Consider the following 55,736-nt stretch of genomic DNA (forward strand, 5'->3'; position numbering starts at 1 on the left):
TCTACATGTTGTTGAAAAGTCCATATAATGCTGGGTCTCCTCTTCATTGTAGGGGACTGGGAACTCAGTCTGTTCTTCATTCATTCCACCGTTTATTTTCTGAAGACTATATAAATGGTACAATTCTAAGGCAAACAAACGTACATGTATTTACATATAAACAAACAGTCTGCATGAGCAGAGCCAACTCATTCTGTTCTTGGTCATATAGTTACACATATTTGGTCGAGAAAATAAAAAACATCGTGGATGTACTGCATCATTTAATATTCTTCTAAAGTAATAAACAAAGCAGACAGTGCTTGTGACAGTTTATCTGTGAATATCACTAAGAACGTATCTGTACGTGGATTCATCAATGTATTGCCTTCCAGAGTACAACAGCATCGACTCCAGAACAGGGTTAGATCTTGCTGGAATTGTTCTCGTGGGTACACCTGGCATCGCTACATCAAATCCATTGTAGCCAAGTCCTTAAAAAGTAACCAAAATTTTACGTATTGAACCGCAATCAATTGTGTTTATCACATACATATCTCGTGATGGCGAAAGAGAAAGAGCCATTTTTTTTAATGTTAATTCCTAGTTTAGGATAAGGCCGTAACCTTATGTTACATCAGCGATGTAAAACTTTATGTAATCAAAAACCTTGAATGAAAATCAAGGTCAAATACCAATGTTCATTCCTGGTTTGGGTTAAGGCCGTAGTCTTATGTAACATCAACGATATATACATTGTATCTGTACATAATCAACAACCTTGACTGAAAATTAAGGTCAAATGTCTAGATGTGTAAATAAATTCTGGTGTAACGAAGAATTTTGACCCGGGGTTAAAAATTGAATCCGGGTCATTTTTTAAAGGTTGAGTATTGAAACCAAAAGTGTTGAACAAAGACCCAGCTCGTTATAAAATGACCCGCATCGTGGAATTTTGATCATGAAACAGCAAATAAACGAACAATAATGAATTGGTAATTATTTAATATCATCCCAAAAAGCCACCTGTTCATTATTTTTGTGCGTCCCTAGTCTGGTCGTTTTGCTTTCATGTCTTGGTTTTTTTATTAGTCTGAAAACCGGTATTTTCAGCTATTTAAAGGGAAACGATTTGAGATCAAAAATTTTATTTTTATTTTTTATGTATAAATTGGTTTACTGGTGTATTTTAAATGATTGACCAAAATATTGAATGTTAAAGTCAAGTTACAAGCGAGATACAGAGATAAGAATTGATTGTTATGTAAAGAAAGCTCGAGTCTTATAGTTGTTTTACAAAAAATGTAATGTAGAGAATTACCATTTCTTAGACAAAATGACATGTAAAAAACAATTCAAACTAACTCAATATATTCAATAAATACTATTATCTTCAAAAAAAAAAAAGAAGAAGATACATTTGATTGAAACATACATCAATACAACACATATGTAATCAAAGTACTGAAGAACTGACGGGAGTTGATTTTTTCGATATTTATTTATTTAAAAATCAATGATATGTTATTTTGCATGGCAAGTACATGTAGTTTCTAATTTGAGTTACGCACATTTTTATAAAAAAAAATATATGGATTTTTGGACTTTTTCGACATAAATGTCGAGAAACCCCCATATGAATCGTGTTAAATAATATTTAAAGATAAAATTAATTTAATTAAACTAAATATCAGTAATAGAAATATTTCTCGAAAATTGTATGGATCCAAGCAATATTGAACTCTAGTCTCATTCAACCAAACGCTCAGCTGACACCGTAAATCTCCGACAAGGATTTACGGAGACAGCCGAGCGTCGAGTTGAACGAGACTATATTAAACTCTGGCGTAGGAATACATACGACTACGAAAATATTTAAATTGTTCGTTCCATTTAAAATCTGACTATTTTCAAAGTATTTATATATAATTTTCCTTGAAAAACAATGCTTTAGCATACATTACATAGAATTAATTTATCAACTATTTTCAAGAACTAAGCCTTGTCAGCAGCAATGATTTGTGCTGAGGTCCAAACACTGTTTCACTTCCGGATTGTCTGAGTAACTGCATAGTGCATAAAATCAACTCCCAAAAAATGACAATATTCGAGCTTTGTTTACAAAACAAAGAATTATGAAATCTGTATCTTGCTTATAACTTGATACTTGACTTTCAAATTTTGACATAGCATAAAAAAACTTCTATATTTATCAGTATAAACACTGAAAATGTAAAAAAAAATTTTTTTAAATTTTTAAGTCAAATCGTGTCCAAATCCCTTTAAATATTTTGCTGTGGAAATGTGCTATTATATGATACGAATACACGTAACTACAGTACCCGCAACGTTATTTTTTACAAGATAAACGATAGGTTAGGATTCACGCACGATAGGATAGGATTAACGCACGAAAGAATAGTATACACGCACAATAGGATAGGCTTAACGCACGATAGAACAGTATACACGCACGATAGGATAGGATTGATACACGATAGAAAAGGATAAACGATATTCATGATAAACGTATAATTGCTTTAAACGATCTTCACGAATAAACTGATAATGGAAGAATTTGAGAAAGAACACGCACGAATAAAGATTTACGTGGAATTTTTCTTTAGTAACAATTGCTGAGTTGTTACATGAATTCATCGCTGCATCATTTATAGAATGCATAAAAATGACCAGTTAATTTTCTAACTATAATCATAAGCTTGAATGTTCAATCAATTTTCTGTATTGTTAACATTGCTTTCATTACCGAACACTGCCGCGAATATTCCAGCCCGAGATCAAATCACACGGAAAATAGCGGGTTAAATTATAAAAATCTATTGTTTAAAGTAAATATAAGATCTATCATAAATACATTTCTTTCTGAATGAGAAAATGATGCATTAAAAACGAATTATATGACATACAAGTTAAATAAATATTTACGCAGATACGAATTCCGCGTACGATTTGTTAACATTGTTTTCATTACCACACACCCTAGCCGATTGCCGAGAACATTTAATCCCGAAACCAAATATCACAAAGAAAACTAAGGGATCAATTAAAATACAACTCTGGTTTTAATTAAATATAAATTATATCATAAATACTCTTTTTTCTGTAAAATCTGATGCATAAAAACAAATTATATAATACTGCATAAAAGTTAATGTTTACGCAGGTATATACTCCGCGTACGATTTAATATATTCAATATAGAGGTAAATATGTTACCTTGTTCCTAAGAACTTCGATAGTTTACGTTATTTTTTCATTTTCAATGCTTACAGATATAATTTACATGTAATATTGGTTCATTTTGATCTAAACAATTCAGGAATTAGTATCATGATAGAATGCTGGATGGGATTTTACAATTCTTGTTCGATAAATTTTCGTATACGGCGCACTGTACGACTTGCAACTTTGAAATAAATTTACTTGCTTATGAAAAGGCACGAAACAATAAACATGATAGAATAAACGGAGAAACTGTTAAAATTGAACGATAAACCTGATAGGATTAACTCACGATAGGATAGGATTAACGCATGATAGAATAGTATACACGCACGATAGGATATGATTAACGCACGATAGAACAGTATACACGCACGATACGATAGGATTGATACACGATACGATAGGATAGAATGCCGACTGTGTAAATGCTTCAGTTTAAGTCTAAATGTCTTGTCTCACAAAATCTTCACAACAGAAGTTTATTAACCATAATTTATTTTATCACTGAAATGGTAACTTACAATATTTATACAAATATTGCAGCTCATATTGCTTTAAGTAAAATTGTTGAATATTATATGTTACTATTTGTAAGAAATGCTTGCTACAAAAATCCTCTACACCCGTTTCGCCCGATATTTTCCACGCTTGCAAATGACGTCAAAAAAAATATCGTGTACTCATCCATGACATCAAACCAATGTCTCATGTACAATATAATGATAGAATCGTTATATTTTACTGTGTGACGTATTGGAGATTGTAATGTTATCAACAAAATGAATGCCACCTCCTTTATTTTAAGAATCCACAATTACTAACTATTCACAAAATGCAAATTTCTCCTTACTTGGAAAGGAATTTTGGGGTGGTTGTGTTGGCCTTTGCATCAGATAAGAAATGTTTCGATAGAGTCTGCTGAACGGAGAGACATTCCAAGTCGGATCCTCTCGTCCAGAGTATATCAACAGACGAACTCGAATGGAGTCGTTAGGGAAATGCTTGTGAAATATAATTATTTTATAATCACTATTTTGTCCCAAAAAAAATCATTAGCAATATTAATTAATAAATCATTAAATGTTGCATTAATTTTTTTTTCTATTTATTGTTCATCAGTCAGCGAAAGACTTCCTTTTATACACAAAAACCTCTCATTCAGACATTTTTCTCATTGATTAATGCCCATTGTTAATAAAGAATGTGCATTATTGTTTAAACATTAATCTGTATATAATTATTACACCACACGTAGTTTGTAACATTACACAGAATGTATAAAAATATAACCTAAACCTAATAATTTATCAAAGAGATGTGCTCTTGTGACACGCGGATTTTACACGATAAAATTCTTTAAAATAAGATGTCAGTGAGAAAGAACAAATTCATCTAAAATGTAACAACAGAAAAGTACCTTTGTGGACTGTGTGGAAACTCCACAAATAAATGTTGCGAGGAAAGCAGCTACAGGTAAAAGAAGCTTCATTCTTTATAGAATTCTAAAAGAAAACAGTCCATTTATCAGTTATGATGTTAATTTATAAGTATTCAAACAAACCCGATCAAAAACCAATAAGAGTCCTGCCCCCCTCCCCCCCCCCATGTTTATCAAAACAATGATATACTATCAAAACAACTCTGAGTTTGATTTTAGTTTGTGTTAAGATAATAGCGGATCAAAATCTACGCAAAAAGATACTAAAGATGATAAAGACTACGGTTGTGTTGTTTGAAAAATAAACTCCCCCCCCCCCCCCCAAAAAAAAAAAAAATTGGATCCAAATTACAGGAAAATTAAGCATATTATGGAATTCAAAAGATAGTTTTCTAAAAAAGAATAATTCATCTTTAAAAATGCGTTTCAAAATGATTTGGATTTTTAACTGTTACTTTTTTGAAGACGGATTTTAAGAGTACTGTATATTTGTAAGGTTTTTCTTAAGACATAGTAATGTCAGATTTTTATGATCTAAGTGAATGTGCAAAGATGTCGACGAAGAGAAAAAGACGTAAAGTAAATAGGGGCGGGGAGGATACAAACATGTATATAATTGTTGTCAGAGGGGTTGATTTTTAAATTACTTTATTGGTTTAATAAGTTTTCCAAGGGGTAGAGGTTCTAAATATCCTCTAGATCTGCAAAAGATATCATATGAGGAAACTAATATCGTTCTTCTTTTAATTTGCGTAGTTGGGCTTCGAACAGGATAATGTGTCAGTTACTTGTAGAAAGGGTTGTGTTTCACCTCTTTCCCCATCCCCCATAAAAAAATTAAACTGGAAACAAACGTGATTAGAAAATGACAATGAGTCATGCAATTTTGTTAAGCCAAATTTGAGATGTAAATATCAGGGGTTAAGTCAAGAAAATATCATATTTATTTTAATCTATGGGGACAAGACGAATGAAGGTGCGGGGATCGGGTAGGTGCGCAGTCCTGTCAAGAAGTATCTGTGAATCATGTAGATAAAATAAAGTAAATTAAATTTTAAGATGTTTTTGAAAAGCCATCAAGGGACCGGTAATGTTCATTAATGTGTGTGAAAATTACATTGGATGAATCAGTCTCTGGATGCCATAAGGCTACTGTACTGTGTATTTTTTTAATTAAACGCAGGGACTTAATATACGTGTAAAATCGCAAAAAGCCAACCTTTAAGGTTGCAATAAGAAACAAAAAAAAAAAGCGCAAAATTCAACACCTTCCCCCAAAAGATTTTCATTTGATCTGCGCAAATACATATCAAAGCAAAAGGTACCGATGTGAAACGTCTTTTGGAGCGAGACATCTCGACATAACTTGTATTCGTCTTCATTGAAAGCGATTTATGGTTTGCGTAATCAAAAGGTTACTAGTATTTAACGTAGTAAAGAATACGAAAGAAAGATGTGAGAATTCACGCGACAAAAAATAGAACAATTCAATTCAGAATTAAGCACAACATAAAGAATAAAGAAGGATCAAAGTAATGAGAAGTTATATGGAAACAACAACGTTGCAAACATGTTTTGAAGAATAAAGAGGTTAGCAGAATAAGAATAAAAACATGATACATAGACTTTTGGCGATATTTCCATTCCATAATAATTTTTGGTGTCTTCAGAAGCAAATATATAACAAAACTAAATAATCATAAAACCGATGCAAATTCTATTTCACATGTTCATTTAAACAATTGAGATTACTTGGATTTGTTAGAAATTCCGAGGCGTTTACATGCGCTTTGGGAAAAAAAAGACGCCAATGCAAGAAATTATGGCGACCAGGAAAAAACCTTTCGTTGTTTAACGAGACATGTTCCAACATGACAATATGCCGCCACAAAAGACGATTTCTGTCACAATTGTTAAAAAATCAGGGAGGTATTTTAACGATTTTTAAAAAATAATTTATGAATTTATTGTCCGATGAAACATTCTGAGTTCTGTTAACGGAAAAACAGAACACAAACTTTTAAAGTTGAAAACCTTAAAGCCTAATAGGTTTGCACCACCTCGCCATCACGATCTGTCTGCTTTCCTTTATGACAACCCTACTGTACAACAGGTTCATCTAAGTAGTTGTAAAACGTAGAATTATAATTAAAAAGAAAAGAGTACAATGCAATAATAATTTCAACCGAACGAATCCTAATTCGTTCGAACAAATAACTTATACGTCCAAACAAATTGCTAACTCTTTCGAACAAATCTACGTCCCAACAAAAAACTTATACGGCTGAATAGTTTTTTTGTTCGATCGAATTCTGACTCGATCGTCCGAACACATCCTAATTCGTCCGAACAAATAACTTGTCCGTCCGGACAAATAGCCAATTCGTTCGAACAAATTCTAATTTATCCAAACAATATAACCTATCCTTCGAACTAATAGCTAATTCGTTCGAAGAAATTCTAATTCATCTGAACATACTCAGTATGCTAATTCGTCCGAACAAATAAGACATATTTATTTTTTTATCTGGCCCTATCACGCCGCCGTACTTTTCTTTACGAAACATCGTTATCAGTAAAATAACGCCATTTTCATTCCATCAAACCATTGCAATTTAAAATAATTATAAAATTGTATGATCTCAATACTAGTAGTATGCAAAACGTACAATACGTAGGTATTCTGTTACCTTCAAAACTAGGCCCTAGCCAAAGAACAGCAAACGCATGTAGAAAAGAAAAGGCAGCATACTTGGCACTAAAAATATCAAAGCATCTAAATCCAAGAAATATTCCTAAATTTTACACAACATTTGTCCTCCCCTCCGTCCTTTTTATATCAAAGGTATGGTGTGACTTGAGGCAAAAGCGAGGATACTCAAAATATCAACACTTTCTACATTAATGACGCTTCCGAAACAAACCAGATCTGATATGTGCGAGTCCTTACTCGGTCTTCTTACTGTCTCCTCTAGTTTCATTCCGGACATATTCTCTATCCATTTAAAATACAGTCCCCTGAATCACCCCCTTCTCTAACTAGACGACGGATATTTCCACCCAAAGTCGGAATGGAAAACTATTTGAAAGTCTCTGTGCTTGAGTATTGTTTTCGTTCCAGGCGTCAACGGATGCACTTTGGTCCCGACGCCATCCCGTTCAACGTCATAAATGGAGGAAAGCCCATCATTGCTTGTGCTCTCTGAACAATTTCTAGAAATATCCATGAAGTGGAATTTTTCAAAGTTGTTGTAAAACAGTGGACGCTTCAAGACATGTGTAACTCTTCCTTTATTAATGTATTCGAGCATGTCACCACGACTTGTGCAGAGACACTATTCCTTCGTTGTTGAGTTAATTGCTGACGTGTGGTTTGAACCAACGTGACATTATCTCTTCTTTTTGGGAGCAATATCGTTTTCTGCCATTACCGCTACTCATAACAGCACGACTTACACTCGATTAATTTTCGGTTTGGAAGAGACGCTGCTGCGTATTACTTTAAAAGGACCCGCTTCATTATGCACCAATATTTTTCTTATCGATTCATCCATTCTGTATAAAACTATTTTCATTTTGTGTCTATATTGTGAAATATATGATCTAACCATCCCTGGTGTCTCAATTTAGTCATTAATTGAAAAAAAAACCCAAAACATATATGAATTAATCTTCATTTAAAGAATATTTAGAGTTCACTACCGTATTGAAATAAACTCCAACAGGAATTAAACTCTGAGAGCAGTGTACCTTGCGAAAAATTTTCATTTTTTTTTTAATAAAAGATAAATATTCGATTTTTTTCATATTGAGGAATATTATTGCAAAACAGGTGTTGTGTTAAGAAAAAAAGTCTTACCTTTGTCTGTATGAAATACTTGTGATGTTTAATCTGTAATGATTTTCTGCTTTAATTATACTATTTAAAGCCCTTGTGACATGATTAATTACTAGACGGCTCAAGGAGTTCCGAAACAAGATTCTGCGTAGTCTTTACCTGGTTTCTCAATAATAACAAGGTAATGTTACAAGCGCCGACGAATTTGGAGAACTTTGATTTATTAAAGGCAAGAAATGTTTGTTTTAGGAGGGGACACATAGCCTGATAAAAAGTGTACAGGTGTAACGCAAAGGACATTAAGCATATTTGGACCTTAAGTAAGATAACATATGCACGTAATGTGGTTGAAAATCATTCGGGAAACCAATCATTTTCCTAATAGTATGTTTCCCCTTCGAAGGGAGACATTTTTCGCTACTTTAAAATTTCTGTAACTCAAAGAACCTTTGACAGTAGACTTTAAACTTGGAAAATTTGCTGGATGATTTTGAGAAGCTACCAATACTTTCACCTGGAGCTAATGAGTATCTCAAGGTCAATCATTTTTTTTTTCTGAAAAAAGTTGTTCGGACTATTTTATGCGATTTTTTTGCCCTGACAATTATTTAATTCTGCTAATAACGTATAATTAAAAATTACGTTTGATAATTAAGACTAATTTTCCGCTGCTATATTCTTTGGAAAACGAAAAAGATTGCATTTTAATGAATGGTTGTACAATCATGTACTCGAAAGTTTAAGCGATATTCCTTTTATTAGAGTTTTATCGAAGGAAAAAAAGCCTTTGTCCCAAATGTGTTTTGTTTTCTCTAAATACATGTAATTCGCATAAAGGTAATTAAAGTGTGAACATTCTAATTGTGATTGATCATTTTGTTACCTATTTGGAAGAAACATTTAGAACGTACCTGACCTTAATGGATCATTTTATTACCTTTTTTGGAAGATAAATGTACATTACGTTTTTTACCTTGGCCTATTTCTTAGTCCCAGTTTAAGGATTTGTTTTATCGAATGATGTAATTCACATTGTGAACACTATGCATGTATTTCTGAAGGCGAGCACCATAATTGTGTTGGAATCTTATACCCCCATGCATATAGAAAAAAATAAGCATATGGCACCGTTTACATTTTTTGAAGTGCTTAGCAGACAAATAGTGAAATTCTAAAAACTGAATCTACAATGTTTATCTACATCATTAGTTTGACCCATAACATTTATAACAAGATAAATAGGGGCATTGGTGTACATATACCAGCATAAGTATCTCATGAAATATGATACTGCATATGCAATATCATAAGAAACGTTCATGCAAATAAGTCTTACGGTTGATTTCCGTCAATGGTGTTTAATATAAAATAGCATTGATTATTGGTAGACAAGACGTATTCCACTTGCAGATGTCAAAAGTTGTGTCCTTGACCTGGCATTGTTACCCTAATATACAAAGGGCCAGCTACAACATCAACAACGGGATCGACCAATGCGGCGACAATCTTACTGGTATAAAATTGAACCTGTATGCCCTTTTCTAAAATTGGGTGAGGAATATTGGATAGACTTAAATCTCATTAATTTTGTGATATTAATGGGTGTAAATCTCAAAATTTTGAGTTTTATTTTTCCATTTTTAATATTAAGAATTCTTAATATTGGTATTGACGCTTTGTCAAATTTTGAATTTCAAGTATTGAATTACAAGCAAGATACAAAGTTTAATAAATTCTTTGTTTTATAAACAAAGCTTGGTTCTCGTTATTGTTCACATATGTGTTTTACATGAATAAAGTTCGATCAAATGTTGCTTTTTTTGTTGGTAATTTTATATATAAACACAATGAATCAGTTACCCTTGTATTCCAAATGACAGTCATTTTGTCAAATTAAAGAAATGGTGAATCCATACTTTACATTTGTAAACAAATATGACTCGAGCTTTATTACATAACAATAGCATTTTTCATCTTTTAACTTGAAATTTAATATTCAAATTTTGGTCAATCATGTGCAAGCAAACCATTTTTATGTATAAAAAATCAGAAATAACATTTAAATATAAAATTGTGTCTAAGTCCCTTTAGATTTATAATTATACTAATTTAATTTTAATTTATGAAAAATCTAATTTAAAAAAGAAGTCCTGTAGACCAAAATTCAACAAAACTTGAACGAGCGTCCCCATGAATTAGTTAATAAAAAGGAAATAATCACAAGGCCGTGATGATCGGGTGTAGTTTATATTCTTTTCCTTGACCAACTCTCAAGGAATGCGTAAAATTATTTACTTTAAATCTTCTTTGTATAGTGAAGATTTCTAATGATAAATCTATGACCCCGGACCAATACTCGGGACAAAAGAAGAGTTAAAATTTAAACATAAAATTTTTTATGATCTTTTACTTAAGAACGTCAAATTGATGCTACAATATGTGACATTACGATGCAAACATATAGGTCTCCTCACTATGTAAATTCGTTCAACCAATTACCCAGTACTTCAATATTGAGACACCAAAAGAGGGAAAAAGGTCAATGTAGAAATATAAATAAAACTTCATGTTCCATGAAATGTTTTATATACGAACCTTTTTCGTTGTACTAGCTGTTTAATTTTTTCAAATCGTTGAGTTCTGATTTATTGTATCTATTAACTTTAGGTTGTAAATTCTATCGGGATCAAGCTTCCAGAAACTAATACCCTTACAACTTGCCGCTTAAATCAGTTTTCACTACAAGGTGCAAAATTAAACACCACCACCTCCCGTCCTTCTCTCTTGTAAGGATAAAATGTACAAACGAAGAAAAAATTGTGAACATAAAATATATATGATTAACTTTTGAAACTTAAGATTTACTGTTCTGAAGGTAAGCTTCTTTGGTGTACAATTTTCAAAATTCTGTACATCAAAACTTTAGAAATATCAAATCAGTACACAAGAAGTGATGTTGTGGGGTGCGATATGGTCCATGTGCCTCTTGGTTATAAGGTCTTTTAGTGATTTCATTCATGTATCCTTAGCATCTCGCTTAACGGTGGCTTTCTACACGGAGGAGACGAGCCATGTTTTAAAACTGAACAGGATATTATTCTTCTTAAGGAGGTTTTTCGCAGAGGTTATCTTTATGCAAAGAACTAGTCCCAGCTCAGCATAGACAAAATGATATTTTAAAATTTTATCAAGTTGACGTATTACAAACGGTGTAAAATCCACCTGGTGCATTTACATATCACTTATCTGAGTTAACTCTCACATTAGTTTGTAATTCGATCTTTCCTGCTCCCGTTATATTGTATGAGATTCTTCCAGATACATGTCAAAATATGGAAGCATGAAGAATTTTTAGAGGACGATAAAAGACAACATTCAAATACTACCTTACACAAGATAAATATTTGTTACTTCTCCGGAAGCTTTAATGTTTTGTCTCTTCAACTTCAGCTTTCACCTCCGTTGTTTGCATTTTCTAATTAAATATTTCATATTTGTCACGCCATCAAATTATGCGACGACCTTTTATTCTTTTTACATGAATCGCGCACAATCTAATAACTATTTCATTTTAAAACAAATTGTTTTCGAACATGAGACATTCCAATATAGCAAATGAAAATAAAAGTACACAAGGTCACGTGTCCAAGTCATCCACAATACTTGACAATTCTACTTATGCACTTTAACAAATAATTAGATAAAGGGGCGTTACTCTCTGTAAACACATCCAATTAAAAATTCGTGCAAATAGGCACATCAATCCAATACAATTTTTAGCAAGAGGCAAATAGGCCTTAACGGTCACCTGAGTAGCATATAACCCATACACAAACTTGTCGAGGAGTCTCATATATGGATTTAATTTTTCGGGAGTAGAAATTTAAATTTAAATCTAAATTTAAAAATTAAATTTTTCTCGAGTAGAAAAATTATAACTTTGTAAAGACGACCACCTCCCTGCCTGAAATGTTTCAAAAAGAACTATGAAACCTATAATTTTGGCGAAAAACTTAACGATCTGGTCTACAAAACCATTAATTCAGTTTTCCTTTCAGGTGTGTGGGAGTAAAGAAAATAATTTTAAAACATTATATGCATTTACACCTATACATCCATTTTGGCCCTGCCCTAGAGTCAAAACCCATACTCCAGGGGATGTGAAATTTAAAATTTTAGTGGAGGACTTCCTGGTAAACACAATTATGAAGTCAGTTTTTCATACAGATGTTTGTGAATAGAGAAGAAGATTTTTAAACATTATATGCCTTAACACTATATTGCCCCCCCCCCCCTCCACTATCGTGACCCTGGGGCCATGAATTTCACAATTTTGGTAAAGGGCTTCATGGACATCGTAACCAGTCATTTAGTTATTTTGCCCACATGTGGCCATATTGGCCCTACCCTGGAGCCTGAACCCTGACACATGGGTCATGAATTTCACAATTTTGGTAGAGGGCTTAAGGGCTTAATTGACATTATAACCAGGCTTTTAGTTTTTATCAAATATATATGGAAGTAGAGAAGAAGATTTTCTAAGATATAACACATTTTTACTATATGGCCATATTTGCCGCACCCTAGAGCCTAAACCCCTGACCCGGGGCTATGATTTCACAATTTTGGTAAAGGGCTTCATGGAAATTATAATTATGCATTTAGTTTTTTACAAATATTTATTGAAGCAGAGAAGAAGATTGTCTAAGAGTTAACACATTTTTACTATATGGCCATGTTTGCCGCACACTATAGCCTGGATCCCTAACACGGGAGACATGAATTTCACAATTTTGGTAGAGGGCTTCATAGACATTATAACCAGGCATTTAGTTTGTAACAAATATATATGGAAGTAGAGAAGAAGATTTTCTTAGCTTTAACATAATTATTTTTACTATATGGCCATATTGCCCCCCCCCCCCCCTCGAGCCAGAACCCATCACCCAGGGGCCAGGAATACACAATTTTTGTAGAGGGCTTCATGGACATCATAACCATGCAACCAGTGTTTACCTCACATGTATGGGAGTAGAAAAGAAGATTGTTGAGAAATTTGCTTTTTTTTTTGCATATTTGGCCCCACCTGTGGTGCCCAGGGGGTGGTAGAGCCATGAATTTCACAATTTAGATTCTTCTTACCATAGCAATACCTCACACCAAAAATGGTAACAATTAGCATTGTAGTTTTTAAGAAGAAGTTAAAAATGTAAAATTGTTAATGCACGACGGACGACGCACGACGACGGACGAAAACGGATAGCAATAGGTCACTTGAGTTTAAAAATCCTTTTCAATAGTTAATAATAGGAAAATTGCCCTGACAAAATGTTTAAGTATTATTATTAATATTCATCATGTTACAAAATTTATAAAATTTATGCAACCGGAAAAATAAAGGAATCAAATTTTCTTGCCAATATGCAATCATAGTAAAATTTAAAAGTTCAACCTTTTAGAAAATTCCAATTAAGATGATTTATTTAAGCGATGACATATTGTAAGTAATATACTCAATTCTAAAGAACTCGACCCACGAACCATGATGGCCTAGTCTCAAAAAATTGTGATTTTGTTATTTTGGTAGGCCAAAAACGTTAGCAAGTGGGTTGAGTTCTTTAAAGAGGGAATATTTAAAAAAAAAATAAGGAATCGGAATTCCCTGCGATGATAAACAGTTTCACTGTGTGACGCTAACGATCTACGATACGTTATGGAGCTGTAATTATAAAATATCCTTATGAACGTTTAATTTCGACTATCCACTTCATTTATAAGCAATGCAAAGCCGGCATTAAACTAAGAAAAAACTACAGGGTTAATGCGGGCACGACAACTTAATACAGCTATGAATTACACCTTCTTAAAAAAAGACGAACATAGAAGATGTTCTTGCAGGTGCTGTTTATATAAGTTTAATCAATTGCGGATCGTCATTTTTGGTTTCACTGTCTAAAGTTGTTTAAAAATGGAAATGTTTAAATTTAGAATTTGATATTTACGATTTAAATCAAAGGGATAGAGAAAAAGATTTGCATGAAAGCACTCACTGCTAGTACTAAATGGTATTCTATATAAAAAAAAAGTATTACTGTACCAAATGATTCATCATAATCAGGCTCACTGTCACAAATATAGCAAAAATCGGACGTCTGAATTAAAAACCAATAATTACAACTTGAATCAAAATGGAATGAAAATACAATACCATGGAAACAGTGATGGTAAGCAGATGTTAATTACACCAACAGGCTTTTGACATGACATATCGAAAAGATAATGACTTTCTTAAAATTGGGAAAAAAAGAAACTACAGGTTGGCTAATACTTAGGCATGTGCGTGTTATTATAATGACGTCTTACTGACGATATAGCCGCTATATGGCCTCTAGCTGCTAGTAATGATTCATCTTGCAATTTTCTGATGTTTTTTTTTCAAAGACTTGAAGTAAAAAACTCATACAAAAAAGAAAAGAATAATTGATAATGAAGACGAAAATCTGAACTTGTCGCAGATATAGAATCATTTTCAGGTTTTCGGTAATCTAATATCACAATGTCTTTGAATAAAATATATATAGATTTTTGTATATTATAATTTGCATTATTTCCATTGGAAGAATACATTAAGATGTTAATGTTTGAAATGTGCTCTAGTGCTGCAAATTTTAAACTGTATCCTCTCCAGCTGGATTAAAAAAAACACCAATTTCTTCGGTTTAAACACAATTATATATATTTTTTATGAACTTTGCTATGTTGGATATACAATCGATGCAAAAGAATAAATTAAACTGCACTGATTATACTGCAAGGTTAAAATTCCAAGAGAAATTTATTTGCAAAGAAAACCTTGCAAACATGAGAAAAAGATTCTTCGATGTATATCAGATATTTTACCGTTACATCTAGTTCATTTTGTTGACGTGGCGTGGAACAACATGGAGGGATTGGTTACTTTAAATCGATACTGTATCAATGCGAATTACAGGAATTTAGCAACTATCGGTATTGAATCAATTTGATCTACATGAAAGATTTTTATTTCAAAATTAAATTTCACCCACTTGTAGAAAATCAGATTTAATACTGTAGCAGACTTGCATAACTCAATGGTAATCTTGGTTCAGCCATATACTATACATTTCCGTGAATATGAAAATCACAATACTGCTTAGTGAAATGTGTAATCGTGTGGAATTTCATTATTCGGAGGAAAAGATATAATAATTGTATACAGACAAATATTCGCTTACGTTTTATTTTCGCCTCTTTTACCCAGGTTATCATCGGGCTAAATCAAAAGTTAGCGAATTCCAATGTCTCTAATTATTCCTCTTTAAGCACAACTATGTTTGGGCGAATTAAAGATGGTGCGAATCCGTTTGCAAGTGAAGTAGGATAAAAATAATACCGGGCAAAAATAACCCTGTGTACAGTAGTAGAAATATTTAATATATCGAATTTTACAATTAATTGCACTTAACAAAGAAAGGGGGAATTAGAGATGCTGTTCAGGTCTTCTCTAAAACAATCATACCAACTGAGCACTGTCAACGTGTAACAGTTATCTCAATACAAATGAATAACGCTTAAAACAATATAAGCAGCATTTTTAGAAATATTTGTGGCCCAAGCACTGTATGATGGTAATCAAAAGTGCAGTTGATTTGGATCACCGGCAATACGTGTACTTTTGTCGGGAATCTCGAATTTACTGTCTGCACATTTAGAAATAAATGTAATATCAACTTTGATTAAAATTGTACAAACTATTTGGGCAGTACTATTGTGTTTTTTAAAGCTTATTCTATATTTTTCTTTTGTTTTCATTTTTAGTCACTTATGACACGCGTTAATCATCAGTCTATACATGTTTGATTTTAAGGTATAACGACCACATTTTGTACCTAATAAATGAATGGTATGACATTCTTAATCATGATATCATTTTGAAGGTGATATCAAATAAAAATACTCCACCAAAGGAATTTTCAAAATTTTGATTATGGTTCAACTAATTACACCTTGAATTTTGCATTGAGGTCAATGGGCAACGTATGTTTTATTAAGATATTTTAAAAAGTAAGTTGAAATTCGTAAAACTCTCTTGGTTAATACATGCATAAACTTTCTCTTTATTAAAATATGAAATAAAATTAATCATTCACCGCAGATATTTTGAAGAAATTAAAATTTTCTTTTTTTCATCAAGGGGAAATAACTTTTTCAAAAATTTTAAGGTGCAAAATGACCGGTTTTTTATATGTTGTCAATCATGTGAATTTGGTTTATTTCACTTTCATTGTTATCTAGCAATACAAAGTTAAATAGTTTAAAATGATTCAAAATTGTTCAATATCCCATCATTATACATCGAATACCTTAAGAAGACAGTACGGCGCATCTGAGTTAAAAAAAAAAACGACTTGAAAAAAAGCATAAGGTACATGTATTTAAATCTTTGGTTATCAACAAATTTGAAATCAGATTTTATAATTTTTTTAAAACAACATATATTTTACCAAACATTTCTAAAAAAAAAAAAAAAATAAACTTCAATGCCTTTTCTTTTATAGAGTGGGTCTGTACTCCATATCTTTTGTCATTGTCTTTAGAAAGTCTAATAGAAAACAAACCGATAATAATCAACAAAAACGTGGAGAGATCACCCACTATACATTAGAGAGCCCAACAGGTTAACGTTTTAGAGAAATAAAACCGTAAATTCGTGGCCAAATTCGCATATTATACAATTTAAACAACGGACTTCGTTGTGACCGAAATTGCTTAGTGGTTAGGACACCATACATTGAGTAACCTTATATATACATGTAACTAGGCTGTTAAGGTAACTCCGTACCTATAAAATCATGGGTTCAAAGTTAAAAACTTAACTTTTTTTTAACTTATTGGACTTGAATTTCATCAAAAAATAAATAAAATATATATGTATCCATACTATTTAAGATGTAAGGTATTAAAAAACAAAGGCTGAAATTATCATCTGAAAACACACTTTTTTTGTTTAAAAATTAAATATAAGTGGATGGATACTTGTTTGTCTATTTAAATTTTATTACTTACTATGCCAGAAAACTAAAATTAATTAAAAAAAAAAAAAGAAAAAAATTGTTTACATTAGAGAAAAGTAGAACAGAGTTATTTCCCTTTGTCATTATTGAATTATGTCGAATATAAGGATGAGAAACGCTTATTGAATATCTCCAAGTAAACAATGATTTGAGTTTTTGATGTGCACCTATGATAACATAGAAATTACAAATCTACTTGCAAGAATTTTAATGAATTCATGATTTATGTAAAATGTATGACGTCACAGGAGGGTGGATTTACTTTAAATAATACACTTTCTAGGACATTATCTATAAACGTTTTTAATGAATTTCAAAGGTTATCTAATGCGGTTTAAAAATTGACACCTTAGCGCTTGCCGGTAAAAAGGCCGAAATATCAAATTCAAGATGTTTAGAATTAATTTTGGTACTTCACAATCCTGGAACGAAAATTATTAAAATTTATCGTAAAGGCTTGTGATACATGTATCTCATATTCAACTGTGGCCCATGTACATGGGGCTGAGTAAATAATTCTTGCTTTTTAGGTCGCCTGAGTCACTCAGGTGACCTATTGCAATTGGTCTTTGTCCGTCGTCGTGCGTTAACAATTTTACATTGTTAACTTCTTCTTGAAAACTACCAGGCCAATCGTTACCATATTTGGTGTGAAGCATCTCTATGGTAAGAAGAATCTAAATTGTGAAATTCATGGCTCTAACACCCCTGGGGTGCCACGGGCGGGGCCAAATATGCAAAAAAGCCAAATTTTCAAAAATCTTCTTCTCTACTCCCACGCATGTGAGGAAAAAACTGGTTGCATGGTTATGATGTCCATGAAGCCCTCTACCAAAATTGTGAAATTTATGGCCCCTGGGTCAGGGGTTCTAGCTCTAGGGTGGGGCCAATATAGCCAAATAGTAAAAATGTATTAAACCTTAGAAAATCTTCTTCTCTACTATCATATATATTTGTTAAAAACTAAATACATGATAATGATGTCGACGAAGCCCTCAACCTAAATTGAGGAATTCATGAACCCTGGGTCATGGGTTCAGGCTCTAGGGTGGGGCCAATATGGCCATATAGTTAAAATGTATTAAATCTTACAAAATCTTCTTCTCTACTCCCATATATATTTGTTAAAAACTAAATGCATGATTAAGATGTCCATGAGGCCCTCTATCAAAATTGTGATATTCATGGACCCCTGGGTCAGGGGTTCAGGCTCTATGGTGGGGTTAATATGGCCAAATAGTAAAAATGTATTAAATCTTAGAAAATCTTCTTCTCTATTCCCATATATATTTGTTTAAAAATTAAATGCATAGTTATGATGTCCATGAAGCCCTCTACCTTAATTGTGAAATTCACGACCCCTCGGTCAGGGGTTCAGGATCTAGGGTGGGGCCAATATGGCCAAATAGTAAAAATGTATTAAATCTTAGAAAATTTTCTTCTCTACTATCATATATATTTGTTAAAAACTAAATGCATAGTTATGATGTCCATGAGGCCCTCTACCGAGATTGTGAAATTCATGACCCCTTTGTTAGGTGTTCAGGCTCTAGGGTGGGGCCAATATGGCCATATAGTAAAAATGTTTTAAATCTTAAAAAGTCTTCTTCTCTACTCCCACACATGTGGGCAAAAAACTGAATACATAGTTATGATCCACAATCTCCTTTACCTAAATTGTGAAATTCATGGCCCGTGGGTCAGGGGTTCAGGACGTGGTGGGGGGGGGGGGCAATATAGTGTTTATGCATGTAATGTTTAAAAATCTTCTTCTCTATTCTCACACATCTGTAAAAAGAACTGACTATTAATTATGTTTACCAGGAAGTCCTCTACTGAAATTTTAATTTTCATGTCCCCTGAAGGATGGGTTTTGACTCTAGGGCAGGGCCAAAATGGATGTATAGATGTTAAAGCATATAACGTTAAAAAATTATCTTCAGTACTCCCACACACCTGAAAGGAAAACTATATTCATGATTTTGTAGACCAGATCTTTTAGTTTTTCACCAAAATTATAGGTTTCAGTTCTTTTTGAAATGTGGTCGTCATTACAAATTTTTAATTTTTCTACTCCAGTATGAAACCTAATTAATTAGATGCATATATGAGACTCCATGACAAGTTTGTGTATGGGATATATGCTACTCAGGTGACCGTTAAGGCCAAATGGCCTCTTGTTCTAATTAGGGTTCTTAATGTTGTAAATGCTTGTCTGCCTCCATTTACTTTTTCCATTTTTATTTTACATTTATTCGCCATCCGATTTTTTCTTTCCATTTTTGTCAACGTTTAAATTTGTATTTATTAATTGCATGTAAACATCTACATTTTTATGAAGTTATAGGACGCTTTCTTGTAAAACCTTCGACATGTGAATTAAGCAGTTTATTTGTAATTTAAACATATTAAAAATAATATCACGTATAAGGTTACAGTTTGTGAAGGAAAATATTGTTACGTACTTATATTCAAAACAAAAACATTACTATTCAATTTGATTTTAAATACTAACTACTGAACCAATGTCAGTTGTTCTACAGCCCAGCTTTTTGATCCTTTTCCCGACTTTTACGTAGTGCAAATGCGTCTAGAAAAGACTTGAACCTCTGTGTTCCCTTTCTGGTTTCGGTAGCAAGCTCCTGGGATCCCGACACAGCATAATCAAATATGCATTCTTTGTCATCCCCACACACTTCTACTACGTCTTCAGGAAGATCGGAAGGAGTCTCAAAAGTTGGAACGAAACTGGGGTTTTGAAAGTCGCTGTAGGTAGTCGCGTCTTTGTAGGTAAAAAGAGACTCTTTCTCGGATATCATCCCTAAAATATAAACCTTATAAATTTTGTTGTTTCGATGATAAAATGATGCAAATTAAAAACGACATATTAATGTTGGCATCTACATTACATAGTAATCCAAAGTTCCTGTATATTTCTTTTGAAGAGGAAGTTGGTAGCAAGATTCCGTCCGATGGAGTTCTCAAGTCATTGCTTAGGTCTCCATCAAAATCACCCAGAAGTCCTCTCAAGTGTCCTGGAAGTAGTTTTTTTTTCAATTGTATTTCCATACATGCTAACTATAGAGTCAAATGAGACAAATTGACTGTGGTATGTTTGATAACTAAAACTGAAGAACGCACCGGACAGAAGTGTGTTTCCAACCACTGGAATTATGTTTAAAACGTTGGTACTAGCTGTTATTTGAAATGATATACCACTGGTGAAGGAGACTTGATAAACCTTTTCAGTTGCCTCCGCATCGAGAGTAACTGGTGGTGACTGTATCACAGAAACCCCTGTACAACGTAATATTTGAATAACGTGCAATAAAAGGTAATTTATAAAAGCAATCAGAGAGTAAAAAACATTTTAAATACGAATACTAACCTTGAAACTGATAGGAAAGGGATTCGTCAAAGTTAATCAGGTCACCATTAACAAGCACTTCAGCAATATTAGCGGAGTCCAGACGGATCTCTACGACGGCCGATTGATTTAGATGTTGGGATAAAAAGGATGTGCAAACACTTGCTTCCGAGAGATCTCCTTTAAAAACAAAATTCGCATACTCGTTCATCAGTATACATTTGTAAGTAAAATTATTTAATAACTGAAAATATGAAAATAATTTAATTTTGTCAATTAGTAGATATCAGTTCCTCTCAATACCGTTGGCTTTTCGGAATTGTTCAAGCCGTATCTGGCTTTGGAAAGATTTATCATCGGTTCTCAAATACACAAATTCGCCGACACCGTTGAATGAGTATTTATATCCATCAAGTGAAGTAAAGTGAGGATCTCCAACCGTCAGAGCTGAAACAAGAGTCCTCATTATAATCATATCTGCAAATCTGTAGGTCTACGAAAAATTTACATCAACACCAGTTTTCTCCCGAAAATCTGTAGATTCTGAAGACAATATAACCTAATTGTAAAGGTATATTAATCTCTAAATTATATATTATACTTGATCAAAGCTGAATTACATGGTATTAAATGATGTCAATGTAGCTCAACTTCAAGTATGAGAATTATTTATTGTAGTCATTAATGTGACCAATATGAAAATATATCCAAAATATTCGACATGAGTGAGAAAAAAAAAAATCAAAATCGTGGTAATGATGTAATTGTAGCTGCATGTCTGTAGCTCCCGGTCTGAAAAAAAATCTGATGGACTTCCAAGGATCCGGAGCTACAGTGCCACCCATTGAAAATATTCGTTGCGCACAAAACGTGCGCTAGTTTTGGACCGACTAACCTTATTTATATGCAGATTCTGTGAAAACAATTAGTATCGTTAAATCCTTCAGGCAATTTAAAATACTGATATTGTTTCCTTTAATGGATGGCACTGTAGCTCCAGGTCGTCCATCCAAATTTGTTTTCAGACCGGGAGGTACAGACCTGCGGCTAGTGCAATTGATGCCTCTTGGATAAGGATTGAGGCCTTAGGAAAGGATCAATGGTCATCTCTGGTATGTATCAAATGTATGTCATAGATAATTACAAGTCAAGTCAAAGGGTATGATGGTTAAGAAATTGTATAATTGTAGTATGTTTAAGAAATATTTTGTTTTTCAAAGAAATTCACATTTAGAAAAAAGGGCATAACTTTCTACACATCTATTAGATAAAAGTGTTTTTGGACCGAAAAAATAGGTTAAAACGATTAATTGAAGAGTAGTCTATATATTTACATGTTGTATAAACTTTAAAAATCCAAATTCTACTGTAATTAAATGGGAATTTAAATTTTACACTATGTTGTAGTTTTGTTTATTCAGATATCAACACTCCTGGCAATAAACTATTCTGTTTCTTACTGAAGCTGAAAAGGCAAATAAAAATTTTCTTGAATGCCAAGTGCTTTAAAAATTAACAAATACTCACCTGGGCGAGGTGGCACATAATGAAGACATGAACTTCGTGGTCTGCGCCGCAAGTATTGATGACAGTCACTCGTTCCCATACCTTTGGACTTGTGCTTAGAATATCGACAACAGTATACGAAAGGAATAACGTCATAATAGAAGTTATCAAAGAAGGGTTGAATACTTTTTCCTCGATAGTGATATCGCTGAAGAGTTCCGCCTTCAACTTCATTGGATTGAATTAACTTGCTCTCCTTGTCGTAACAGCATATATTGTCCATACCACTGGGTCTGTGATAGTAAATGAGTACATAATTTTATACACATATAAGAAATGATTCGTGTTTGTTTCGGAAATTACGATTCGCTTGTTTCAAACTTACCCTAAACTATTTAACCGAACACAGTGATTGGCATCCTTTCTATTCAGACAATTACCAGTCATACTCAGTGGAAAAACTTGATTAAACAAATTGCAATTTGGATCCGGATGAAACCGTACGCTGTCGAGCAAAGCTTGGGCTGAATGCGATATTTTTGTAATGGCGGTAACTTTAAATCCTGTCTATACCATTTGCCACAAAAAGAGACTGCTTCTGCAGGAGGTAATGCTAAGGGGAATATATCAGACCAAATTCCTCTTCTAGGCCTGAGAGAAAATGGGATTTTTCATTCATCTTTAATCAGTTAATTAAACATTATATACATGCAATTATAAACATGTAAATATCGAATGTATTAGAGGTTAAGATATAATTTGACATCAAGATATCCTAATTTATCACAGAATTTTTTGTATCATTACTTATAATTGAAGTTTAGTGAATTGTATAACGCTTAAAGCGATATATTCGATTATGAAGGTCAGAAAGGTTAAAGAAATATTTGAATTTGAAAAGCAATGCTTAGCACATGATGGGTATATATTAAATAATTTCAAGCGAAATTAAATTAAGATTACTGGTCAGTTTGAACCGTTGCAGATGTAACCCTTATAGCATGAACGAATTCTTGTGTTTCCAACGAAATCTGTGCCCATCCGGCTGAACGTTGCACCCCTTCTTGCAAAAGTTCACTTGTCCATGAAAGGCGACCATCGGCTTCCTCCTGTAAAAATGACAACGAAATTTTCAGTGTTACCAAATGTTAGAAAAATCTGTAAATAGCAATGGCAACCGGCAACGAATTGAAAACAATTCAATGAATAAACAACCCTCACAATCAAAGAAAATAGAAAAATGTCCACAGTATCAGTGTTCTCTAGTTCGACAGCGTCTGTATCCCATGAGATATTGTGCTGTCCTTCGTACCAGTCCTCAGGATCCTGTCTGTAGACTCTAATCTTGCTGTCTGCTGGATTTACTTTATATATATGAAAAAAACCTTTATTAACAGATGATACTGAAGAAATTTACTTCAGAAGAAAAATGATGATATAACATACAGAATCTAAAAAATAATGTGTAGTCAATGCGATTTTCTTCTCATATTCAATTCAGCGCTTATCTACACTGTCGATAAGTCAATAGAAGCAAGCTCATGGCAATGAAAATTGAGACTTTGGCAGAGTTTCTTTTACTTCATAGTTTTTTTTGGATTTCGTACACTTTCCAATAAATGTTATAAATTTTAACATTGTAATATTATTTAATATTATTCAATCAATCACTTTTATTTCAGGACGACTTACCGACTGTATACAAATAAACTAATTCCCTTGTGGTATCCTGTTGCTCAATTTCTATATTAATAATGATTTCTCCAGTGGTATTGAACACAGGAGTGACACAGCCTATGCTAAACTGAGATTGTCTTTGACATTTGTATTTCTGGGATCCTGCAAAACTTGCCACAACTGTTGCTGTTGATTCAATACATGGCCCACCAAGGGTTATATACTGCCCTCCTAACATGGGTCCAGAGTTAGGGGTTATCGTTATTTTTGAGATGTCTAATAATATAATTTTGAAAAAGAAATTATATATTACAAACTATCTCAATTTCTGGTATCTGTACAATAAACAATTCTTTCGTTAAATCTAATATTTTTGTATCAGTGAATCGACATTTTTTGATAAGTTTCAAATGCAAGTAAAATAACGCTTTTTGTAGCATAACAGTTTGTGTTACAAATTGCAGAAACTGTTCTTACATCCCTCCTGACATGGCTGCAAAACTTCTGAATCGTCAATTCTGAATACAAATACGCCTGGTATTCCAACATTTGACATTTCATCAATATTCACGACCTCCGGAGTAAAACCAACGTCAACTTGAAAAAACCGTACGGTATCTCCTGCATTCAATCCAACCTAGAAGCCGTAGATGTATGTTAACGAAATTTAAACACTGTCTTAATTTTTGCATTACTATTTATTTTTATTTGTAGTATAACCTTGTTCAGTTTTTGTTAGATGTTATTAACTTTCGTGAATTTTATAACGTAATGCAAGGATGTGTTATTTTGTGGACATTTGCTCAATCATTTCAATTTCTTTACATATCTCTTTCTTCGATGAATATAATTTCGTTGATCTACTTCGCAATAAAAGACGCTAAAAAAATTATCTACTAATTTTTTACTATTTTTTTCTGTATTATTTTTTTTTAATAAAAATTATCTTCATCCAATTATGGGTTTGTGATGTAATGATTTATATTTTTTTGTTCAGAATATTAATTTTTTTGTAACTTTATTTCAAAAAAGGTGTATTTAAAGATTGCAGAAATATTTTTATAACAAGGTTAAAATAATAAGCGTTCCTAAAGGGTGTATATGGCATGAACCAATTTGCAAAAGCAACAGACCCCTATACCCCAGTATATCCTGCTCTCTTTCTAAATAGTGCTAATAAGGAGAAGTTCAATTAGGGTTTCACAGTTTCACACCTCGGTGTGGAAGTAAACTATGAAGAGAAGGGTCTCCAAAACAACACCCGACAAATTTTAATTAGACGTGACGAAGTTGTTAATCAATGTTTATGTTGTACCTTCAGTCCTGTCAACATTGAATTAAAATAGAACAGTTTAATGAAAATTCTTTTTGTGGGACTTTTTGTTAGTAAGAACTATATTGAAGAATATTTAAGGACACACGGGACTTTCCTCGATTTTATATAATTTTCCTTGATATGTTATTCCTTATTTATTAAATTTTAAACGTGTTAATTCCCAACAATTCAGGGTACGTTAACAGGCTATTTTGGAGCTAGAATATTTATAATTTTCCTTAGAATAGCATGCAAAATGCATTTGAATGCTTATAAATAGTGTCAGTGTCATAGTATATATTTTCAATTAAACACTTTATATCTAAATAAAAAAGTATCATATAGCATGAAACTATAATTATGAAATTACTTAGCGGAAATCTTCACATTATGGAGATAGGAAAAAAAATGAAAAAATAGAAGATAGGTCGCATCTGACCTTAAAAGAATATAACGATATACATGTATGTTACACAATCACATGACAAGAAACGAGAAATACTTTATAATAATAACAACATGTCTTTTTATATCATATGCATGTTTTCATTTTGTTTTTAACACATATTCTAAAAAAAATTACGAATTTTTCTAGTTTTATATTCTGTAAATTTTTCTACATACTTGAGCTGCGGTTCCGCCTAATCCGGTTTGTGTATTTCCACCGGAACTTGTTCCTGTCGTCCATGTTATTTTTCCGTAATTGAATATCGCAAAGGAATTGCTGTCGTTTGATATCATGACGGCTTGAAAGGTATTTCTCTGAAATAAAGTTTTAAGTTGCAAACTCTCTAGAACAAAGCTCTTCTATCAAAGGGCCCTTTGTAAAATAAAAGATGTATATCGCAAATGATTTACCTTTAAACAACCACCAAGGGAGGAACATCCGTAAAATGGCAAGTCATACCAAGTAGCAACTATTACCCATGATGCTTGAAAGTTCGTCATCTTTGGAAAAAATATTTTGACATCATATGTCGCTCTGTTTTTAATGGTTTCTTCTGTTGTGAGTCTATACCAAATTGCTCCTCCCTTCCTCACATCGCTGTCTGCCCAGAAAGGACTGATAAAGGCTAGATTAGTAGGAAAATTCTTTGGTATAAACTGAGAAGCTGATCTGCTCAAAACAATATATCCGTTGTCTGATACCTGAGTAAAAATCGCAAAATATATGATATATTACTTATTATAGACAATCGTTAAATCCAACTAAAATCTACAGAATTTTTTTTTAGAATTATTATTAAAATGTATTGAACAGATATTATAATAGACACCCAAATTAGAAAGTAAAACATTTGAATTAATAAAATGGATGGGATATTCACATCCTCAAAGGCATTAAAAAATTAAATATTATACTTACAGAACATCTGTTATGACCAGCAGTAAAATAATTAAACGTAGATGGAAACGCGATAGGTGAAGAGACCACATCACCTCTCAATTCCATTTTAGCATCTCCGTTTTCGTATCCAAAAGGATAAAATTCATCAACGGCTATACTATGAAGGGTTGGAGGCAAGGTGACCACTATGATTGATAGCCAAACGCTCTGCATAGTGTATGGTTTATTGTGAAGAAATTGACGAAGAGAGTTAACATTTATACCCGTTTAAAAAAAATGATGGGGATATTCATCCAATCATATATACTTAACTTTACATCGAAAAGAATATTTCGGAATTTATTTATTATCAGGTGCTTTTTTACCCTTTTTGCATTTTTTAACAACTTCTGAGGGAGAAAAAAAATCAATGGTAGGGGGTTAACTTTCTAGATAAAAGGATTTTATCATGATTTACCTCGGGGAATTTTCCAACAAAGTGTCAGGTTCACTTGTACTTCAAAACAAGCAGATATGGTCTCTTAAATCTTTAGATAGAAAACACAACTAGACTCTTGTTGCAAAAGCAACAAAAAGGTCTTCCGTTTTGATATACATGTATCAATTTAACTGTAAGACATTGCTTCTCTCACATAGAAAAAAAGTGGATGTGATAATTATTGTTAATGATATATCCAGACGTTACTTACATGTAAAACAACGAAAATGAAAAAGAAATCAATTTTTGAAGGACTTTCTGTGACGACCGGAAGTAACGCCGAACTAAACATCAATGTTAACCATTTGTAAAATCATAAGTCAATCTTTCCTCAAAGTTTGGTTGTTCACGTCTCTGCCAAATTTAAGATCTCTTTGAAACAATGTTTTTGTCATGGGACCGGAAACGGACAAACGGAAGTGATTAATAAAAACAAAAGCTGGTATTTCTTGTACATTTGCTAAGCATACATCACTGTTTATCAGGCTAGATGAAACACTCAAGAAAGTCAGACTGAGTTAAACTTGTTAAAAACATGATTTTTTAACCCTACCGGTAAAAACCGGAAGTGACAGTTCACAAAATTAAACCCATTAAACAAATCCCCTATCAAATTTCTATCAATCATGAAAGCTTCGTTTCTCAATCACTTACAGTGACAAAAATCTCGCGGACATCAAATTTGTAAAAAGAAAAGCTTCATAGAGATATTTGAGATATCTCACCGGAAGTAAAATTTATTTGCAAATTTAACATTATATAAATGACAAATGTAAGATTGTATACTGATATTTTCATTTTATGTAAATTGAATAAAATATGAAAAAAAAACAAATTTTTGAAGTGCTTCCGGTGACGACCGGAAGTTACGCCGAACAAAACAAAATAGTGTATACACATGCACATACATAGGTCTTTCAACCCACAAAGTTTGATTGTTCAAGTCGTCATCGTTTTTGAGATCTCTAGGAAACAAGGTTTTTTGTCTCGGGACAGGAAACGGACAAACAGAAATGTTCAATGAAAATGAAAGTTAGTATTTTTGTAACCATTACACAACTTGACTTTATTGGCTATCAACTTATCTTATATTGTCAAAAACATTAAAACTCTTAAACAACTTGAGTTGTTTGAACTCTTCTGGTGTGGACCGGAAGTGACGGTTGATAAAATGAGAGCAATTAAACACATCTTCTATCAAATATCTATCATCCATGTAAGTTTCGTGTCTTGGTCGCTGTCATAATATTTGTTTTAAAAAGACTACCTGAGATATTTGAGATATCTCACCGGAAGTAATTCTTTTTTGTTTATTAATCATCGGATAGATGACTTATGAAAGCGTGTATACTTATATTTCAATTCTGTGTTAAACAAATAAAATGCGTAAAAATGTAATTTTTGAAGTGCTTCCGGTTACGACCGGAAGTTACGACGAACAAAACGGAAGACCTTAATAATAATAAACATTACAATCACTATAAGGCCTTCCGTTGTAACGGAAGACCTTAATAAACGAAAACTCAAAAAGCTAATTATATAAATGTAAAGAAAGATCTTAACAATTTTAGGAAAATAACATGAGTACATTTTTATGACCTTGGTGGAATCATCTACCAACACTGCATAAAAGTGCACAAAAAATATAAGCAAATTTCGGCATTGCACTTTTGGGGAGTAAGTCACCGCAATAAAATATTTTGGCAATGTAATTATAATACACTAATCAGCTTTTAAAATTTTTAAATGTATACGCACTGCTGGTCTTGCTTTCAATCAGTTTAGAGAATCTGATTGAAAATTTCGATGATATACGCAAAATATAAAAAATGGTTTAAACTGATCCAAAAAAAAATGTCGCTGAAAGTTTTCAAAGGTAAAAAAGTTTTGCACAAATGCACGTCTTGTGGCTTTGTTGCAGTAAATTGAGAAAGCAGTAACACCAAAAATCGACAATATTGAATATAATATAAAAAAGAAAAAATACATTCAGCCCCAGTAAAAGCGTGTGATTTTCTAAAGCTAATAAATTAAAGGAGATATGTTGAGCACTATAGACAGATACCAAAATTTCAGAAGATTGTCTTGTTGCGCTACCACACCATGCACCATAACGGTAAATAAATAGAATTTTATTTTTATAATCTCAAGACAATAAAACATTTGATTATAGATCTTTGGATAAGTTGCATCTTTGTATTCAAGTTAGACGATTGACGAGATTTTTATAAAGGCATCAAATTATTGTAATTAATAGCTGTGAGCATGTGAATAACAAAAATTTAATTACATGTATATACAGAAGTCATGGCAACTTCTCGTATGTACGTTTCCGAGCTCGAAAAATTATTTTGTCCGAAAGACATCAAAAACTTCCTCTTAAAGACTAGTTTTTTCATGCTCGAGCGATTTCTCGCTCAGTATACGTTAAAATCGATGACGTTATACAAACAATACAATGACGTCACTATATTACCGGACACTGTGACTATATATATATATATATATATATATATATATATCTTATTCTTTTTCTTTTTTTGATTATATATATATATACTTAGCGAGAAATCGCTCGAGCATGAAAAAACTAGTCTTAAAGAAAAAGAGATTTTCTGTTTTATGAATTGTGTGATCTGGTATGAAAATGGTGGTCTAAATGTTTATTAGTATTGTTTACATTATTCTTTCCAGAAAAGAAGTCAATAAAGAATAATATATTTCTTTGGTAACGCCGAAAAAAAGTATTTTGACTATTTAATGTTGTAAACGAACTTGTTGGTATGCCTATTTCCCATGCTGTTTCTTTTGATTGCTTTTCCAATGCACATGCTCAGAAATAAACATTTTCTATAAATAAGCATCAGTAAAGTTTCATTTCTCCTTACATGAAATAACTGTAGCATTCAGATAGTACTAATAAACAAGACTCTAGTTGCTATAGCAACAAAAAGGTCTTCCGTTCTTCATGTAGATCAAGGGTAAACGGGAATAAAACCCGGGATAAATCCCCGTACACCCTTTGATTTGACCTCGATATCTAATAGTATCAAAGTACATCAGAATTAATGGTAAAACAATTTTAAGACTTCTGAGTTTGGAAATACGATGTTCAAAAGAAAAAGCTTCAAAGCTTCAAAATTTGCTAATTTTTCCGTACATAAATCAAAAATTAATTTTTAAGTTGATTTAAAAACTTCTTGAGAAAAAACCGTCAAAATCGTCAAATTGATTTCATTTGGAAATTCATTAGAAATTTTCAGGTTAAAACATTTTGGAGATTCATTAGCCATGTTCAAGGTTATATCATTTTAAAGAGTCATCAGACATTTCAAGGTTGCACCAATTTAGAGTCATCTATTTTTTTATCCTTTTTAGTAGGGAATTGTCAACTTGATAAGTTTTGAGTAGGAGTCTAATATATTTGAAATAATAAAAAAAGCTGATAACTGCAAATATACGTACTTTTTCTTTTATCAAATAATTGAATTTTTATTAAAATGAGTGTTTATCTTTTAGGTATTTGAGAAGATACGGGTGAAACTTATTTCACAGGTGATTCGTACTAATGAATATTATTTTTGCCAAGGTTGTGTCCTCTAAAACTTCGTATCTGATTGTTACTTGGGCTATATTATTTCCTTTTTCATTTACTGCATTAAACTGCTTATCTACAATCTACAAACTAATTTGAAAAGAAGGAAGCTTTATTGGAAAACAGAACATAATATCCCAAACTAAAGCAAAAAGTAATAATTAGCAAAATAATTTGCTCAAAATAATTTCCATCTGAATTGCATGCTTTCTATTATTCGTCTTTTTTTTATTTGAAAAAGAAATATACAGAAAATATTTCAAAATAAGTAAAAAGTTAAGCATCATATATTACCCAAAGAGCTACAGTTCTTCAGCTAAGCTAGGGGTAGATGGATGTGGAAGTGTGATTGTACATGGGTTTATGGCAGCCCTAATGCGAAACCCATGTACATATAAGCTAGTGCATTTAAAACATGGATATTTTCAACCTCTACAATATAAATTTTCCTCATATTCAAATAGATTGAACGAACATGATATTTCATCAAATAATCGATAAGCGATATTTTTCTTATCAATTTATGTAGTTCATGTTATCTAAATATCTTTAATTTCTTTAGCCAATGAATTTTTTTATTATTATTTTATAAAAGTTTAGCAAAGAAATAATAAACATATACGAAAAGAAAAACTTGGAATGCGCAAGCGTGTTGTCTGAATTTGGTTTGAATCCCTTGTTCTATATCTTTAAAAGAATCAACGACAAAGTTATATGCTAATGGAACGCCATAGCTGCCTTAAGATATTGTACGTCATAATACATAGTGAGATTCATTAATTAAAGGGTCGTTTCTGTATATGTTAATGGTCATCAGCCCTTGTTATATGGTGAAAAGTATATAACGTATGATGGGTAACACATATTTAAAAGTGCATCTCATACATCAAACTGTTTACAGCAATTTTAACATGGTTGCAAAAGCACGTTAAATGGTGGTAATAATGACATAGCTGGTGCTTTATTTAAATTGAACGATTAGAAAAATAAAGCAATGAGTCAGAACGTAAAACCATTTGGTCACCATTACATTCATACGGTATTCTCGTATATCAGTTGGTCAGTACAGTATGTTAAATGGTTGCTACTCGTTATTATTGAATGAAAGTTATATAATAAATCATATGGTTAGCTCCGAAAGATGCAGTAACAACTTTTTAGGTCTCAAATTGGTTTTGTAATATAACGCATAACTGAGATCCTGGTTAATCAGTGCTTTTGTATTTCTAGAGCAGTAATTTTTTCATTTTCTGTTTATGTAATTGAGTCTCTTAACTTCGATCATTTCTATTTCTTACTCAGTGCATACATCGCCGTTAAAATTACTTACTGTATACAGGGGTTTTTTTCGCCCCGTGTTATTTTCGCCCCATCAATACTTGCAAACGGCTTCGCCCCGTCTTAAATTCGCCGAAACACGCTTGTGTATGAAGGAGATAACTTGGAATACTAGAATTCGTCCAGTTTTATAAATTCGCCCGCTGACGAGGGCGAAAATAAAACAGGGCGAATATTTCCCTGTTTACAGTATTATTGCCATTGTTTAAAAGAGCGATGGAGAACGAAATCAACACAGAATATTTTTTAAAAAAAACTATGTTAAAGTCAAACCAATGTAGTAACTACTATAGACTAATGTTGGGTTTTTTTTTTTTGTCATTTTAGGACAATGTTTATAGGCAAATTTTAGCAGTCATATGTTGATCGTATTCGGAAGAAAGAAGTGAGACATGCTCATTAAATTTAATTTACTAAGCACACGTGCTTAATATTATTGCTTTTCATACATAAAGGAAGTATCTATTTTACTTAGAACCATAGTAAGAAAATCAGAAACCCCATATAACCCGGCTATGCATTGATCTTAATTGAAATATGAATCATCAATTAATTTTTTTTTTAGAAATAAACACAGTATTTCTTTTTTGTTTAAGATTTTTAAGTATAGCATATAAAATTACGAATGGGTGTTAAAAAAAATACAAACAAGTGTTATAAACTATTTTATGGAAATAACACACTTTTTCAAAGTAATGGTTTGTGTATATTTTACAAACATTGGTATTAATAGATTACAAAGCTCACCGAGGTGGGGATCACCTTCACGAGACCACCTTTATTATATAATTAAAAAATAAAAATAATAGATAATTATCTTTAATAAAATATTAAATGCTTAAGTGTGGTTTGACACAATATCATATAAAATAATATGATACAAAATTGTATAATAATCATATTATATGTAAATTTCATATTGTATGGTACAGTATTTACCAATAAACTACAATACAATTTAATATTATATCCTGTGACACAATTCAATATTGTGTCTAATTATGTATCATATGGTACAATATACCCGCAAATTTGGAAATGTTTACGTCGATTAATTTTTGCGAATTCGAGTGATAAAGATCAAAATAAATTTTTACGTTTAAAATTTTGCGAATTGTCAAACGGTGCTACAATAAAAAGTTATGCTAAATTATAAATGTCATATATATTGACATGCGCAATGTTAGCTAACTCTTGGCTATTGTATATTACTAAAGCCTAAAATTAATTTGATCTCTAGGCATGATCGATAGTCGGATTTTGATTTTAACCAACAAAGGTAACGAAGGTAAGTAAATGATATTATTACTTTGGGAATAAAGTGACGTACATTTTAAGATGGAAGTAATAACTTTCTCCATAACTATCCCGACTTTTGACTTGCGATCCCGAATTTAAAAAAAATTAGTTTGCTTGGTCGGTTAATATATAAAATAGAAATAAACGTCTAGAAAAAAAAAATTTATTGAATAACTTGTAAAGCAAAAATAAGTGACTAAAAATAAAACATAGTTTTAATAAATCATGCATGCATGCAGTGTTATCAGTGATTTAAAACCCTTCTCCACACGCGGGTTATTGGGTGATTACAATGTACATGGTTTCAAATTCAAATTTCCTCTGTACAACGAACCCATTTACATTTATCGATTTGAAGTCCAGAAAGGCATCTTCTTAAAACTTTATAAAACCTATAAATACATATAACAGCCTCATAATGATAGTATAATAACACTTTCCATACGGAAAGCTTGCAGATTACGTTTTATCAAACAAGGCGCCAAATCATGCTGCACCGTATGCTTTGCACTTAGTAAGATTCGCAACCGAAAAGGTATATAATCACAGCTCTTAGATATCATGGGCAGTATTCGTCTGCTCAACCCTACCATAACATGGAGCCCACAAAGCCCATACCAATGGTAATTATTTTTCCTCTTTCCTTTTATAGGTTGGGTAAACTCTGATGCCATTCCGTACCCAGTATATTTAGGTCCCCATTCAACCAATTTAGTAATTTTTGCGTAAAGTTCGTTGGATGAAATAAAAGTTGGAAATTCTTGATATTTACAATATCCTAATATTGTTGTATTTGATTTATAATTTATTGAGTTATTTCTATAACAATGAAATCATTGGAAATGTATTATTCTCTACATTGGGTAATTTTCAGGAGTGAGAGTTCCAAAAATTATATTTTTGTAGCACAGCTAACCAAAAACCGTTACACGTACTTTACGTGATAAACTAGTTTAACAAATTGTGCCGATAATGTTTAAGAAACATTATGGATGCCATTGGCACAAAACGGAAGACATTAATCATTTTTCAAATTGTGTCGATTCAGTTACATTTTGCATTTTTTTTAAAAATGGTTAGTCCAAAGAGACATCATTTACATGTTTTCTATGTGATAAAAAGCTCATGATCGGAGAATCACGCGTTTCAATCCTGCTGTACCGGCGTCGAGTCGAAATGATGCCCAAATACTACCCATATTTTAAAGAATGCCTTCAATATAATGCAAAAAAAAAGAAACAACAACGTATCTTTACCTTATTAAAAATTTTATGTTTTTAAAAGCAGAGCAGATATTGCGCTATATGTACATGTACATCTTATGTAAGATGTTAGCAAATCGCTTATTTTTTTGCATAATTCATTTTACGTAGCAAAAGAGGCGTCAGGACAAAAAAGGTTCTTCCAATTTATGACCTAGTTCTCTGATCGTGAACCTAGGGAAGTTGAATCCCCATAATGCACATGTACATGTATTACATGACCTGCTTTTTCCAGCCATATACAGTGATAATGTCCTGTTCAGTGGCTATAGGCGAATACTTCATCACAAGAGTTGAAATAAATGGAGTGTCCCATTGAATTCCGTCTTCTTGTGTGTTTTTGTTGTTTATGTATAGCCAAACCACATCTATTTCATCAATAGTTACTACATACTTTGTAAAATTGAAGTTATCTTCTTCTTCTTTACCCTTATATAGATAACTTTGGTTATCTTTTCGAAAATTAACTTCAAAGTAAACAAAAATGTTGAGATCTTCCTCCGGAATAGAATCGCAATATCCATTTTCCAAGGCCAAATACGCAGTTTCTTGTTCACTTATATCTCCCATCATATCAAATTCACAGAACTGCCCAGGAAATTGGACCTTACTCCCACTCTTGGCATTGCCGTCAATGCTCATTTTGAAAGTATCAGAGGTCGAAGCAGATTTAAGAGAGATGAGCATATAATCGTGTAACGGAAGTTGTACGTTTGATTCGAATAAGGACAATTGATCTCCTTTTTCCACTGCAAAACACGTAAATGAAATACTTCAAAAGATGAATATATCTGCTTATGGTTAAAGTGAGCATAGGTCTCTAAACATTTTGATACATTGTTTTTGGAAAATTATGGACATCAAGTTATAGATTTCGAGTACTGGTTGAATTGATTAAACTACAAGATAGTTTGTATAGAAATAATACTTTCTTTGCTATCTATAAAATAACTTTTAAAAAGTTTTGATATTCTTTTTAATATCTTTTAGGCAAATGCAGTGCATTATCTAGCCATAATTATTTTGATTTTTTTTCATTGTCAGGTACTTAAAACATTCTTGTTAAGTTCGCCTTAATGAAAGTCACAAAGGCCTTAAAGGTCACTTTAGTATTACAGCCCGTCGATGACCCAAACAGGGAGTTTTATGTTTGCATTTTATACATTCTAATGTCTAATCATAATGTGTGACTTCTCTGACTGTTACCCCCATAATTAAAAGGATGTTCTGAATGAATTATAATTGATAATCTTATCTTTCAGTAACTTACCCATCATAATATAGACATTATACTAGTACCCGCTTTATTCCCTATCTGCTTTTGTTTATTCAGATCTTTGATACTATATTGAATAATGCTTTCGCTACATGCACGTTACAACGTTAAATTGAAAATTCTACAATTACATTAAAGATAAATTTTAACGTAATATTTGTCCATAGGGTACATGTTAAATGTCTCTAAATGTCTTTATTTATAAATTGTTGGTGACTCTTACAAAGTCTTATTTGATTTAAAACACAATAAATAAAAAACTTGCCTTCAACCAGTGAAATAAGACCCAATTCCTCCCTCGTATCAGAAGGGCCACGGAAACGCATGTGGTAGTTTGAAACGTTTGTGCTCTCATCATAGGTTTTATTGACCCAAATCGGTTGTATAAGGAAGTGTATCTTTGGCAACGATATCTCCTCAAAGGTCTGGTTGGAAATCAGGTATATGTACAAGTTTAATTTTTGTTATTTCAAGTGCGTTTTTATTCAAGATTTTCAAACTTGTCATCTCGAAAGTATCAAACATATTCATCTTGTCTTTTCTTTAATCTGAATTTACTTTTTGAAAAAAATTCTCAGAATTTTCATATTTTTCTTTTGCAAACTAAACTCTTAAATTTGTTTTAACCTTAGATATCAAAGACTTACGCTTCCGCTCCTTATGGCGCACAGCAAAAGAACACATTGATAAACGAAGAGGAACTTCATTATGAATCTGAAAGGAAACAAAAAAGGTAAAATGAACTCGATCCAGCAGTGATGCTCCGAAATATATATGTACCTCCTTGTTATTTGATTACATTCCTTAAATGTCCTGAGAGTAACTAAATAAGCATTATGACTTTTAAAGGACAGATACAATAGAGCAGTTACCAGGCCAATTACATGCATTAATAATAATATTTTCAAAAAGTCAAACAGTAATTTGAATTATTTAATGCGACTTTCTAATATGTTTACAATTATGTAGCCTCCATTGTTCCATTCCCATACTCTTATTTAAAATTAACATCAATCAAATATCGGGCATTCTTATAATTATTATCTCAGTTATTCCGTATGAACCACCACGTTGCACTTTACCTATTTCGCTATCGTGTCTGAAATATCTGCTCTAATATCCCCTCGCGCAACTTGTTGCGAAGGGGATATAACATATCCAACTACCGTCATATTAGTTGTCGATTTCTATTGTTTATTCATCGCTAAACACCCCCTATATAAAGCCGAGTGCATTATTCATGCTTCACCGCATTCGGGTATTTCATACACCAAAAACACGTTACCTTGGACGAAATGACGTGTAAAAACGCGTTATGAAGAAAAATAATTTGGTAAGCACTGACTGGCAAGGAATATCCAATAAACGACGAAACACAACAGACTGAAAGCCATGCACACATACTTAAAAAATTCCTCGATAATTGTATCGACCGTTTTCCTATGTATGTTATAACACCGCACATGCACAAACCAAGCAATGTCAATGATCCCATGGATTATAGAAATGAAGCGTTTTTGTAGGAACGGATGGAAACGATGTTACGTTGCTACTTTATTGGATTAACTATCATTTAGTTACTGTTGCCGGGGTTTTTAAAAAGATGCAGACGTTTTGCACTCTGTATGAAAGATACACGTGTTCGATGTGAATGCAAAGTATGGCATCACTGTCTGTGCAAAATAATACAAATACCTTGTCTTTCAAAGAATAAATATATTTTGTATTTCATTTCCTTTATTTTTTATTACAAGCGTTTTACTACAATGTGTAGTTCATGCATTTAGGAGTTTGTGCCACCTGAATGTCTCGATCGTAAAGCAACCGACCGTAACTTTCTCGATCGGTATATATACCCCAGTGGCAGTAAAGGAGCGATCGAAACTAATATGGCCATCAAATGCTTTCATGAATTGATGTCAGCTATAAGAACTTACGGCACGCGGTATTTGTATTAAATTATATCAAATGAGTGGCAAGGTGTAGACTAATAACGGCATATTGCAGAATATTAATTCTCACCGAACAAACATACAGATAAATGAGGTAGTCACGTGCTATGTTTAAACCAATGAAAGTGTGACATTTAAGTCCGAGGGAAAACAATGTATCATATGATACAATAATGTTTCAAACCATGCAGTACATTATCATAGGAATTATAATATATCATATAACAACAAACATCCATCAAGCAAGTTTAAGTGAAATAGGACACGGTTTTCTTAGCATCCTTTATAATGGCAATCAAGCTCTCTATCTTAAGCTAGCCTTATGTTTCAAATCCAAGTTACATGAACCATGAAAGTTAGCCAAGGCAGCATATTTTTTCAAACCCGCATTTAACTATTAAAAAAAACTTTACATCTGCTCCAACATCAAGATAATCAAGATCAAGCTCTGTATCTGAAGCTACCTCTATTTACACATCAAAAGTTAGTATACCTGTTTTAGTCTGACTTAATATGAGCAGCATTTAGTTCATTGTATAACCAGCTAGGAGCGCAAAAACCCACTGCGCTCTGCTGTTAGGTGACAATGTTGGGAAAAAACTATTTATAAAATTACATTTGATTTTATTGTTTATTTCGATAAAAGGTACGTCACAACAAGAAGGTGTCCCTACCACCTCAATATTTACTATATTTAAATATTGTCCTATAAAATTTATTATTTATTTAGTTATTTCATAACAATAAAATTATTTGGAATGTGTTATTCTCTGTATTGGGTAAATTTCCGGAGTTAGACACACACAAATTATATTTTTGTAACACAGCGCATGCTAACCAAAACCCGCTACATGTACTTTACGCGATGAACTTGTTTTAAAACAAATTGTGTCGATAATGTTTAAAAGCATTAAGGATACCATTGGCACAATACAAAAGACATTTTTAAAAATTTGTCAATTCAGTTACATTTGGCATTTTAAAAAAAAAGTGGTATTTTATAAAGAATAGACGAAAGAGATCTCATTTACATGTTCTTTTTGTGATGATCACGTTATTATCAATTAATATCGTTTAAGTTTAATTATACTATATTCCAGTTGTGTGTGATAAAGAACATTAATTTTGTACGGTTGGAATCACCTCATTGCAAGATATTCACACTTTAGCTATGCTATATATAAACAAATAAAGATCCATGCATTATTAGGATATTTTATACATAATTATTTAACGGTTTTGGATTGTCATCAATTTATCTATACTATCATTACCATCAGGAAATTAAACTTTTGACTGTTTGTTTAAAGTTATCAATTACTAGTATCTGCGGATTACTGCATGGTGACTGCATGGCAGACATGAACACAGAGATCTTGCCCCTATCGGAGTCGAGGTAAAATGATGCCCAAATACTACCTATATTTTAAGGGATATATGTTATAACGTGCAAGAAAAAACAACAACGTATCTATACTTCATTTTATTTTTTATTTCTTTATAAAAGAAGTTCTATTCCATTCTAAATGTGTTAACAAATCACATATTTAATTTCTTACATAGTTCATCTCACAATGGTTTTCAATTCATATACTGTGGAATCATTATAATTCGTGGGGGCTAATTTTCGTGGATTGGTTAACTTTTACAGGTTCATAGGGACGTAATTTCGTGTATTTTTTTTTATACCAACATAAGGACATATGATATTAAATCACTAATTTATGAATTCGTGGAGGATGTAAATTCGTGGATGAGAGGTACCCACGAATTCCACGAAAATTGTTCCACCACGAAATTTAATGATTCCACAGTAGCAATCATACAAAATGTAAAGAATGGCATTAATGTACATTTGTTTTATTTTCAATCTGCATCGTCCAGCCATACACAGTAATAATGTCCTGTTGAGAAGGCATATACTTCATCACAAGAATGCAAATAAATGGAGTGTCCGATTGATATCCGTCTGCTTGCATGTTTTTGTTATATATAAATAGCGAATGTACATCTATTTCATCAACATATTCTACATACTTCTTAAGGTCAGAATTATTCTCTTCCATTCCCTTATACAGATAACTTTGGTTACCTTTTCGAAGATTAACTTCAAAGTACACAAAAATATCGAGATTTTCTTTTGGATCAGAATAACAGGGTCCATATGGCAAGGCTAAATACCATGTTGTTTGTTCAATTGTTTCTCTTGTTATCTCAAATTCACAAAGTCGTCCAGGAAATTGGTCCTGACTCCCACTCTTAGCATCGCCTACAATGCTCATTTTGAAAGTATCGGAGGTCGAAGCAGATTTAAGAGAGATGAACATATAATCGCCTAAAGGAACTTGTACGTGTGATTCGAATATGGACATTCGATCTCCCCTCTCCACTGCAAAACATGTAAAAAATAATTTAAAACAGCCCTATCATATATCTCCTTAGGGTTGATGTTAGCATAGGTCTCTTAACATTTTAATGTTATATTAGAACATTATAAACATAAAATTAAAGATTTCAAGTACTAGGTTTTTTTTCCAGTATTTAAGTACATGATTGTTTGTGTATAAATCATAATTTACTAATGTTATCTAGAAAATAGAATTTCAAAAGGTTTTACATCGTTCTTTCATATCTTTCAATCAAATCAAATGCAATATTACTTTACCACTTTACTTTTGATTTTCTACCCTTGTCAGGCACTTAATAACAGTTTCTTTAAGTTCACATTAACGAGAGGCCAACAGGCCTTGCCGGTCACCTGAGTAATATTGTCCGTAAATGACCCTAAGAGGGAGTTTCATGTGTGCAGTTAAAACTTCTCTTTGAAGTCTTAATCCTCTGATTGTTATCCTGCTTTTATTATTTGATGTTTGCAAACACAGATTCTTAAACAAAATGAAACACAGATTCCATATCTCGCCAAGTCATATTTTTTATGGTTTTTTTTTCAATTCTGAATAAAATCAACTCCCGTCAATGCTTTCTATATTTTGATTTTAAAACTGTTGTTGACTCTTTCAGAGATTTATTTGTTTAAAAAGATAAAAAAAATAGACAAACTTGCCTTCAACAAGTGAAATAACATCTAATTCCTCCTTTGTATCAGAAGGACCACGGAAACGCATGTTGTAGTTTGAAACGTTTGTGTCCTCGTCCCAGGTTTTATTGACCCAAATCGGTTGTATAAGGGGGTGTAGTATTGGCAAATCCACCCAAGTCTGATTGGAAATCAAGTGTTTGTACTAGTTTAATTTTTGTCATTTGGAGTGCGTTTTCATTAAAGATTTAAGAACATGTTATCTCAAAAGATTAAACATTCAGCCAATCTATTTTTTAATCTGAATTGTGTTAAACAATTATGTCTCTTAGAATTTTCAGATTTTTCTTTTGCAACTAAACTCTTAAATTGGTATTAACCTTACATTTAGCTGGAAGTAAAAGACTTACGCTTTCGCTCTTTGTGGCGCACAGCAAAAGAACAAATTGATATACGAAGAGGAACTTCATGATGAATCATCTAAAAGAGGACGAGAAAAGCAAACTGAGCTCCAGTAGATATGCTCCGAAATATGTACCTCCATTTAATTAAATTATGTTCATTAAATGTTGTAAAATAAACAAAATGAGCATTGTTACTTTTAAACTTAAGGACAAATTACATTACAACTGCTATCAACTTATCAGGGCAATAACATGAATTATAATATTTTCAAAATGTCATTTTTGATTGACATAATTAATGAACTTTACTGAATGTTTAGGTAAATATGTTCACAGCCTGTAATGTTCCATTTCCATATAGTAATTGAAAAATCGACATCGGTCAAATATCGGGCATTCTTAAATTTTGTATCAAATTACATTATTACATTATTATATAGCCTACATGCATTTAGCCGTGATACTCTGCTACTTTCACTAGTGATGTTTTGTTTGAATCGGACAATACTTAACTTCGTAGTGTTGTTGTTTTTTTTAAAAACACGTAACATGTAGTTGATTGCTGATTCGAAAACTTGAGCATTAATACGTCTGAATATATAGTCCTAATCATACAGTAACTGGAAAATTGGTTTCTTTTCACGCAAAAATATATTTATATTTTAATGACCTTTCACTTGCGTCAAGCTTTTTTTACATATCTTCATTCTTTACTTTACACGGAACAGGGAAAGTCTCTAAACCATTAATTTAAAAATATTCATTTGCCTACTTGTAAAACAAAGCTTTAAACCTGCTGATTATTTGACACTCATTGATAATATAAAACTATTGTTAACGACAGCATTAATGTAAAGGATTAATGTAAAATAAAATTCCCTTATAACGTAATGACATATTCCCTGGGAACTATCGAGAGGACTGTAGATCGTTACGTCAAAGTTCATCATGACGTTATATCTTAAATGCACACTTGTGATTACCTTCTTCCATGGAACACGGTATAAAGAGTTGGAATAATTTACAGTCTGCGGGTTGTGCACTTTGTGATTGGTAGAAAATACATGAGGGGTCAAATGCTGGTGCGGGTTTCAAGGGGTGATACGTACGCCACTATAGGTCTCACCATTTAAAACCTTGAGTTAATGCCCAACCGTCTCAAAAAGGTTCTGCCTGCAAATCACTTGTCACACCTCCCCGATGTTGGCCCTAGAAATACTCCGGTAGCTGAATGACAGTGGTGAGAGGCGAACCTCTAGCGCCTTTAAATAACTAGAACATGTGGCTAGAGGAAGGAAACCCCAATTGAAACAGAAAACCTCTGGCCCTCCGAGTCCAGGGGGTTGCTGCATGGCTAATAACTAGGCAGTGTAAAACCTTTATGATTACGGAAACCCAAGACACACTGAACACACAGCAGGAGGTCAGCCTTCTAACTGTGTTACATGAAAATGCAAAGGACAACATGACGCAGGTGGATGAAAGCCAGATGGAAGTACACAGGCCGACGTCCCTTTGCACACCTAAAAACAGCATATACATAGGAAGCTGGAATATAAGATCTATGTAACTACAGAGCAGGAAAGATCACAGCTGGGGTTGAATAGCTGGGCGTCAGCGAGGGCAGCAGCCAAAGAGAGGGACAGGTGGAGGCAGTGTATCCGGGCCTTATGTTCCAGCGGGCACGAAGAGGTTAGGTGAGGTGAGAAAATACATGATTTGAAAATTTACATTTATTTCATTGGTTGAAATACTTCGACGCAAGGGAGATAATTTTCTGATGATCTTTTTGCCATCTTTCTTGGAAGACGGTATTAAGTGTTGAAATTATGTACAGTCTCCCGGTTGTTTGTAATTGGTAGAAGATACGTATTGTGAAAATTTACATTTATTTCATTGGTTGAAATACTGTTTGGCTCAAGGGAGATAATTTTCTGATAATCTTTTTCACGTGCGACTTAACAAATTTCGTCGATTTCAAATCTTAAAACGTGAGAGAACGAAAAAAACAATGCAAATTGCTATTAATGAAATTCAGCCTTCGGGTTTTAGGTCCAACTAGTTGAAACTAATATTCTGTTATATCTATTGAAATTATTTATTTTTCTTTTAGTGATGTTTATTCAAATATTAATACAAAAATGTAAAAAATATTGATGGGGTATGCCTATTATTTGCACCTTAGATATGTAAAACTAATTTCAGTTAAATAAGATGCTGAATGCAGTGGTATAACTTTAATATTATCAAGATAATACGAGTCTACGACCCTTCCTAAGATCTCTTTTACCCTATAGTCGATTTCAACTTACAAGCTCGGGTACGCATTAATTCTCAATTTTAGACACGCAGGCTTAAAAGGCACATGACATAAAAATGTTTTACTCGCCATGCTTTGTAAAGGAAGGTGACGTTTATATAAAAAAGAATTAAACTGTCTTTGATAACTAATTCCTGTCTAGGGTTTGCTCGAAAGACGGTTAACTTTTTTTTAAAAGCTAAACTTGTTTACGTACGACAATTTTCGTAGATTTCAAATCTTAAAAAGTGAGAAAACGAAAAAATAAAAAACAAAAATTGCTCTGAATGAAATTCAGGCTTTATTTTTTTAAGTACAACTTATTGAAAGCAATATTCTGTAACATCTATTAAAATTCTTTGTTCCTTTCTTTTTGTATTGTTAATAAAATACAAAAAAAATGAAAATTTGATACGGTATGGCTAATATCAGTAAACAAGTGTGCATATTAGATACCGTAACGGTTAAACTAACATCAGTAGAACAAGATGCTGAATACTGTGGTATTTACTTAAACTAACAAGCACGTGGTACGCATTTCTCAATTTCAGGCACGCACGTTTACACCACATATAAAAAAAAATCCACAAGTAGAGGAAGGCGACATTTATATAAAAAAGAATTCTTTGACAACTTACTGCAATTTAGAGTTTGCTCTAAAGCTTAAGACGTTAAGAAGTTAAGTGGGTTTTTTTAAAAGCTTAACTTGTTTTCTAAACATCGCCTCTCTATCATATTCGTTTCCGGTTATGGAAGCATGGATGATATAAAAAAAAACTAGCCTGCGTTGTTTGTTCCCTTCTTTGGAATATATGAATGTAGATTTGTAAAAGTTTTTAATGCTAATATTCTACCTTGCGTACTTACATACAGTTGATTCCATATGAATTAGAGAAAAACAGCATGCATTTTTATAATATTCAATTAGCCTCTGCCAAAAGTGTGAAATTGATGGCCCCGGGGTCAGGGGTTTAGGCCCTAGGGCCCGCCAATATGGCCATACATACTATAATTAAATGTATTGAGTTTTAAAATCTCCTTTATTTCAATCTTAGCAATCCGATTTATAAAAATAACCAATACAAAGCGGTGTTTCAGGTATTAAACAATGTGAATTTCAACGAAAAGTCAATTTCTTGCTACATGTATTTAGTATTAAAGGCAACGACAGTAATAACACTCGTTATATTATAATGAAATAAGTTATCATTTGCGTCAAGAATAGACAAATTTAGATATTTCGAGACGCTTCATCGCCTATCCGGACGATTAGACTAGGGAACGAAAGCCTCCAAATATCTCACTTTGGTTTCCTCTACATACGTCAATATGTCCTAAAATGAAGCTTTCGGTTTTCCGAGACGGTCTATGTATTCATTGTCAGTTTGATTTTCACTGTTGTTCAAAGCTATTATAATTTTTCCATTTCTCCTTATTTCTGAACATATAAATACGAAAGTCCTTTGAGCTCTTTCGCGAATATATGCGTTACTTGCGCGAATTTTTTGCGATATATCGCGAATCAACGCAAACCTTTCGCGAAAAAAACGCGTAACTTTCGTGAATGAACGCGAAAGAAAGGTATAAATGTCATTTGATACAAGAAAGTTTCGCGTTTATTTGCGAAAGCAACGCGTTTAATCGTGAAAGTAATGCGATTATTCGCGAAAAAAAAAATTACCTACGAAAATGGGCCTAATGGACTTAAAATTTCGTACATGAATTTACTAACATTGTTGAGAGTGGTTGGTTTCTGCAATGTTTTGTTGATAATGGTTTGCTCAACGAGATCCAGCTGGGATAATTATCTCTTTGAGAAAAAAGATCGATGTATCAACGATTAATTTATGGTCTGGACGTTTGCAAATGCAGCACAATATTAAATTACGCGTAAAACTAATTTTCTCTCTCCTATCTCTCTCTCTCTCTCTCTTATTGTTTATAACGATTAATTTATGGTCTGGACGTTTGCAAATGCAGCACAATATTAAAATTACGCGTAACACTAATTTTCTCTCTCCTAGCTCTCTCTCTCTCTCTCTCTCTCTCTCTCTCTCTCTCTCTCTCTCTCTTATTGTTTAAAGACAAATAGGTTGATTGTTGTGATTTGTAGACTTTTAAATGCTAGTTTGATTTTACATTTTACCTTTTTGTAAGAACAATTACACAAAGACACGTACATTCGGGATTATGAAATGTAAGAAAAATTCAATGTATGATTTACTTGCACATTAGTAAGTGAAGTCAAAGTTGAAACAGAGTATGTGTGAACTGTACAGAGTTCTCTCTCTTCGACTTTTAAAAAGATGTGCTTCATCTACCAATTCACAGAAGAACTCGGACACTCGCAATTTCATAACACGACAAAAAATTGATGGTCAGCGTTGGTATTTATTTCAATGTGACATATTTAGTATTCAAATCCGTGTCATTTTGTGAAGGTGTTGGACACCTCTAAATGGAAACATTTTTTAATATTTCATTAGTAGCAAACCAATGTGTAGTAGAGGGCTGTGATATTTAATTAATGTATGCTTCAAAATATCATTTGTTCATGATTTGTAGTGTATACTTGTACTATTCACATAGTATTAATGAAAAATTAATCTACTCACAAGGCTGGCTATCTTTTAAAAATAAAGAATAGCTTTAAAAACATATAAAATAATTCACTTAGAAAATGTATACATGTAAATACATTTTCCTAAGGTTACGTTGATTTAGCGAAATTGTGTTATACATGTTTTATAAGTTGTAGAAAGAAAATAAGCGTGTCAATCCCTGTATTATTTCAGCTTTCAAAGTGCAACAGATATGAATCTAAAATTCTTAAAGGAAAAATAAGCTCATTAATCATCAAATTACAAAATTATGTCAAGATATTTCAGATTTTATAATCTTTATTTTTGATCAGGTATTCTTTCTCTTTAAAATGTAATTTTTATCAGGTTTTAAATGGCAGCTGTAATGATATTGATTTGAACATACATATTTTTAACTTCTTTTACTTTAATAATGTATTTATCAATATGAAAAAAATGTCTACATATTGTAGCGAAAGATTCTGGTCAGGGAAAAAACGAATTCAGAGATGATTTTTGGACCTTTTGGTTACACAAGGTGTCAGACTAATTATTTAAAGAGAAAACACACCACTTTACCACAAATTGCCGGATTGGGTTTGTCGATTTCAGTGACTAGGATGTAAAATAACGGCCGTTCTCAGCCGATAGTGAAACAAATTCTTATATTATTGTATGTGTACATGTCATGTTTCAAGTTGAGTAAGATATGCTCTTTCTACAGTGTCTTTATTTCTTTTGAATCATACTGCAGAGTGTCCCATAATATATGATACCATTTAAAATTCATATAAGTTAGATGATGTTTGACCAAAACTCGTAAATTGCGACTGAATTGAAAAGTAAAATAGTTTAATTTTTTGCCACAAAAGATTTGGGGAGAAAAACTTTTATTGAATTATGAGCTGGCATCTTCCGTTTTAAAACTGTATTTTCAAACACAGGCCCCATATATAGTTGTACGACACTGGGGGAAAACAACTCAACAAGCAAAATATTCTTTAAAATAGTAAAAAGATTTGAGAAAATTTTATCCATACAGAGGTTGTTGTAAGGAATATTACTCAGCATATTGACGTTGTAATTGATAAAAGAGACGTCATTTTGACGCACTCCAATTTTTGTTGTGTTTTTAAAAACAATGCTCAATTTGTCAAAAACTGATCATTGTGAAATTTATTGAGTTAAACTTTTCATCATATTGAGTTGTGGTAATTTTTATCATAAATTACATTTAAAACCAAGTTGTTTTAAGCTTAATTTAAAACATAAGCTTTAAAAACAGTCGAAGCTGATTTTCATGTGCATCAGAACCATGACCTGTCGCTATTTCCTGGATAATCCTGGGTAGTCTCAACAACCTTTAAAGACAACCGTTCTAAATTATATTAGTACTATATATTTTCACGCATGTTTTGTAACTTTTCATTTAAATGATGCATTTTATTTTGACTGTTTTTCTATTTTATGTATTCTATGTGTAAAGAGGGAGTAGAAATAGTGGCAAAAATTACTATACTTAAGCAATGCAAGAGGATTAAAATTTTAGAATTTTAAAAATGTCAAAGCTGGTTGAAAATCAATGCAAACATATAACATACCAAAGTTATCCAGTCTTATAAAATTAAAGATTAATCTCATACATACATGTACTACAAGAGGTATCTAAATTCTGCTAAAATCGACTATAACATTTATTCTGAAGCATTTACTGAGTTCAAAACCAATTAATTTTAAAGTATTGCACAGTGAAAACCATTTATTTTGACATCTTTATGCTTTAAAAATTTATTCTCATGGTGCATTGACATAAAAATATACCAAGCAGTGAGTTAGAATTATATAAATAGTGCAAACAGGCACTATTTATTTCATTAAACTGAATGTCTTAATTTTAAAGAAAACTTTTCTGTTGACGTGAATTTAACGACGAACTGTTTGCACATAATTTACGCGCATATAGCATTTCGATGTGTTACCCGCTGAAAAGTGTGTTGCTAACACTGAGGGTAATAGAACGGATTATAAACTGCATCTAAACTAATCACATTTATGTATTTAACATGATGTATAATAACATATAAATAGATCCGGTTTGGAAAGGTAACAGTCGAAATTGACACCCCGAGAAACCATTGTCAACCGACGCGAAGCGCAGGTTGACGATGGTTTTCGAGGGGTGTCAATTTTAACTGTTATCCTCACAAACAGGCACTATTTATTTCATTATACTGAATGTCTTAATTTTAGAAAAATTATTACTGCTTTTAAGTAGATATGACGTAAATTCTACGGCAAACCGTAGGCGCATAATTTACGCGCACGTTACAATTCGTTTTATTATACGTTCATGTTAAATACTAAAATCTGATTGGTTAAGACGCAGTTGATAATCCATTCTATTACCCTCAGCGTTAGCAACACACTTGGCAACGGGTAACACAACAAATTGTTACATGCGCGTAAATTATGCGCGTACGGTTCGCCATACAATTCACGTCATTCAAATATAAAAGCAATAAAGTTTTCTTTGAAATTAAGACATTCAGTAAAATAAAATAAATAGTGCATGTTTTGGAGGGTAAGAGTTGAAATTAACACCCCTCGAAAACCATTGTCAGCCTCCGCTTCGCGTCGGTTGACAATGGTTTTCTCGGGGTGTCAATTTCAACTCTTACCCTCCAAAACAGGCACTATTTATATAGTGTTACCCGTTGCCAAGTGTGTTGCTAACGCTGAGGGTAATAGAACGGATAATGAATTGCGTAAAAACCAATCAGATTTCAGTATTTAACATGAAAGTATGATAATGTAAACTGTTAACATTTCAAATGTCAGTCCCTTTTCCTAACACATAATATATGAGTGATGAATAATCTAAATTATAGTTTACTGGCAACAAGTCTTAATTTTTGTCAAACTTTTTTTAACAGCGTGATAAATATCCGGTTACAGTTTTGAACACATCAAATGATCATTTAAGATGACTTGTATTTGACTTAAAGTATTGTACAAGTTTGTCCGGTGGTTTCAGTAAAAATATATTGTTCATATTTGTCAAAAGCAGAGGAAAACCATAATTCTGTCAAAACACTTGGTGGAAAATTAGTTGCCGAAAAGGGCCGGAGGGGGGGGGGGGGGGGATTTTGAACTTCCATCTACGGTTTTGTCAGCTAGGACAAACTTTTTATATTTATTTTACAGTTTATATCCTTTTATTATATCCTTTTAGTGACTGTTAGATTATGTCTATTTGGCACATTTTGAGTTTTTCCAATGTTTGTACAAAAAAACCCTAAACTTGTAAAACTATAGTCAAACAGTATGGGATTATACATGTTAAAGAGACTATCAAACAAAAACTAGCTGATCAATTTAGATAAACAATGTTTTGTTGTTATTTAAATATAAATAATAAATGTCTCATAAAATAGTATGCAAACTGTATAATTTTTGAGAAATTTCCAAAAAAATTGAAATATTGTGAATTTTTTGGAAGGTCGTGTGAAGAGTAAAATGTAATATGTTTTGTATATTTTCTGTAGAAAATTAGTAACAAGTTTTCATTTAACGACTATCAAATGATTTTCTTAAATTATAACCTAATATTTTGGTGCATAATATAATAAATTATGAGATACTGCTTCATTGCGTTAACATTTGGCTGTTGAATTTTTGGACCTTGTAAGCTAAAGCTCACTGTAGGAAAACAAACATGCAAAGGACTCTTTTCTAAGTTTATAAGTTGTTTTAACTGTTCAATTTAAAAAAGTTTGGTTTGACACAAATTTCTAAAACACTGGGATTACCTTAAGTCTTCCTAGCTTTAAAAGAAAATGAAAATGCACTTTATTGCAGGGCTTTATTTGAGTCATCTGCACATCATATTGGTATTTAAGAGAGAAATTCGCTTTACCGTGCAAGGTTTTGTTACCACTTTAGTTTTCAAAATAAATGTATGCATTATTACTAATTATTGAGTGAAAAATGGATCATCGTTAAACGCAGCCAAATTTAGCTATAATACTAATAGCAGATTGAAGTGACATAGATATCATATTGACAAAAACAAAAGTTATAAAAACAAATTTTATTTACTTTTCAAAATGTTTACATTCATAAATGGACAATAATTAAATGACTGAATCTGTACATATATATTTAGCAATGTTTCAGATGAAGGCTTTGCAAAACAAAAGTGAACCAAACAGAGGTAGTCTACATAACATATCACAACGGAATCTACTGACACTATATATTTAAGTATGTTTGAAAAATGATGCCAAATGATACAACTTTATGGTGACGTCATTTCTGAACGGTACAAACATAAAATCCAATTCTTGCCTATACCCGTTGAAAATGAACACTTTACAAACAAAAACATGGCCCAATTCAAAGCGCATGCGCATCAGCAGCATCATCACTAAAATTTTCAATTTACCGACAAAACGCACTTAAAGCAGAAGAAGGAACGAAGCGACAAATAGTTGACACAGAGTTATTCTATAATTATGGATTTCACGTTAGTTTTCTCCGATAGCACCCGTATCTATGAAATAATATCACATTTCACTAGCTGAATAGCTCTATATTCTGAACAGCCATCCTTTGTGTCGTTTCTTCAGAGAAAGTTTCATTTCAACACAGCCGAGCTCTGTCATAAATTCGTCTAGTACCTTTATACTGACGCCGTAATCACCCTACAAGAGGAAAGAGAAAAACATTGAGGTATATGTATAAATCAGATATTGATAAAGTATGTATGTAGAACTGCATTTACGTTAACATATATAATATAAGCAAATGAAATGAAACTGCAATGTTTCCGAATGATCTACCAATAACCAGTATTTCTTTTACAAACACAAATAAGACTTCCAAATTCCTCCTTTTCAGTAGCAATAAGGTATACGTGTAAATCAGATATTGACAAAATATGTAACTATGTAGAACTGCATTTGTTAACATATTATATGAGCAGGTGCATTGAAATTGCAAAGTTTCCGAATGATCTACCAAAAACCAGTCTTTCTTTTACAAACACAGGTTACACTTCCAAACTCTTCCTTTTTCGGTAGCAGTGTGTATCCAGTGACGAATGAAAAGCGGTTAATTGATAGCGAAGTGCATGATTACTAAGAAGAGGATACACACTCGTTTTCAATGCTATAAAACCTATTGTGCCTCGTATTCGATACAGGTATCTACTTATCGGATAAATGTTTGACTTGTCAGAAACTGTTCCCCTTAACGAAGACCCATAGCTATGTGTCACAAGATGTCATTTACTTGTCAGTGTAAATCATGACAGGTAGGCATAAGATTTATTAAATATATATTTATAAATAAAGTCCATGTGACACATTTTCAAAATCAAATAATATTGACTTGTCATAAAGTTAGTCGAATTTTTAGATTACAATGCCAATATTGTGACCACGCCAACCTGTCCTGTCATTGCGAATGAGAGAAAAACACAAACTGGCAAAATTATTCCTTAGTTATTATTTATTCTTCCGATGTAGTGATTTGTATAAGTACTTGTGTTGTTGAAGTATGCAACTGTACAAATATTTGTAGGTGTGACATGATTATCAAAAAGAATTTACCTAAGTCAAAGAAGGTAGGTATACATAAACTTACTATTCACGTACTTCAGATTACATACATATGTATTAAAAATGGCTCTCCATCCTGGCTTCTTTGATCTAATTGCAATTTGTGTGCTATTTCTTTTTTTATATGAACCTCTTGGATCAGACACAGATATTGATAGGATGTAGACGCCCACTTTCGTAATCTCGAGATAACACGATTACATCATCATCAATATTTCATATTTAAGCATCAATAGTCTAAACCATTTTAAATGCGCTGGCATCATCATGTGCACGAAAATTATTTTTTTTTTGCATAGCATATCTGTTTCGGAATACTTAAATCCCTTTCGTAGTGTATGTATTTTATTTCTCAAACCAACTGAACTGGGTTTTTTTTGTAGTTTACACAAAATATTACATAATGTTTATTTTATTATTTTCACCACACCCCGACCCCCATCCCCTACCCCCACCCCCCAAAAAATGATTTTTGAAATGTGAAGTAATATTTTTTCCAATATTTTCAAAAAATATACACATGTACTGAAATATTCGTTATTCGTTGTTCGTTCCTTACAGACAACAACAGCACCCAGGCGAATGCGAGAAACACGTGTGTCGAAATGTCAATTAACTTCCTTAATAACGAGTATATTCCTCTCCTTAATTCACAGGTGTCCCCCTACTAGACGAGTGTTTTAATCCCCTGGCCGTGCCAAAGCTATGGGAGGAAAAAGGAGAAAAAAAACGGCGTAGTTAAATTTCTATCATTTTGGTCGGGAGAATGGCTGGTGTTTGTTCTGTGAGGGTGGTCCGATGAAATGCCAAGACAGAGACCTGCTACTGTCATATAAGAAATAGAGATCGCTGGCGAGGTTAATGTGCCTCGGATTACTACGATAGATCAACGACGGCTTTAATAAAGATCTGCATTTAACGCGTGCCAAAAGAGCGTCATTTTATTGGTCACTGTAAAAAAGAAAAAGCGCTCGCGAGTTAGCGACATCTATTGGCGAGCCGTCACAGATACGTGCTCCCGAAAATAAAGGAAACTTAGGAGAAAAATCGTGTCAGTTTATTTTGAAAGTAAAGTTGACAGCTCCACTTTCAATGTACGTACAAGGGCCTATTCATTTTTTTTTTCGAAAGGCTACTTTATTGAAAAAAAAAAAGTTTCAGGTGTAAACACAACATGTAAAGCGAAAAATGAGTTTAAATTGGTGATCAAGTACCTGTCAGATTTCTTTCTGCTACAAATAAATGTTTCAGGCCATTTAACTAGGGCTCTCGGTACAGCGGGATTAACAGATCATATACCATAGTTCAAACACAAAACTCCTGCATGGATACTCTAACACTAGAGATTATGCTATTTATAGTGCCCAAGTTTTTCCTCCTATTTTGAGGAATATATTCTTAGCCCAAGGAAAAAAGCCATGCCTTAACATTTTTAACAACAAAAAATTGCTACCACACACCGTGAGTTTAAAAAAAACCCAGAACTTGCCAAGGAAACGAAATGAAAACGTCAAAATACATATGACACCAATGTCATCACCTCCATCCGTAGTATCTGGCAGTCAGAAGACATGGTTAAGGAATTAATGATTATTATCTATATTCTTAAAATAGAAGGTCTTGCTGTTCTTTTAACGATCTAGAAGATTATCATTATAACATTTGAATGTTCTTGAAAGTTTCCCCCGTCGTGTGAATAGTGCATATTTATGAGTTTCTAAATGGTACGAACATGTATGTATTTTTGCAGTTTGTTTGTGTGTTCGTTTGTGTTGTTTTGTTGATGTAAATTTTTGGTGTCTTTTTTTTAATTATTTTTTTTAAGGGGGATTATTGCTTAAATACTTGACGATGACACAAATCAATTTGGTTGAAGATATCTTGATATTTTCATATATCCATGTAGTACTGCTCGATGGCTTGTTTTTTTTTAGCTACAGACACGTTTCCGATGACAAGAACAACCACTTAGTGAAATTTTGACAGACAGAAGAGAGTGACACCACTGCGTGAATACAGGAAAGTGACAGTCAAGGTTGAATGTCGATCCCGATCGTAACACGTAACGTGGGGTCGGATGAATGAAAAGGTTCAGGTGGCATTCAGTAGTGCACATTATAACGCTCCAACACCAATCCTTCATTCTTTTCATCTCTCGTGACATTTGGGTACATTTATACTGTTCAAGGGTTTAACGCTGGTCAAAATTATATAAAAAAAAAAAAAACTCAGTACTATTTGTACAAGAATTTGAGTTTTGTCGTATTATTTTTCTTGCTTTGTTTTTTAAAATGAAGCATATAGAATGTTTGTGTTTGTGAGGCATTTTGAAGTGAATGATGATTTATTTTGCTATTGTGTTATTGTTTGGTATGTTTGGATGGAGATGAAAAAATCATTCTCACAACGATCGACGAATACTAGTGTTATAATAAACAGGCAAACTTGCATTTTTTCTATAAGCTACCTGATGGTGAGATTCTAAAACAATCTTATGTAACATGTAAAAGATAAATAAAAAAGGAAAATAAAAAAAATCAATGCTTACTCTTACTTTTACAAAAGCCCCCGCAAATCCTCCTATTTTTGGAATATTTACTGCGAGGTTTTTAAAACTGAAGGTCCCCGCACGGAATGGGCAATAGCATTGGATTTTGTAGTCCCGCAGCATTCTCGGACACCGTCGTCTCCGCTCAAAAGCGGCTAAATTGTCACAAATATCTTCATATAAACTGGAAAAAATATAAACACGTGTGTAGAACAAATATATTATTGTTTAAATTCAAGGGCGTTACCATGCTTGCAAATTTCCTATGTTTCAAAAGTAATGTATATTGATATTCTCTCTGAAGATGAACTGGATTATTACAGAATGCTATTCATTAAATCTGATCTGAGGACAGCTGAAAGAAATGTAATTCTGAGAATGATATGTGGTACGAATTTCCACTTAAAGGCGGTATGGGACACCTCAATCTATCGAAACAATCAATTAATTAAGCATATTTTTATAATTTTTTTCTTTCCCAATTTTGTTCCCTAACAGCTTAACGCAATAGTTCAGAGCGTTGACTACGAATCTTTCAGTCATGAGTTCGAATCTAATTGGGGCTTTATGATTTTTACCTTTCCAAACTTTTGAAACATAATTTTTGACAAGTATTGTAAGACTGCAAATTCTACACCACAAAGTATTTTGATTATAATGTACTTTTATTCACATTAATATTGACAGGTGAACATGCATGTACAACCTTTCATGTAATTTTTTACTGCTTAGCATTGATCAGTCACAAAATTGCAAGGGACGAAGTAAGAATTTGGATCATTATAAGAGCAGGAACTGGCACGCAGAGAATTTTGATTGGACAATTTCCACACTTACCACGAACCAATTTGATTATTAAAGCATGGTAGCATAAATGGAATTCCAATCCAGTATTTATGCACTGTCAACTGGATGGATAGCTTCCGGGGAAGGTCCCGGGTTATATTGCCGCTCATGCTGATGTATAAAGTTCCTGGTGTGATTATCGGAGTGGGGAATAGCAATAAATTGTTGAATATCACGGATCTGTTTGCACTCCCTGCAAAAAAAAAACAATTGAAGAAATAAATATGGTTCATAATACTCAATATCCTGACGGGTTGCGCAAGTCATTGATCAATGTAAACTTGACCAATTTAATATGAAATTAAAAGAGCGCCTACTGGGTATGTCTTTTTTCATTAGTCGCCATAGTTCAGTGATAGAGTGTGTATATAGGGTATAAAGTTTAGTGAA

General features: G+C 32.6%; 4 protein-coding genes, 1 long non-coding RNA gene and 1 pseudogene across 6 annotated transcripts in view; 1 reads left to right on the forward strand and 5 right to left on the reverse strand.

Annotated features, from left to right (window-relative positions):
- Window positions 1–246: 246 nt before the first annotated feature.
- LOC128156148 (uncharacterized) lies at window positions 247–8,693 on the reverse strand. Its single transcript, XM_052818179.1, has 4 exons — window positions 8,523–8,693; window positions 4,643–4,727; window positions 4,076–4,226; window positions 247–473 (listed from the first exon to the last, which is right to left on the reverse strand). The coding sequence occupies exons 2-4, from the start codon at window positions 4,712–4,714 to the stop codon at window positions 313–315; spliced, it is 384 nt and encodes a 127-aa protein (XP_052674139.1). The 5' UTR covers window positions 4,715–4,727; window positions 8,523–8,693; the 3' UTR covers window positions 247–312.
- Window positions 8,694–20,005: 11,312 nt separating this feature from the next.
- Window positions 20,006–27,022, reverse strand: LOC128156623 (protein mesh-like; annotated as a pseudogene).
- A 7,878-nt stretch (window positions 27,023–34,900) lies between these two features.
- Window positions 34,901–36,870, reverse strand: LOC128155978 (uncharacterized). The gene is made up of 3 exons (XM_052817915.1): window positions 36,705–36,870; window positions 36,323–36,482; window positions 34,901–35,530 (listed from the first exon to the last, which is right to left on the reverse strand). Exons 1-3 carry the CDS (start codon window positions 36,762–36,764, stop codon window positions 34,995–34,997), a joined length of 756 nt encoding a protein of 251 aa, XP_052673875.1. The 5' UTR covers window positions 36,765–36,870; the 3' UTR covers window positions 34,901–34,994.
- Window positions 36,871–39,483: 2,613 nt separating this feature from the next.
- On the reverse strand, window positions 39,484–41,609 carry LOC128156463 (uncharacterized). The gene is made up of 3 exons (XM_052818627.1): window positions 41,457–41,609; window positions 41,074–41,227; window positions 39,484–40,398 (listed from the first exon to the last, which is right to left on the reverse strand). The coding sequence occupies exons 1-3, from the start codon at window positions 41,514–41,516 to the stop codon at window positions 39,854–39,856; spliced, it is 759 nt and encodes a 252-aa protein (XP_052674587.1). The 5' UTR covers window positions 41,517–41,609; the 3' UTR covers window positions 39,484–39,853.
- An 8,798-nt stretch (window positions 41,610–50,407) lies between these two features.
- Window positions 50,408–55,736, reverse strand: part of LOC128157517 (ganglioside GM2 activator-like) — an 8,952-nt gene continuing 3,623 nt past the window's right edge. Inside the window, exons 2-4 of one of the 2 annotated variants that reach the window (XM_052820102.1) lie at window positions 55,338–55,539; window positions 54,501–54,684; window positions 50,408–51,034 (exon numbers count right to left, since the gene is read on the reverse strand). In XM_052820102.1, coding sequence (XP_052676062.1) covers window positions 50,921–51,034; window positions 54,501–54,684; window positions 55,338–55,539 — 500 coding nt within the window. In that variant the 3' untranslated portion in view covers window positions 50,408–50,920. The remainder of the gene's footprint in view (window positions 51,035–54,500; window positions 54,685–55,337; window positions 55,540–55,736) is intronic. The other variant, XM_052820103.1, reaches the window with a different exon arrangement.
- LOC128157519 (uncharacterized) lies at window positions 51,048–54,490 on the forward strand. Its single transcript, XR_008239829.1, has 3 exons — window positions 51,048–51,645; window positions 51,915–51,957; window positions 53,887–54,490. It is a non-coding gene; the product is annotated as an uncharacterized LOC128157519 (long non-coding RNA).

Source organism: Crassostrea angulata, chromosome 7 (genome assembly GCF_025612915.1).
Source record: "Crassostrea angulata isolate pt1a10 chromosome 7, ASM2561291v2, whole genome shotgun sequence".
NCBI lineage: Eukaryota > Metazoa > Mollusca > Bivalvia > Ostreida > Ostreidae > Magallana > Magallana angulata.

Excerpts from the sequence above, each read along its gene's own strand:
- LOC128156463 (XM_052818627.1), bottom strand. The coding sequence starts at position 41,516 with ATGAAGTTCCTCTTCGTATATCAATTTGTTCTTTTGCTGTGCGCCACA. Across the intron at positions 41,228-41,456 it reads GCGCCACAAAGAGCGAAAGC|ACTTGGGTGGATTTGCCAAT; the intron begins GTAAGTCTTTTA and ends ATTTCCAATCAG. Across the intron at positions 40,399-41,073 it reads TGTTATTTCACTTGTTGAAG|TGGAGAGGGGAGATCGAATG; the intron begins GCAAGTTTGTCT and ends CATGTTTTGCAG.
- LOC128155978 (XM_052817915.1), bottom strand. The coding sequence starts at position 36,764 with ATGAAGTTCCTCTTCGTTTATCAATGTGTTCTTTTGCTGTGCGCCATA. Across the intron at positions 36,483-36,704 it reads GCGCCATAAGGAGCGGAAGC|ACCTTTGAGGAGATATCGTT; the intron begins GTAAGTCTTTGA and ends ATTTCCAACCAG. Across the intron at positions 35,531-36,322 it reads TCTTATTTCACTGGTTGAAG|TGGAAAAAGGAGATCAATTG; the intron begins GCAAGTTTTTTA and ends CGTGTTTTGCAG.
- LOC128156148 (XM_052818179.1), bottom strand. The coding sequence starts at position 4,714 with ATGAAGCTTCTTTTACCTGTAGCTGCTTTCCTCGCAACATTTATTTGT. Across the intron at positions 4,227-4,642 it reads TTTCCACACAGTCCACAAAG|CATTTCCCTAACGACTCCAT; the intron begins GTACTTTTCTGT and ends ATATTTCACAAG. Across the intron at positions 474-4,075 it reads ACCCCAAAATTCCTTTCCAA|GACTTGGCTACAATGGATTT; the intron begins GTAAGGAGAAAT and ends TTACTTTTTAAG.